This window comes from Electrophorus electricus, chromosome 4 (genome assembly GCF_041902795.1).
Source record: "Electrophorus electricus isolate QZ-2024a chromosome 4, ASM4190279v1, whole genome shotgun sequence".
Lineage (NCBI taxonomy): Eukaryota > Metazoa > Chordata > Actinopteri > Gymnotiformes > Gymnotidae > Electrophorus > Electrophorus electricus.
The window spans coordinates 38,961,133-39,033,221 of record NC_137500.1 but is presented as its reverse complement, the minus strand read 5'-3'; the positions used below and the strand labels follow the sequence as shown (position 1 = coordinate 39,033,221).

The 72,089-nt window shown below is 43.4% G+C and overlaps 3 protein-coding genes and 1 long non-coding RNA gene across 8 annotated transcripts in view; 2 read left to right on the top strand and 2 right to left on the bottom strand.

Moving 5' to 3' along the window:
* kcnj3a (potassium inwardly rectifying channel subfamily J member 3a) overlaps positions 1–4,845 on the bottom strand; it is an 18,620-nt gene extending 13,775 nt beyond the window's left edge. Inside the window, exons 1-3 of the mRNA XM_027012664.3 lie at positions 4,158–4,845; positions 3,331–4,014; positions 2,462–2,678 (exon numbers count right to left, since the gene is read on the bottom strand). Coding sequence (XP_026868465.1) covers positions 2,462–2,678; positions 3,331–4,008 — 895 coding nt within the window. The 5' untranslated portion in view covers positions 4,009–4,014; positions 4,158–4,845. The remainder of the gene's footprint in view (positions 1–2,461; positions 2,679–3,330; positions 4,015–4,157) is intronic.
* Positions 4,846–16,459: 11,614 nt separating this feature from the next.
* Positions 16,460–46,945, bottom strand: galnt13 (polypeptide N-acetylgalactosaminyltransferase 13). Of its 5 annotated transcripts, XM_081713708.1 has the most exons (15): positions 46,273–46,945; positions 45,597–45,660; positions 42,424–42,718; positions 37,515–37,683; positions 33,850–34,016; positions 33,472–33,679; positions 31,665–31,835; positions 29,760–29,877; positions 29,318–29,498; positions 24,940–25,079; positions 23,112–23,210; positions 22,890–23,024; positions 22,270–22,299; positions 20,704–20,892; positions 16,669–16,776 (listed from the first exon to the last, which is right to left on the bottom strand). In XM_081713708.1, the coding sequence occupies exons 3-14, from the start codon at positions 42,563–42,565 to the stop codon at positions 20,707–20,709; spliced, it is 1,746 nt and encodes a 581-aa protein (XP_081569834.1). In that variant the 5' UTR covers positions 42,566–42,718; positions 45,597–45,660; positions 46,273–46,945; the 3' UTR covers positions 16,669–16,776; positions 20,704–20,706. The 5 variants fall into 5 exon arrangements, with proteins under 5 accessions (XP_081569835.1, XP_035379607.1, XP_081569834.1 ...); XM_081713707.1 differs by lacking the exon at positions 45,597–45,660; XM_081713709.1 differs by lacking the exons at positions 20,704–20,892; positions 45,597–45,660 and having other exon boundaries at positions 16,460–16,776; positions 46,273–46,940.
* A 757-nt stretch (positions 46,946–47,702) lies between these two features.
* On the top strand, positions 47,703–48,875 carry rprma (reprimo, TP53 dependent G2 arrest mediator candidate a). Its single transcript, XM_027012660.3, has one exon. It carries the CDS (start codon positions 48,102–48,104, stop codon positions 48,411–48,413), a length of 312 nt encoding a protein of 103 aa, XP_026868461.1. The 5' UTR covers positions 47,703–48,101; the 3' UTR covers positions 48,414–48,875.
* Positions 48,876–70,851: 21,976 nt separating this feature from the next.
* The window catches only part of LOC145657588 (uncharacterized), a 2,205-nt gene continuing 967 nt past the window's right edge, over positions 70,852–72,089 (top strand). The window contains exons 1-2 of the long non-coding RNA XR_014123470.1: positions 70,852–71,281; positions 71,665–72,089. The exon at positions 71,665–72,089 is cut by the window's right edge and continues 967 nt beyond it. This is a non-coding gene — a long non-coding RNA (uncharacterized LOC145657588). The remainder of the gene's footprint in view (positions 71,282–71,664) is intronic.

The following is a 72,089-nucleotide window of genomic DNA, read 5'->3' as shown; positions in this document are numbered from 1 at the left end:
CACTGAGTTCTCAAAATGTCTGCATAATTACCTCGGTGAGAAGTAAACAAAGTCATTCAGGCGCTCGAGAGAAACTTACTGTGTCAGAACTGTTTGATAGCGACAGGGAGAGGGACCAAGGGCCTGTAGCACTTCAAGCCTCTAAAAGCCTTTCAAAGTGGTAACACAGAATGCTTATGAATCTGTTGTCTAAAGAATGCTTTATCAATTTTATAGTTTCATGTTTACAGTTTTATATATGATTTATCAGATTTATCAGTTTGTGCCACAACATATTCTTGTATTAAATACTAAATGCAGAGGATTACAGGGATAAATTTTTACAATTTTTTTTTTACTAGATTTACTAATATTTTCGCAGTATGAATATTCCTTATAATTACTTTGTTTGTCTCTATTCAATTTATAGATCCAAAACTCACGGCTTTGCGCCCTGTCCACCCAGAGACCACAATGAGACAAAATGCTTTGCAGACAGTTTTCAGGGCTTCAAAATAATCAGAAGTTCAGTGGCTGTTCAAAACCTTGAAAGCACATGAGGGGGGTGGGGGGTTAAAAGCAGGTTGCCATGGAAACAGAGTTACAGTGACCAGAAAACCAGAGAGTCTTGGGATCTGGGAGTTTCACTGTAGGCCTACATCCATTTTTAATGGAGCATTGTTTTTTTAAAACAAGTTTTTCATTCCTGACTCTCGAATAAGGGCAGTTTAAACTGAGCTTATGTTGTTCGTCTCCAGTTTCATCTGTTTCATGTGACTGAAAGACAATAAACACTTTGCAGCAACCCTCCAAATGAACATGCAGTTACTTAGGCCATGTTTAGACACAAGCTGTAAGCATTTTAACTAAAAGCCAGGACACACTTTATAAGGTCTCATAATAACCATTAGCACCAGGGCCATTCTGCGCCTCTTCATAGCATCTCTACACAGAAGAGAAGCCACATATACAAAATACCATTATGCGATGCCCAACGTTTTAAATGAAACACATCCAGGTTTTATTGGCTGTCGCCTACCACACATACTCCTAATCCAGAGGCCAAGTCCCTACAACAGCTTCAGATGCTGTGTAAAGCACTAAAGGTATTGTTACACGTTCTGCAGGTCACCACCATGCAGGCTTTCCCACCTGGTCCAATGAAAACCCCACTCAGTGTTTACGGCACCTGTTCAGAACACCGGCTGACTTTACAGATCTTAATTAACGGCGCTAATGAAGTTTTAACATTTACATTTCACTTAAGCTACTAACCTTCGTTTGATCTTCAGTCAGCAGTAAACATCACGTTTGATCACCAACGTGACTTCCTGAAGCTAAAGCCAATCTAGTCACTGATGACTTTTCCAAAGTACTAGGCAAACATGCTGTCGTGCTAGATTTGTCAAACGTGACAAATCAAAATGTTTTTCATTCAAAATGTAAAACTCTTTGGATTTTTGCTTTGTGTAGCTTTCTTAGTAACAATGGAAAAACACCAGGAACAAAGGCTCATGGGATTGTACACGCAGCCCACTGAAAACAGCAAGTGAGCAGACTCGAGTAGAGATCATAATGTCCCTTCTAACCCAGCTGCTTGTGACGTTCAGGAAAAACAGGGTGCAGCCTGTCTAAAGCTGCATGCTCCAGTTCCACCAACCTGCATGCTCCACCCTACACTTCTGCATGCTCCACCCTACACTCCTGCATGCTCCACCCTACACTCCTGCATGCTCCACCCTACACTTCTGCATGCTCCACCCTACACTCCTGCATGCTCTACCCTAACATTCTGTGTGCTCTGCACCAACAGCCTGTGTGTTCTCCATCATCACCATGCTGACATTAATTCTGACACATTTCTGCCTAATCGTACTTGGAGACAGAATGAAAGCACAGCTAAATACAGTACTATGATCCGTCACACCAGAGCGTTTCATAGACATGTCCGTGCACTGATGAGGAACGGCAAAGGCCTGTGTACAGTGGCATGATTCATGTATGGCTGTATTCCAATTTTATAGAAATCTAAGTAAGTTTTCAGACCAAACTTAACTCTTACATTTCAACTAACACAATCAACAAAATTCAGAGTGAAACTGGGTATTAAATACATAAAAGTCCAAATGGGAATTAAATATATGTTTAAGGCATTTTAAATCTTGATCAATTAACATTATTATAAAAGATATCTATGTCTATGAACTTTCAGAGAATGTAAATGTGAAACTGTGTTCCCTGGTGAAAAAAAGACCCACACAGCTGTCAGACTTAATCACTGACCCTGAATATATTTATACTGCCACTTTAGCATTTGTCAATAAAGTGCAATCAATCAGATCCAATAAAGAGTCAAACATGGTCTGTGCAGTAGGCCTACACTTAGTGACACCTGGTATGCATGATTTTCAGAAGCTTTTCACTGAAATGATCATTCCCATACCAAACTGTTAGACTCCTGCTTGTGGAGTAAATCACTTACCTGTTGTTTCCACGATCCCTTCCAGTATCACCACTATTTCGAACTGCTCTGTCTGCATGGACCGCTGAGAAAGCTCGTAAAACGGGCTTTTGCTGTCGATCACGTGGCAGATGGTGAGCGGCGAGACGAGAAAGAGTTGATCCGCGCCGGTGCTGAAGCCCACATCCAACTCCAGCTGATCCAGCGGGAGAAACTCGCCCTCGGGCGTCTGCCGAGACTGGGGAAGAAGCAAAAGAGGTCGGAGAGGAGCGCCGCTTTAAACTCCGCCAGGCAGTCAACCTGCTGACAGCACTTACCGCATTTATGTGGAAATCAGAGCGATCAGTCATCAGAAAATAGGCAGAGAGGTATATCGAATCAAAGGTCAAAGTTCAAAAAGACCATTGGCACATCTGGCTGCTAATGCCTTTCTCTCCAAACTTGAAGAACTAATGACAAAAACACTGAGATGGCCAAAACAGGAAAAAAATGTTAGTCTAAATTAGACTGTTGTACAATCCCAGGCGAATAACATTGTTTTTACTTATACCGTTTGTAGACTTGCTACTGTGTAAGGTAAGTATACAATAAACACGTTCATTTTGGGAATAGTCCTTATGTAATGCATACGGAAAGCAGTTATAACAGTAGCAATGGCCTCTGTTAAATCTCTGCTTTGGACAAAAGAGCCGATGTAAATGTCATGATCACATTTTCCCTGTCGGCACATTCCAGACAACGAAACGGAAGCTGAATGACTACTTCTGACAGGTGAATAAAAAGTAGTGCTATAACTATCTTGCAGTCGAGCACTTTCTAAAGAATAGCATCGCTGTGTTTTTTTTTATTCATTTTTTTTTGCCACTGAACAACAGAGGACAGGCACTTACTTTGAGTAATTTGCAGCGTATCTGTGCGGAGACCATGTGGCTGTTGCGCAGGTTCCCGACCCTGAACATCAGAGTGAGTTTTCCGTCTCTCATGGAGATAGCTGCATGTTCACTAAACATCAGCGTCTCGGCCCTTTTCTTGGGCTGAGACATCTTAATGAACATGCAGCCTATCAAAAAGGCATCTACAATTGATCCAAGGATGGACTGGAAGAGAAAGAGAATGATGCCCTCCGGGCACTTGTCCGTGATGTACCTGTAGCCGTAGCCTATGGTCGCCTCGGTTTCGATGAAGAATAAAAAAGCGGACGGAAAGTTATAAACGTTGGCGACGCACGGCGTGTACTTGTCATCGTGGGCTCGGTTGAGGTCCCCTCTTATGTATGCAATGACCCACCACATTGAAGCCATAAAGAGCCATGCGACTGTATATGTGAGAATGAAAATGAACAAATTCCAACGCCATTTCAGATCCACTAAAGTAGTGAACAAGTCTGAAAGGTATCTGCTGGTCTCCCCGCCGAGGTTCCCGTGCTGGACGTTACAGCGGCCGTTCTTGTCCACGAATCTCTGCCGTTTCCTTTTCTTCTCCGGGGCGGCTTGGTTGAATCCAGAGCCGCTGGACGAGGTGGTCACTATCTGGTAGTCGTCCCCAAATTTCTTCCGAAGTGCAGACATACTAGCCTGTGAAAGAAATTCAATTTAGAGCTATACCTCCGTTCTCTGCTAAAGCAAAGCACGGCACGTTTTATGGTCTTGCTGGTGTTGTAACTGTTCTGCGCGACTGAGAGCCTGTTGGCGGTTCTGAGAGAAAAATCTGCGCTTACCTATATTTTACCATACGGCTCGTCTCCGTCCACACGCGTGTCGTTAATGCATCTCAGAATGATGCTTACAAGGAGGTAAACAGACGCTCGGGAACGACACACTGGTTACGATGCATGTCTGCTCGTGAGAAGCGGCAGCGATGGTCCCGGAGGGCGAGGGCGCGGGACGAACTCTGCACGCGCGCTGTCCGCAGTTTCAGTGCTGAATCCCAACCTCTGGTGCGCTGCTGCTCTCTCGAGCCGCGGCGACCGCGACCGCATCCAAGCTTCAGTGCAAAGTTGCACAAGGTTCTTAGAGCGCCGTCAGAAAAATTTTAAAATGTGTCAGTTCACGAGCGCATGTCTCGGGCATGTGGCGATCACTGCGCGCGCGTTGTTTGAGATGAAATGTGCACGGGCATGCGCCAGATTCTGCGCGTTGCTGTTGGATACGGTTCAAGACAAAAATCTCGCCATTGTCTTCTCCTCTTGTCTAAAAAGATGTTTGCTCAGTTTGAGGCAAAGGCACGGATGAAAAGGAATGTAGAATCGCGTGGCGGCTGCTGCCCTCGTCGTCAATAATAAGAAGTTTCTGAAGCTCCGTTTCTCACCCTGTCACGGTGTTTAGTTTGCCATACAGGGTGGTCTTAGTGCCAGCTGGTTTCTCTCTCCGCACGCGATCCCTGTGTTTGTGCTTCTCACGCGCAGACTGCTGTCTGGGGTCCCTTCCTACAGAACCATATCATGCACAAGGGGGAGGGGATGGACCACACTCGCGAGTAAAGATCACTTTTAGCGCGCGGATGAGGCAATTGTTTGATGTGTTGTTTAAAGAGTAGGGTAGCAGCGATAAGTCCATCATTAATGGTATTAATAGCTCATATTTTACGTAACTAAGGCGCTTTAAGGTTTTTTCTCCTTTCATATTATCCATGTACTATTTATATCCCAGGTGGAAGTCAAATGTAATTTTCTCATCAAAGGACAGGAATGGCCAAGTACCTATATTGCTGTTCCGGTCTAATTTGATTTGTGTTGACAGTCTGATTTACCAAGGCCTTGAGAGGACAGATGCACTTTGCAGAATCTCAACTCTTTCTGTAAATGCATAAGCCCTCTGGCTCTTATCTAAAGTAAACAGATAAAGCATACTGATGTGCTCTACAGGGGGGTAATTTCTGAGTGTTTCCTTCCAGTGCATAAACAAAAAGATAAACACACTTACAACATTTGTGCCCTCTATTTAACCGGCCGAACAGTTAGGACACATGCTTTCTGTGTCTCATTCTATTAGGGGTTTGAACAGCACACTGTGTTTAAGGTGGAGAACATCTCACATACACTGGTAATCAGACCTCTCATTAACACACTTTGAAAAAGCTAGCATCTCAAATCCTTCAAAAAGTAGATGGAATTAGATTCTGGAATGGGCCGGAACCTGAACAATATGTAGGCACACTCGTGCCCAGCTCACTTTGGATACAACTAGACTACTCAGGGAGTGGCTGATCTTTCCTCCCTCTCCCCTCCTCTCTGTCTCTCACATATTTCCTCTATTTCCTGTGCACTTCCCAGAGGGAGACCGTTTTTCTTTCCAACAGAGAAGCATCACACACACACACACGCACACACACACACGCACACGCACACACACACGCGCGCACGCACACACACACACACACACATACACACACACGCACACGCACACGCACACGCACACACACACACACACACACACACACACACACACACTCCATAGCTGTGAAGTACTCCTGTGGGCTCCTATAGCTGCTACTGCATATTTAGTAAACATAGTAAAAGACTCAGTAATGGAGCACAAATGACATTCTGCTCTGTGGAAACATTGGCTCCATCAGTACAAATGCTTCCTTTGCCAGATTTCAGGGCTACGTATCCAACAGGCCAAACAATACAGATTATTACAGCACAGCTTCTCATCGGTGCTTTATTTGTCAACTTATTTAGTAACTGGCCATAATAATACTGGGAGACATTTCACTGATTCTGAAATAAACAACATTCAATATGTTGGGGTAAGTAATTAAGCTGCCTTATGGTTGCACTGTTGAAAGGTAACACACTTCAAATGAGTTTTCAAGGTGCCCATGTGCTGGACAAACTAAGCTGTAAACAAATCATATTTTCCACCCAATTTGGCAAATGTTTTCTCAGCCTGGCCCTTGGCAGATCAATATGAATCCAGCAGGCAGTGGGCAGCTTTACTGTGTTCTCCACTCCAGCTACTGTGAACACTCCCCACACAGGGTTCACTCCAGCTACTGTGAACACTCCCCACACAGGGTTCATTCCAGCTACTGTGAACACTCCTCACCCAGGGTTCACTCCAGCTACTGTGAACACTCCCCACACAGGGTCCTACAGTTCAACCTCACCACCGCAAAGCCACTCCCCAACACACTAAAATCTGTTCCGAGGCATACAAACACAAGACCACAGCTATCAGAGAGCACAGGCTCAACACACTATTGCGGTTTCTATAGCGTGAGCAATTGGTTTGCTGTATTGGTCTGTCTGGGTGTTTTTGTATTATAAAATTGCCACTTAATTACATGGCATTCTAGTGTGTCACTGAAATATAATATAACTGATGTTTTTTTAAAAATCTGCTGTATGGGGTACATGTGAATTGTCCATAATTGGTCATATTTCAAATGTGCTAAGGACTTTGTTAAAATCTAGGCCTGGTTTTCAATGCACAGAGATGCCTGAATGTAACAGATGGGAAGCATAGGGGTTAGGCTGTGTGTGCTGTGGTTTGTGTTTGCTTTTTATTTGTTGTGCTGTTGGGGTGGAGGGGGAGTTGGGTGATAATCGATGAGGTGTTAACTGATGAGGCATCAAAACCAGCACCAGCGTCCAAAAATATAGCCAAGCAGGGTGCAACACCAGAGTCAAAAAACATGAAACACCAGAGTCAAAAAAAACAAAAGACAGACATGGGCATAAAATGGCCTAGAAAAGCTAACTACCAGGAAAAAGACCACTCAAACACACAAAATCTCTGCAAACTCCAATGAGGAAACAGGCAGCATACATTAGGGCCTGACTCCAAATTGATTGCAGGTTTTGGTAAGCAGGAAGGAGCCAGACAAGAAGTCAGCAAAACCTGGAGTGGGTGACCTGGAGCAGAGTCTCCACTACCAGAAACTGTTACATCAAAGAGCATTTCTTTAGAACATAAATTAATCGTGTGCTGGGTGTGTCCATCTGTCCATCAGGAATAGGTCTAATAGTTTCACTGGAATGTCCTATATATTTCTTCATGGTATCCGTTTTGCCTTGTAGTCTTGCTCAGCTTCATAAGGGAGTTGTTGTCACTGATCTCATTCCATTTTATTCTGTTTCCTTTGTGATTACATTTATTTTAAATCCTTGACATTAATAATATGGGATGCAAATTCAGGCAGCCAGCTGTGGTGCCGTCTTCCTATCCCGACAACATGAGCAGAGGCCTTGTTCTAAACGAGCCCTGTGGGAGATATCCAATTAAGAACCATTCACATTCAGTAGTCTTTGCCATTCCTGTTTGAAGATGTTAGAAGTTTTGTCAGTCAGTTGGCCCGGTCTTGAGGAACCCTCAGTTCCAGAGAAAGAACAATCACACGATGGACAACGGGACCAGTCCGAAGTTTTTAATGAATGTGGGGTGAGAGGGGGTCACTTTTGCTTGGTGCTCTTGTGCTCATTAATGGAGCGAAGCGGCTGCGATGCTTTCTTCAGGCACTCACTAAAGGCTGGCACAAAACACACTCTTGCCTTCTGTAGTCTTGGCTGAATGGCTTAAGATAAATGCCAGTTCATTGCTCAAGACACTGAAATACGCCACATCTAACAGCTTAATGCAGGCACCTAAGGGCCTGTTATTTATATGCTCCCAAAGTAGCACTATATGATAGAATCCCTTCACATCTGACCTACAGATAGTAGGCAGAGGTGAAAATGGCCGTCCATTTCTAAAATGATTTTTGAGGATACTCTACAAAGGACACATTTATGATTAATTGGGGGCAGGCGAGTGGGACCAATAAAATGTGCACTGTGACAAACGTTGTATTAACCCCTGAGAGGGGAGTGGACTCTTGGCTCGCTGCCGCACTCCAAGGTGGCATAGGAAGACAGGCAGAAATGGAGTGAGTCTCTCTGTGAACAGTGGCATATGGTGCAGTACACCTCGCTATTTATGGCCGGCCTCCGGCAGGAGCCGTGACGGGGGACGTTTCCACCACAGCTCCGACAGAAAGATGGTTTTAATTGGGAGCATCCCATCCTCATGTGAAAAGCAATGAATGCAGCTAAAACAGATGCCTTTCAAGTCCAGGCCAAATAAGCTCGCAGGAAGGTTCCAGTTTAAACAAAGGTAGCTGGGGATGGACTGCGCGCCACAATAGATATTGTGAGTGATAGATGTTGAGAATCGGGAGGTATAAATATCGTAGTGCTCTAAAGATTCCACTTTAAGGAACTGATTAAGCAAAAGCAGAACTGACAGAACAGCCTTCATTTACATTTTTTTTTCTTTTTTTTTTTCAGAATAACAACAACATAAAAACATAAAAACCGGAGAACACACAATGATTCCAGCAACATCCGAGACATGAATGAAAAACCCAAAATGCAAAAACATGGTCTGGCTAATACAAGATCTAGTAAATAATGTCTAATACATGGTATGAGATAGAACAATACTTTTCTATTTACTCAATACCACTAGAAACTGATGAGATTTTACAACAACAAAGCCAAACACCTCCAATCTCAACCCCATCCACCATGACCATCCAGACACTGATGAAAGAAATTTTGACGCTGGTATGTAACCCATTTTCGCAAAAATAGCCTGAGCCATCTGATAGTGAGACTTCAATTGATTTATTAATCTAATCAGAGAGACATAAAGGAAATGCAATCATCGAGCTCCAATTCAGAGGCATGAGTGTCACAAAGGGTCACTTAGCCAATAACCAGAGAATATCATGTCTTATTTCCCATCGTGCACTATAATCGCTCTCATCGCTGATATTACACGGGTTGGGGTGCCCTTTCCAGTGGGCTTTAAAAACCGTCCATTATAGCTCTTTTTTGCTGTCTCTCTGAAGCTGATTAGCTTGTCTGAGACCGGCGGTTGGGAGCCATTGTTTCATTGCAAGAGTATTGATCAGTAATATTGGTTTACAGGGGACGCCGACAACCTTAACGGAACCACAACAGAAGCCTCTTTTTCCCACCACTCCACGCCCAGAAGCACTTCATCTCACTGCAGTCAGAGCAGTTCTTCTCTCTTGGGGAAGACGGAGGGGAAAGCCCATCTGTTCAGTAAAATAACAGAGCGGGTCGGGATAACGATCAGGGTTTGATGAGTGAATCCATCAAGTATCAGAGCACAGGCAGCTGGACGGCGGGGTCTGCTGCAGAACCACTTCCCGTTCTTCCTTCTAGTTTCATTTGAGGCTGGGCTCATCTTGTGTCAATGGCCATGCTGACGTTTGCTCCACCTTTCCAGGGGAAGGAGACGGGTGGCATTTAGACATGGAGATAATCCGCCTTGGTATGGATGTGAGCTCATGTTGTCTGGCGCAGCTGTGGGACAACCTTCCTCTGCCGGGTCTGTCAGACACACTCGTTCGTATCTTACTGGGTGTAACTATATATTCTGGTAGATGCCACCTGGTCTTTGCAGATAAAGAAAAGGGACTGCAGAAGAACGTATCCTTCAAGACAGAGATGTATGAGTTGGTGCATTTACATATTTGATCCACGTTTAACATAAACAAATGGATGGATATCACACATCCATGGCTGGCTCTGAATAAACTGAAACTCCTTGGTGAAACCTTTAGCGCGCTCTATCCTTCAGGATAAATGGCCCTTACATTGTCTGTGACATTTCACATTCTCTGGTATTCTCTGTGGTTTGATCCTGTTTAGTCTGCTGAATGGCGTTTCCCAGCCCATAGATACATTAAGCAGTCGTGTGAGTCCTGCTGCTCTCGTGGTGAGCTGGTGCATGGAAGACTCTCCATCAGCACAGCCTTTCAATCCTGAATCCATCGTGCACTTAGCTGAGGGACGGCTCCATCGACTGATGTGCTGCTTTGTAATTGTAATATAGATCAGAACAGATGACAACATCCTTGTTACAAATAACGCACCACTACACAAAATGAAACCGACGTGATATTAGAATATCACTGATAGCTATCATGGATTGCTCTCATACACACCAGCTTTAACACGTGATGAGAACATAACGTCATTTCTGACCTATTGCAATTCAGTCTTACTGATTTATACCAGTTATCTGAACAGTTGGAGAAGATGCATTAATCACAACTTTGTGGGAGCCACTGAGATGGCATGCCAACAGTTTCTAATCTGAGCCACCAAATAAAACACGTCCGTGCTAGCATTTCAGCTCAGACGTGTGATCTTGTTTGCCCTCTCTCGCTCTGTTTTGGATTTGCAGGATGCATTTTCCAGTGAAAAGCCACTCAGGTTTCAGGGGGTAGAGTCATGCCAGTAACGGCCACTAATTAAAGCCGCTTTTCATTTCAGGGACAATGAAACCTCCCGTCCCGCTACAATCCCTCAGAGCCAAGGAGAAAAGGAGAAGACGGGAAAGAAAAGGGGCTGTGCGAGGAGACACTTGAGGCTTTAATTATCTGTGCCTCTCTTTCCATTATTGCATTACTTCCGACTCGATGGAGGCATGAATACATGTGCACGGGAGTCAGATCCTCTTTGGAGATGTAAATTTGACCCCATAATGATACTATACGGCACAGACGCAGATGACCTGTTTTACTAACAATCAGATAACCCACAAACTTACAGCTAGTGGAATGTCTCCAATGTCCTCAAAAAATGACATTTTAGGACTACATTTTAGTCTTAATTTAATGTGTTGACTTAGTCAGACCTGCCACAAAAGCACACTATCGATCCTGATGAACTCCTCAACGAAACCTGCCAAGCATGCACCACGAGCCATGAAGCGCCATTAATCATGCATTCTATTATAAATAATCTTAACTGATAAAAAGTAATTCAAATACATTTTAAAAAAGAAGCTGATTTACCATTCCAGGATATGAATTGCAACATGCGCATCTGCAGTCACGCTCAAACAAACACACATGCTTACACGCACACACACCCGCACATCTAGACAGGAAAGTAACAGAGGAGAGTGCAGATCCCTGGTTACCAGTCGTTCACAAGGTTCCCTTATTCTTCGGTCCTCTTCAACATCCTGTCTCTGGAGGACCAATATTCTTTAGCGGTTATTTGGAGACGGTATTTAAAGAATCACAGATCAAGTCTGAACATGAACGTCGTCATCTTATTTACCGCCACCAATTACGGCTCCTTTGAACTCTGTTGCATCTCCTTCTGACCTGTTTTAATCATAGCTCTGATTGGCTCATAGCCTGGAGCACAGGACATAGTGCCCGGGGACTCTGCAGCACTTTGAGCTCGTCCTCGCAGGCCGGCGTGACTCCGCCATGTGATGTCCTCAAGCCCTGACTCAGTTTCTGAGTCCTGAACACTGTACTGACTCAGTACAAGCTGTTCTGACTCGATTTCGCTGGGTCTTGTGGCCTCCATGGTGGGAAGAGAGAGAGAGGGGAGCATGCCAGAGTGGTCACAAGCAGTCAGCACGTGCGTCAGGGTATTATTTTACACTCCCCCACCAAGTTATCCTCATGAAGTCACTGTAGGTTTCGGTATACTGCGGGAGAACGGGGGAGGGGCTCGGCCGGTGGTGTAAAGCGATGTGTGTCAGGGTATGTCACACCCCACCCTACACACAGGAGTGTATGACGCAAGACTTTGCTAATGGCACAAGAGCAGTCCGAAGCAATGTTGCACACTGTGGGTTTACCAGTTATACTACAAGGGTTACCATGGTCACCAAAGACTAATAATTATTACAACAACCCCCAGCTCACAAAACACTTAATGCTAATCAGGACAAACAGGCCATGGACAATTAACTAAAGCATTAATCAGTGTCTAAAACAAACACTTTCATTACAGCTAAAACTAGAACTGGGCTTATTTACAATGCAGAGAGAAGAGTTTTTTATCTGAACTCACATGTGAATGCTGTTCAAAAACATCATTTTATCAGTGTAGTACAACATGGTAACATCATAATTTTATCACCATTGCACATTATCAGCATTACAGTCTCCATCATTTGGCCTTCAGACTCCATTCCTGAGATATACATCTACAAACTAAACAACCAGAAACACTAATCTATTCCATCTTTGTGACACTGTTTTGGGAGTTAAATAATTCCCAAAGCAAATATTAACAGGACTCTTGCAATCCTTAGTAATTACTCACAGGGCATGTCTTATTACAGACGCTCACTCTCGGTGAATTAAAACCAATTAAAACTGAAATCGATTTTACAGTTCTTGCCAACTTCTGCCAGTGCCAATAAAAAAAAAAAAACACCCGTGCCTTACAGTGTTTTATCCAAACCTTTGTGCAAAGCTCCTCCCACCAAGGTCACGCAGAGTGCTAAGCCAACCAATCCATTTGCTACAGACATATAATTGACAGGCAGGAAGGAATGCCTTCTTTGTAGCGAATTTTCCTGATTGGTTAACACAGATCCCCCTGGATTAACTATTTTAATGATAGCTATCAGGATGTGAAGTTATCTTTGTGATTTACCTTCAAATTAATTGCTTACAACAGCTTTACCACACTGCAAAAACAAACAAACAAAAACAAGCTTGGTTTGCTTTGTATGGAGCCTTCTGAAAATGATGAATATGGGATTAAGTTATTATTAGGAGACTGACTCACTCAAGATCTAACTAGTCCTCAGTTCTGACCTACAGGGCTTTTCAGGAACATGAATTTCCTCACCGTGGCACAGAGCCCTGCGGTAACGGTTACAGAGGAAAATAAAAACCAATCACCCCGCCACCCTGACCCAGACCATCAGGACTCTATACCTTTGAGTAGTTCAATTACCTCTACTGAAAAAAAACATAATTTGACAACCCTCATTAGGATTTCACTGTAAAAGGCATGCAGCTTTAACTACTACAGTAGATATTATAATGTTAAAATATCATAAATGGTACACAAAGGTTAAGAAGAAAATATCTGAGTATATCTTTAAGAATGAAAACAATAGATTCATTATCTTATTAGCATGTTGGGATTTTTAAAATAAGAAAAATGCAGTGAATAGCTACATCCAACACCAGTGTTTATTATGGCTCAGTCTCTAATATTCTAATATCTGTTAAATATGCATGGTAAATCTCTACTATTCTAATATCTATTAAATATGCATGGTAAATCTCTAATATTCTAACATCTTTTAAATATGCATGGTAAATCCATATTCTGCCAGTATCTGTTACTTACAAAACCCCCCACAAAACTAACAAACAAAAAAACAAAAATAAAAAAACAAAAATAAAACCACCATTACATCATAATACACTGCAGAGTTGTTCAAGTTGAAGGCAGTTTACATTGTGTTTGTGGTATCATGCAGCAGAAACCTCCAAAAAACTCACGTGGATGTTTAGTTTTAAGAATTTTTGCTATGAACAGGCCAGGACATTTTTGGATCATCTTAAATTTCTCCTTTTGTGGTCATAAACCCTCATTAGTTCAACATATTGTCTTAAATACTCTCGTGAAAAGATCCATTCATGGGAACTACACACCAGCGTGGCTGAGTCTCAACATAAATCCTACGGGCAGTGTGGTCATGTGTAATGTCACAGCATGTCAGCCCTTAGTAGATCAGATGAAAGACAGTCACCGTGTAAACTGCTATTGAAAATTTGCATTAAACGTTTGAGTAAAAATTTGAATATGCTACTAACGTCAAGCGTGATAATTTTTCAATAATCCCCCCCAGCTAAAATGTTTATATTCAAACTATAATATGGCTAAAATGACTGACTGGGTGGGGGAAGGGTGGATGTAAATGTGTCTATGACAGGTCTGGACCACTGTATCTACAAAACATTCTAGACACAAGAAAACTGGTAAATATATGAAATGGGAATACAGGAGTGGTTCTTGGATGAGGTCTAGTGAGGAACCCAGAGTTTCTCTGGTTAAGGTGCATGAATACACTTCATTCAGTGATGTCAGAGCCAAGACACAACTGACCGTGGCATGTTTAGCACATGGAATTGAATTGATACTTATTTAATGTCAAATACATGCATTCCAATTAATCTGTGCCGATTTGAACATAGAAAATTAGAACCATCTGTAAGGTACTAAACAGGACTGAGAAAAGCCCATAAACATCCAGAGTTTCTCCAGTTACTGCATATCCATAAATGATAAAGTTTCCAATACACTCCGATAAGGAATTCTACTTCAGAGACTTCAGTGGGGCTTTCAAGTGATGTCTTAAAAAAATAATTGATTTCATATATACAACAATGCTCATTTATTATTTACAACAGAACATCTTTTCTATATGAGTAACAATGATGAAAACAGAAGACAAAGAATTAAATTAAATATTCTAATTTATATTTAAATTTAGTGGCATCAGTGTAATGACAGTGCTTGAAAACTACATTAATAATTTCAGTATCATATGCTATGAACAACATACATACATACATACATACATACATACATACATACATATAAACAAAACAATTCATTTGACAGCCAAAATCAAATGCTAAAACAGAACATTCTTTATAAAAGCAATGTCATAATCTAAGTATTATTTTTAAATAAGTAGGCTTTAGCTAGTTTCTGTTATTCTAAAAGCCACAGTCTAAAATCTATGAATAATAGAAATGTTTTACTTTTAATAGTTAATTAAATGTTTAAAATAGTGTGACTGTTCTTGAATTTTTGTTAAGTCAGCCAAATAATGTCGAGCCAGTGATGTAAAAGGCTCAATGCCCACAACCTTCACCTGCTGGAGGCCTGCATCTGCACACCACTGTATCAAGGGAGTTTTAGTGTTCTCATGCACAACAAATGGGAATGCATAAAAGCAAGTAGTGACCTGTTGATACGCATCATTCCTTTACAGCTTCCAATGCACTGGATTTGAGTTTCCTTAAGGTTCCTTCAGCAAGAAACATCCGTGGGCGCATGCACAATGTGATCCCAATTTCCTGTAAAAATCGGTGTTACAGCAACAATTGGCTGTTGACGTGCACAGCAAAGCCAAGATTCAGTGAAATGGGTGAAAAGTTTTCAATGCCATGCTGTCATGTGACCAATTTGAACTACTCCCAGGCTAAAAAGCCTGGTAACCTTCTCCTGCGCGGAGTCCTACATGTTCGCAGTGCGTCACGGCTTGCACTAACCCTCCCTTGTTGCAGGGTTTCCTCACCCATAATCACTACCCCCTCTCAATCCAGAGTGTGACAGCCTCTGCACAGCCAGTCTTTGAAGAGAGAGACTGTTCACATAACAAGCTAATCAAAGCATCAGATCTTGGTGTGTTAACTGGGTTTTGCTTACTGTGATTAAAACAGCCTGACATAAGGAAGCAGCTACAGGTTGACATGGTTTTTTTTTTTAGCTACAGGACTTTTAACGTTAGCTGTGGTGAAACGGAAGTATTACTGTGCATAAAAATGCTCTTAGAGAGGAGATGGGTGGAACCTTTTCCTCCTTCTACACGTACGACACATTGGCCTCTGCAAATGACAGAACTTTTTAGAACGCCTCATCTAGAGGTATGTTATAGAATATTACTCACGCTCAATAAAAAATATTCCTGTATTTTGTTGATTCTCTTTTTATCACTTCCTTATTATGACCAACTGGAATTACAGCTGTCTACAGGTGCAAAATTATCACTACAGTACAGAATAGAAAATGATAAGTAAGCTAAATGACAATCACTGGTAAAATTCTTGTGAAAGTTCCAAACAGGATTGTATTGTGGGTAGCATAGTTTAGAGTTGCCAGCATGAAATTACAGAGGCAAGACCCTCCAGGCCCAGAAAGCATCCAAGCAGTAGCGCGATGATCAGAAGTCTCTGGAACAGCTCCAGATGGAGGCGACTCTGAGCGCAACCACAGCGTCCACAATGAACATTACAGCTTGTGACTTCTGGCTCCAGGTCCCTCGCTCCCGGCCATGTGAGTGACATGTGGAAGGAAGCAAATAACTTGCCAGTCACCAAAGCAGGAGCTCCGGTAGGAAAGGCCCTGATGACCGCGGGCAAAGTGCATGGCGCGAGAACCTCGGAGGACATGGCTGGAGATGCAAGTTCAGTTCCACCAACTTTGCATTCAAATGCTGGTTAGATGCTATCGAGTGTCTTTTGGGACACTCTTCATGGGTGGATGCAGATTCAGTTCTGGAGTTACTTACACACACACACACACACACACACACACACACACACACACACACACACACACGCCGGATGCAAGTGGTGGCAGTGTGAAGGCCCGCCCGCTTTGACAGGGGTGAAGGTCAGATGCTTAAGGTCATGTTTCTGAGGAGCCACTGCTGTGATGGGCCGCCGGTACAGTCCCTCAACGTGGGGACCATTTTGTCTTCTTCCGAGGGCATGTCCAAACACTGGTTACTGTTCACGTGCAGCAGGGTCAGGCGCTAAAGAGGACAACAAAACCAACAATGATGATGACAAAACAACAACAAGCTTAAAAAAGGCTAACTGTCACAAATATGATGTGTGTGGGGGTGTATGTGTATGTGTACACACACACACACACACACACACACACACATCACATCACATCACATCACATCACATAAAGACTTCCTCAAATTCATAACCATTGTGCACTGCACACAGATGAATACAGACCATATAATACATTTCCTTTGTACATATATGTTGCTTCATTTTTCATTGTTATGCGTCCTTATATTTTAGAATTTATTGTTTTCTCTTATTTTTGGATTTTATCCATTACGGAGCCAGGCTCTGGGATTTGCAAAGGTAAATTTTAGTGTTCTTACACAGTAACCATAAATCTGTTCTATTTTAAATTTCTGAAGGTGACATTTAAATTTGTGTGTGTGTGTGTGGGGGGGGTTGTGTTAATCCCTGCAACCTTTACCTTACTGCATTATTTTCTTCTTCAGAAAATTATCTGTACAATCAAACGTCCAGTGCCCTCAAATTCTTCATTACGTGAACGCTACAGACTGTGTAGTTCAAACAGCAAGAGGGAGGGAGAGTGAGCAAGATTATTAGGCATTCCTGACCGAGCTCCCAGGAACACCAGGAGTCACGCCCTGTCCTGTCCTGCACCTACCCTTCAGTTCCCTGCACACATCACTTCAGCGGGAAGCTCCAATAAGCACAGCCCAGTCTGGCCTGGGTCCTTCCTCCATGCCAACGGGCAGTCAGAACTCTGCCTTCCTCTCTACTCGCCTGCCTGAGAGTTGTTTTCTTAGCATGCAGCGAGTATTCCAACACAATTATCGCTACTAATTGCCTAATTCCAAGATTAAAGAGCATATTCTCCACAGTGCATTTGCCACGCAGTGCCACTCCGCTCATCAGCTACGGCAGAGCCGTGCCAAAGAAAGCTCAGACGTGCTGGGGAGGCACCTTCCCAAAGTTCCGGTGCTCCTGACGCCGGGCCTCCCCATCTCTGATATGTCCTCTTCCCTGCACGAGCAGGACACGGGGACGTGTTGGGCTCGTGCTTCCACTCCATTTGCACCGTTCAAGTGGCTGCAGGTTCTAATGAGTGTGACTGGCCTCTGAGTTTGGGTTCAGTGCCAACCACCCACAGCTCTGCGCGCTCTGTAATTAAACACTGTCCCAGCAACCAGCTGCTGACGGCTGACGGAACGTGGATTATGGCCATGTTGTTTTTTAAGGGAAATGAGTTGCTCTGGTGCAGTAGAGTCAGGAGCAGGTGCACGGCAGAAATCTCCACCGACTAAGCGAACAGGGAGAGGAAGATTAAGGCATACGGACAGGGAAGTGGGGTTGATTAAATGGTGTTGCAGCAGAGTAATGTTTACATGCGGAGTGTGTGTGCGTGTGTGTGTGTGTGTGTGTGTGTGTGTATGTGTGTGTATGAGTGAGTAAGTGAGTGAGAGAGAGAGAGTGAGAGAGCACGTGAATGGATGAGAGTATGTCACAAAGGGCTGAGTAAAGATTTAATGCAATTTGTTTGGTTCCCAACAGTGAAGCAATCAAAAGTCCACAAACTGTTTTTATCGGTTTTAATAAAAATGCCTCAATGATACTAAAACTTAACAAAAAACAGAACAGAATGAATTCCATTATTTTTTAATGAAATAACCTAAAGAAAGAGCTCTAATAATGATGCATTTCTTCCTACTGTGTTTCATGTGGGCAAAAAAGATGAATGAATGATACAATGAGCCAAGGCATCTGTTCGATCGAAAAGGACAAAGGCCTAAATAGTTATCTTTGTGCCCATGTGAAAATCAGCAGGGGGAAATTTATCCTTATTACACACACACACACACACACACACACACACACACACACACACAAAAATATGCTCCATATGTTGCACCAACAAATGATCCTGTAATGACTGAAGGTCAATGGGATGCACGTGTGCATGCATGTTTGCACGCATGTGCGTGTGCACACACCCATACCTCTGCTCACCCAATCAGATAATTAAAATGGGATGGTGTGTAAGCGTGAGCCCTGCGAGCAGACTGGCCGTTGCTTTTGTTGCTGTGTGTCAGTGGTGAAGGAGGCAGCACGTGCCCTGTGCTACCTTTTTAATGCCCCTCCACACCACCTGCCCAACTTATAGCCCCCAGGGCTGGAGATGAGCCTGCCCAACACACGCACGCACACTCGCGCACACACCCCAAGGCCAGCTGCAATCCACAGACCCACATGCCAACACATCTGCTGCAATGACCATCACCTTCTCAAGGCTGCGAGTCCCCTGATCTGCCTAAACAGGACAAGCAACTTTGTTCGTGTGGTAAGATGACGTTTAGACAGAGCCAAAGAGGCAGTCACACATCGAGAGTGCTGATGTGCAAGACCTGATCTTCTGACAGACAACATCTGACTAATGGTCTGCAAAGCAACAGAGTTTTTCCAGTTAAATAAACATTAATATGTGGAGAGCCCATTAAAATTAAGGGTTTGGGAAATACATTAAAAAAAATTAATTTAAAAAACAAAAAAAAAACAAAAAAAACCACTCAATTTAGGGCGAGCCCAAATGTGACATGGTTGTGAGTGTTCAGATGCAGGCTTGCTTATTCTCAGAGAGACCAGGGCTGTGAAAGAAACCACTCATAATGAGAGATCACTTCAAAAGAGCTCGCAGACAAAGATGTGCCAATTCCAGGGCCCAGCACATAAATAATCAGGCCGGAACAAAGCCGCCTCCACCGCACGCTCTCAGTGAGGGCTGACATGTGTTGGACCCACCAGTGGCCACCAAATTTTCATATCAAAATGAAATATTTATGTAAGGAAAATAAACATCAGGGGAGATTTAATTTGACATCAGGAGCAATTGGTAGCAGGGCAGTGGTAGCTTAGTGGTTAAAGGTACTTGATTTGTAATCAGAAAGTTGCTGGTTCAAGCCCCACCACTGCTGGGCCCCTGAGCAAGACCCCTAACACTCAATTACTCAAAGTGGTACTATTAATACAATTGTAAGTCTCTTTGGATAAGAGCATACAGCCTGTCTTTGAATGCTGGAAATGTCTTGGGACGCAACTTGAGAGTTCCAGGAACAGTCCAAAGCTGGGGTTTAGGCAAAATGCTTTTAAATGCTTAAAAAACACCACTTCCACACAACAATCCACAACTCACCAAACACATGCACACAGATTGGCCTATAGGATCTAAGCCAACACCACGCTGATCTATTTTACCACATCTAGCCAGGTAAAGAGGCAGAGTGCTGATGCAGCCCCCTTCTCTTACACATCTCAACATTCACTGAATAAACAGCCAGTTAAGAGGCTTATGGCAGACTGACAGCCGGCAGGACAGGCGGCTTACGCGCATTTAGACAAGGCAATATGCGCCTCTCCTTAAGAACAGCCGCAGGTCATCCGGAGCTTGACTGAGCCGATAGTAAACAAGAGTACCTCCACGGGCCCTTGATCAGGAAAAATAGGCATATTTCATTTTCTGTATTTATTATTTCTTTATATAATCAGCTATCCCCCCTCACACTCCCCACTTTACAAATGAGAGTGGCACACACGAAACAACTGCAGCAAAACGAACATGCATACATAAAGTAAACACACTGTTAAAAACAAGGACACAACTGTTAAATTAAATTCTACATTTTCACAGTGTGGGGGTGTGCTGCTACTAACGCTACACTGCATCAAAAAGAGCACCATGGAAAGACAAGAACTATCCGATAAAGTGATTTAATCAATCAATCAGTTACGATCAGAGCCTGCAAACAGCTCTGGCTGAAAAAGCTCTCCTGCCCCAGACCACAGGCTAAGAGGGGCAGATCAGGGGCAGGTCAGGGGCAGATCAGGGACAGGTCTCGACCTGGAAGTCCAATGCTCGCACCACTGACCTGCTACAGAAAGTAGTCGGATCGCCTGCGGTAAATCTTCCTAAAGACCTGGAGCCTGCTGAGGTTCCTGAGAGCCCAGCTCTGAGCTGGGCTGTCATCACAGCGCTCAACGGCAAGCCCGTACGTGGCGTCCTCCAGGCGGCCGATGGTCAGGCACGACTGCGTGATGACATGCAGGAATGTGCCCCTCTGACGACCACACCCGGCCCGAGCATGATGGACAGAAGGAGGCGTCACCACAGCGAGGGGACATGCCAGGTTCGACAACGGTTGAAAGGGACCTACGCTACAATCATGACACTACCGCTGCACTTCGTGACCTGGGAGTGGATGAACTGGGCTGGGGCCGTTTGAGGAGCATTGGGATCTTAGCAGGGGAAGGAGGAGTTGGAATGGAAGGCCGTGGAAGGTGGAGCTCGGAGGGTTTTTGGATCGACTGAGTCAGGCATGAATGGCCTGAATATATGATGGCACTACAGGGAGGGGGAGGAGCAAGTTGGGATGATTGATAGGGCAACAGGGCCTGGCCTGGCCTGGCTCAAGCACTACAGCAGTAATATCTCCACCACTCTCTCCTCATTAGATGTGATGTTGGCCGTGCCGGTGTTGGAAAAGTCAAGTGAGAGATGAGAATAGGCAGAGACCTATTTTAAGACTGCTATACACTCCCTTGGTCATTAAAGTGGCACAAAAACCGGTTTATTGACAGTGAGACGTTTCACAGGAAACCAATTAAATTTTGATGGTATTAAATCCTGGAGTCAGCAACAGTCCTCAGCTTTTAAAAATAGCTTAAAGATTGATAGCGCTGACAGTCTCTGACACTTCTACAAACACAACTCAGTAAATATTTTATGCTGCATAAATTACTAATCAAAAAGGCCTGATAATTTAGCTCTCCAGGCTGATATATAAATAAACTGGACCACGGGGATTTAGCAGGCTCACTCAAGAGGGCAAAATCATTTGAAGGTGGAAGGGACCCCATCCAGACAGGGAGACAGGGAGGTCTGTGTCTAAAATAAGTCTTCTTTTCTCAACCTTCCCTCTCGGGTCTCTGACGGTAAATGTCCCCTTTTGTAATCCAGGCCCAATACCTTTCCCCAACTAGGTCATCCACTGAATGGGGTTGTGCCATATGTGACATGTTACTGATATGGAGGTACACTGCCTGCACCCTTTCTGGGTGTTTCTACGTAACCTGAGGTTATGAACATTTAAAGAGGACATCAAACAAACAATCTTAATGGGACTTAAATATAACCAATGGCAGGTTATCAAGTAATCAATGTGAAAGGAGACTGGGACATGGCAGGAGACACACAGTCTAGCACACAGTACACACACACACACAGCACAGGTTGGAGTGTCATCACGTGCTATGAGCTATGACAAGATCATATCTCCACAGGGAGTTCATAAACATAACGCACACTAGCTTCTGGAGAACACCCATTCTGTCTAGTCACCAAACACCACAACAGCACCAACACAGAAAAAGGAATATATTTTAATAGCGGCACCAACTGCTAGTACAACATTCAGAGACACACAGACTAATCTTACCTCAGAATCATATTCCCACTTGCCAATGTACTAAACAAGTGAAATAAGGAAGTTTTTAAAAATGCAGTCTCTTTGCTTCAGTACTGACTTCACATCAACAAACCGCAACTATGTCCGACCCAAACAGAGTTTAATACATGGTTTGTAGCACCATCTGGTGGATTGAAACTGCCCAACAAAGGACAACTCTAAACTTAATATTCATAAGTCATATGCATTACCAGCACATACATCTTTTATGACTGATATTAATGCTTAGTAGAGCTACACTTGTACGGGTGTATTTTTTGTTAATCATTATGGCAGTACTGGTCTTTTCAACACTGATATTGCAGGAAGTTGCCATATGCAAATGGGTCCTCTAGCAAATTACAAATTTTGGTTGTATGCTGTGTGCAACTGTAGACCCCCCAGGTGAAACCTCGGAAGGGCATTGTTCATTAATCACAATCACATCCCCCAACACATCCACCCCCCCCAACCATTGCAAACCAATCCTTAACCATGTCACATCGGATTCGCCAGTGTGCCCCATAATATCGCGCTGTGATCTTTTTGCCCATATCGTCCCCCCCCCCCCCCGCCAGACACCTGGCTGTGGCGGGTTGGCGCACACGTACCTCAGCGTCGTACTCAAACATCTGGTTACCCTTCATGTGATGACACTTGAGCATGAGCACGGGTCCGTTCAGGCGTGACACGTCCAGGCACAGGTCGTCCGTGCGGATCTCCTTGTCTGCCGTATACGAGAACACCTATGTGGCGCACACAGCCGCGGTCAGCGCATGCGTAGCTCCTCACACACCTGGGTGGAGAGCTTGGGTGTCTGGGTTTGGCCTCACCTGGTTCCCACCCATGCCATGGCAGTTGAAGAAGCCCACCTTCTCATTCTCTTTCCTGCCCATGTTGTCCACGCACTGGTTGGTCTCCACATTTCGGATCTGTGGATAAGACGAAGCAAGGCACGTTGACACACTCAACCACGATGCCAGGGTGTTAACCCAGCAACCTGCGATGCCATGCGTGCTCACCGACCACCCCTCCAGCCAGTGGCGAGGTGCTTGTGTTTTTCTTGGCAAAGGAACTAGAAATAACAAAACTCTTGTTTCTACAAGGACTCCAGTACCTACAAGGTTGCGAGTGGATGCTGAATTGGTCCCAGCAGGCTGTTGGACCCTCGGGTCGCCATGCTTTGACTGGTGCCCCTGAACAAGGCTGGAATGAGCCACCCCTGTCCTCTGCATCCCAGACTAACACACCAGTGCAAACTTGCAAAAGCCATGGTTTAAAAAAACAAACAAAACAAAACAACAACAACAACCAACCGACCAACCAGAAAACCCCCAGCAACACCGAGAACCTCATCGCTGTTTTCCACGGAGTACATACATTCTCAATCACTTCAAATCACAGCAACCAGGAGAAGAGATCCTCCAAACGTACAGCTTCTTGGCAGGACACAACTGGAGAAATAATTTCCTGTTCTTGTAATCAATAACATGATCAGCGCGCTTGCGTGCTGCTGTGTGATTAGAACCACACTGAAACGACTCACTCATTCTCACTCATTAATTACACACAGTTGACCTGCGGGACTAGGGGTCGTTTCTGGTTAGCACAAACGGAAGATAACATCATGAACTGTTCTCAAGCTCTTCTTACCTTCCAACCTCAGTAACATCCCTCAAGTCAGCAATTAACAACTCAGCTCAGTGAAATGCTGAAACTCCAGGCAGAGTCTATATTAAATGGCCACCTTATTGCCTTGTATCAGTGGTGTGGTGTGTAATTAATTAAATGTAAAAGCCAGCGGTGTATGCAGGGGAGCTGAGGATAGCAGTGGGAGTGAAGATGACCACAACAGCAGCCATGAAACATGGAGCTTTACTGCAGTGTGGGGAAGAGAGAGACCTCACCATACTGTGTGTGTCTCTCTCTCTCACACACACACACACACACACACACACACACACACACCACACTTACACCTTAGCTCGCACAAACGCACACACATGCACACACACTCACTCTCACACACACACTTGATGAAATCATTACTTTGTCACGTCCAGGCCGGCCACTGGCTCCTGCTGGCAACTGTCTGCTGGTCCTTTGTACACCAGGGATGGGTGATTTTATTAGATTATACAGCTGAACCAGTATGGAACCAGCACCCTTATCCACCATAGTCTGACATGAGGCGTCCTATCACACGGAGGGACTCGCTATACAAAGGCATTACATGTTCAGGCAAAACAGACAGGTTTATTGAGCAAGACCCCTCTGTGAGACTATGAGACGCACACCTCACGTTGTCTGTCTCCTACACCATCTGTGAGATGCAGACCTCACATCATCTGTGTGACGTCCCTCTACTGGTGTTAGGGCTTCAAAACCCCATAAATCTCACGCCATCGTTTGAGGGAGCAAGTTAGCTGGATTTTTTTTTTTTTCTCAGTCCACAAAAACAGGCACATGATTGAGGTCCAGTGCTGGAGTGAGGACTCACAAAACCAGCCCCCAGAAGAAGTTTGCCTCGATAAGCCCCCAGAAGAAGTTTGCCTCGATAAGGAACACCTGAACATTCCTTACCCATTTAAGAACAGATCAATCATTCCTCTGTGAACAAAAATGCATCATAAACAAAAATAAGAAAGAGTTCTAGCCTACCTCTCCAAGTGAGTAGTATCTGCGCGGTATCTGCGAGTCAGGGTAGATGTTCTCCAGGTACCAGGAGAAAGGTTTACACTGCAGAGCTTCTCTCAGGGCCTTGCGAGCCGCAATGTCTCCGTAGTCCACTCGTACCACGCCTATGCGAAACACATTACCGTAACAGGACAGCACCGTGGCTCACGTAGGAGAAAAAGAAGAAAACCAACACACAACCTGGCATACGGCAGCCTTCATGTGCCCATTTACGCCTGTGTGTGTGTGTGTGTGTGAGAATTTTACCCAAGTTGCAACAGGAAAGGATCAGTGGCTACCTGATTACTCAGCAGGTGAAGAAGGGCAGTGTCTACAGGAGATTCCACCTTTTGGAGAAGTATTAGATCGGGGATTTGGGAATCACGATATCCACGCATGCTTCAGTAATTAATCTGGATACTGAAACGTAACACAGCCAGGCAGCAGTCAGACCACCCATGTCTCATCTCAGGGAGGGTGCACCCTCTGCGACTGAACAGGGCGAGTCACATGCAACAAAAGCTCGAGACAAGTGATCATCTGACGTCAGGTTAACACTGCTGAGTGTGTTTTTGCCTTTTACATCTAAATAATTCCGGTTATACAGATAGGTGGGATCTGATCCTAAATTGGTACGCTTGCTTTAAAATAGACAGATAATTCAGAACTTTGCTCTGAAAAAAGACCACAATGCATCACTCAGTATTCAACACTAGAGGGAGCTTCTGCATTAGACTTCCAATGCAGTCCCTGCACAGGGTGTCTCTGCTTATTAAGTTGAATTGAAATTAAATTGAATTTTTTAAGTAGCCAGTAAATCTAAATAGATGTTTAGAATTTCTTATTTGTCAGTACATAATATGAACACAAAGGAACTACAAGGTGGAATTAAATGCAACTGTAAGTAGGGTCATTAAGATACAATATGAATAGCAATGACTGAGGGAAATGGTTGAGACTAATGAGGCCAGTCTCTTTTCTCTTTCTTCTCCTATTAATGAATGATTATGCTAATCTATTTCCATAAGAGGTCACTTTTATGAACAGGGCAATCACTCCCTAATATTCATCACATGTTCAAAATGTATATTACAAATCATACACTATAGACAAAAGCAACTCTCAGAACAACTGGTTTCAGATGTTTCAGCCAAATCAGTTGCTAACAGGTATAGAAAAAATCAAGCACACAGCCATGTAAGAGCTCTGGGACGTTATACGTGGTGCTGCCAGTTTGGAAAAGTTCTGCCCTGTGAGATCTTCTCCAGTCAAAATGTAACTGCAGTTACTGTGAAATAGAAGCATCCAGGAACAGCAGCAGATCAGCCAACAGCAGCTAGACCACACCCACTCCGAGCAGGGTCAAAGCGTGCTGTAGCAGTAGACCACGCCCACTCCGAGCAGGGCCATGGCGTGCTGTAGCAGTAGACCACGCCCACTCCGAGCAAGGGCATGGCGTGCTGTAGCAGTAGACCACGCCCACTCCGAGCAAGGGCCAAAGCGTGCTGTAGCAGTAGACCACGCCCACTCCGAGCAGGGACATGGCGTGCTGTAGCAGTAGACCACGCCCACTCCGAGCAAGGGCATGGCGTGCTGTAGCAGTAGACCACGCCCACTCCGAGCAGGGACATGGCGTGCTGTAGCAGTAGACAACGCCCACTCCGAACGGGGCCACGATGTGCTGACGCTCTGCAATCTTCTGTTTCATCACTCGCTGCGGAGTTCCTGTCACCGTAAGCAGCACCAACTCGAGGTCTGTGCATCGGGGGCTTATTGAGATGGGTTTCCATGGCTCACGTCTGCACACACGCCTAAGATCATTACGCACAAAGCCAAGCGCAGACTGGAATGGTGTGTGCCACCGCTACACGTTGCAGCAGTTAAATGTGTTCTCTGGAGTGATGAATCACGATTCACTCTCTGGCAGTATGGTGGACAAATCTGGGTTTGACAGATGCCCAAAGAACATTACCAACTGGAAGCATAACGTCCACAGTTTGCTGGAGGAGAGAGCAGGATTGTCAAGGTTTGGTTGAGATCCCCTGGATTCCAGTGAAGGGCATGTTAACGCTACAGCTTACAAAGTGTGTGTCCGAGCGTGGCCTGGGGAGTGGAGATTTAGCACGGATGGACCAGCGGGTAAGGAAAATTGGTTGCACCTGTGGATCATTAACGGTAGCCTACTTACGTGCTATCTTTTCTCCGGATAGGCTCTGACACACGGAGCACACTGACACACAGAGTGTGTTGCCAAAAAGCAAACCAACTGTGCTGAAGCATGAATTCAGAAACAGTCTGTTTGAATCCTCCCCTGACTGGTTCTTCTTGTTTTCTCTTTAAAATAAAAAGGGACCCTGTCCCGTCCCTGAGTCCTGCGTCTTCGTCTCAGTCCTGACACTCTGGAAGTACCGCAGACGTTCTAGACAGTTATACGCTTCCAACTGTGTTGCACCAGCTTGGGGAAAGCCATTTGCTGTTCCACCATGACTATGACCTTGTGTACAAATCCGGGTCCATAAAGCCTTGGTTGATTGGCTAAGGAACTCCCCTGGCCTGCAGAATGCCCTGACCCCGACTCCACCGAACCTCTGGGATGACCTGAAATGCTGACAGCGAGCTAGGCCGATCCATCATACATCAGCACCTGATCTCACAAACACTCTAGACTGGATTAGCACGGATTGCCATCTGAGCAGAGGGACTGGCTGAGCTCACAGGTGGGATGGTCACGTATTTGCATACTTTGGTACATAGTGTATTTAAAATGTGATGTATTATATTTTAGCCATATGAAAGCCATTAGCCCTTTTTGTTGTTTTGAGACAAAACGAGGACCTCCCAACACCTCTGCAGTTCTCCCCTCTGTGCTCCTGTGGTGGGTCTGAGAGACCACCACGTCAGTGTGTTCTGCTGTCCCCTGCCCGCCACATCAAACTCATTTGCCACAGGTGTACCGAGTGCCCCTCTGCTGGGATGGCTTTCCAGGAATCCTCCTAATTCGTGGTCATGTCGTCCCCCCCCCACCGCAATGACCTCACAGCTGTTTGCCACTACTGCCCACCCCCCCCCCCCCACCCCTATCAGAAGCAGGAGCAGTAGCAATCAAGACTAAATTACATCATTCTCCCCCTACAACGAACCTGAAGTGCTCCAACCTTGCTGCGGGAGCTGGTTAAAGGAGAACTACGATACCCACACCTCCCCTGGGAGCAGGAAGCAAGCTGCTCATGAATACAAGAGTAGCAGAGCAGAACCCACTGATTCCACTGCATGTTGAATGACACTCAGTACAAAGCCAGGCATGAATAAAAGATGGCAGATTCAGCAACTGTGGCGAGATGTGGGCCCTGCTGATCCCTGCAGAGCAGGAATAAATCCAGACCGTGTGCAGGAGTGTGTGAACGCCCGGCCATCAGCAGAAATGAGCTAGCTTGATGGCCATGATATTTAAGTGAAAGTGTTTGCCATGATGTCCCGTGAAAGATGCTGAGTTACGGAGAAACTCCGGCAAGCGGCACTGTGGGAGTGCTCAGCTGACCGAATGAACCCAGAGGCAAACGCAAACACAATAGTGTACAAATCAATGTCTCCTTTATCTGCTCTATAGCGCACCAAGTGTGCACAGTGTTTACAGAAGGTTTACTGAAAAGGAGCAGCTGTGCATCAAATAAATCTTTGTTAGGCCTCATAATACACACTACAGCACCTAGATCTGGAATCTCAGCGAGATTTATTTCCTGGCTAAATAAATGTGATTAATGAGCCATTAATATCAGTGGAGAAATTGCGAGAAAAAGAGAAGAAAGAACTCAACAAAAATCATAATAAACATACATGATTCAGTCTATGCTGGCCAAAGCTATGGCACGTTAAAACCCTGTGAAAGCGTGGTGCTGTCTGTCTGAGTGGAGCTTCCAAGCGGGGTCGTGTGCAGAGCAGTCAGCTGGTCCCCGAGGTCAAGCGCTAACGTAATTACGGTCTTTTGCAAGAGCGTTGAAACGGACGCGAATCGGCCAGCCGTGCTAATAATAGACACATTTACAGCATGACTCTAATGTAGCCAAGCAGAGAGGAAGAGACACAGGACTACTCAGAGCAGATCTTATGAAGGAGAGCAGTGCATCTGGGTCACATGTGATTTCTCGGAGTAAACAAGCTAATATTTAAACAGTAGTCCTGTAAACGGCATGTGGCAAATGACCAAAGTGAAGCAAAACATTTTTTTTTAAGTTTTTAAGATTAAGTGCATTGCTATGATCACATTAAGGGAATGACTTGCCTGTGTTGTCAAAGAAAGTTCAAACCTTTTAAACCTCCATCAACCAAATCTGTGATCCTCACCAAGGAATGAGAAACGCGTTACCTGGGGATATGATGTAAAAGAAGTCTTTGAATTCGTCCATCCAGACTTCGGCCAATCGCCTATTGTTCTTGTTGATCACCTGACCCGTTCCACCGGGGAAGCTGTACGGCGTCGCCTTCCGGAACACGTGGCCCACGTGAGAACACGTGACGATCTCCAGGGAGCCGCCACACTGCCAGATCTACACACAAGACACTCACGCTGCATCACATGTTGCCGTCGCGGCAGGCTTTCGCAACCCAGCCGCTCACTTTTAGATTCAACCAGGCTGCTACGAACTACAGCTGACAAGCGATAAGGTGACAATGCTTCGTCAGCGCAACGGCACTATAATGGGGTTTGGCTCCTCCTGTCAATTACATGGCCGTGAACTGCCAGTCACGCTCACTATTAGCAGTAATTACATTGTAGGCTGCTGTCACGTGTCAAATGGTGAACTCACCCTGAAAGACATTTCCAAGTTCTCTCCTCCCCATATGTCCATGCCGGCGTCGTAGGTGCCAATCTCCTCAAAATAGGTTCGGTAGATAGAAAACAGGCCGCCGGCCATAGTAGGTGTCCTGAGGGAGGCGTGGGCACAAACAGACGCATGCCATTCACATGAAAAGAGCACACACACACACACACACACACACACACACACACACACAACCAGACAGGCAACATAAGGCAGATCTAAAGGACAACTCCAATTAAAACAATTTAAAACAAACAGGCAGCCACTATTCAAATGGTAATTAGCAGTCACGCATTCCAAAGCAAATTAGCGTATTTAGTAATCCAACAACCAGTGTGAATCCAATATCAGGGTCTGTTTGTTGCTCTTCTGAGTGACAGACAATGTTAATTTCTCTGCAGACAGCTGAACCACGTCTGCCTTTCCAGCTCTGGCCACTTAAACCTGGCGTAGCTAATATCTCTGAGGAGAGCATCCTAGGTGCCTGGAGGTTAGCGCACGCCGGCATGACTTCTGAGCTGGAAATGGTTTGCGGCGATTACAGACGGCCAAGCGAGAAGCGAGGGAGGGGCTGCACGCGGTCAGGTGGCACGCCAGGCACCCAAAAAAAACTAAACTAAAAACCCAGGACCAACCGGCAACCTCCCCGTTGCCCACAGGCAACAGACGACGGTCACAAATCAATGACTGCCATTTCAGGAGAATCTGAGATTGATTTACCTGAATATCCGAGCTTTGGTACAGCACCAGTTGTACCAGCTCAGCAGTGATATATGTGCCTCGATTCAGTTCAATATCACGGCAAATGGTGAGCACTCAAAACTTACTCACTGATGAAGCAGATGTATAGACTTCCACGCCGGAAATAAAATCATGAATGCATCCATCAAGTGCCATGCATGTCGAGAGATGATGCTTTACTTTATTACATATAACTAATAGAAGATAACTGGAGGAATAAGAAGAATACCAAACAGATGCACAGTGAGGATGTTTACAATAATTCTTTTGTATAAAATCATTCCAGATTTGCTATGCTGAGCTCTTTTTGTTCCAAAAAAACAAAAACAAAAAAACTTATCAGCTCTACCATGATAACTGAAAACATGAAATGTGATACGTGCTGGGGAGTCTGCATTAAGGTGAGAACAGACTACAGATGGGGTTCTCTTGTACTCTGAAGCAAATTTACAATCTTGGCAACCTGAGGTTTTTTTTTTTGTTTTTTTTTGGAACAGAACGTCCATCCCTTAAAACTTGTTCTGAATTGCCATACGTAGGCAGGTGTGGAAGTGTGTTCTTGTCTCCACAAACTCTCCACAGACTTCCCAGGCAGAAACCTGGGCCCGTGCATTGCGCCTGAGCACCACAACTAGCTGAACCAGTAAGAAAAGCACTAAGCAAAGCAAGCTGAAAAGCCTTTCACAGGAACCCAGAGCTGGACAGCTTCCAGAGAAACGTTCTCCACCACATTAGTGCCATACAACTGTATGCCAGCACCATTAAAAAATCCTTCCAAAAAGTAGAAGAAACCCAAAGACTGAGCAGGTCGCATCTGTTAGAGGTGCCTGTTCCTCGGCATGCACGAGCTGCATTACTCTGCGTGGAAGTGTAAGATCTCCGCAGGAATCCTCCAGAAGAAGATGAACTGGTGCGTCTTGAGAAAGAAAGACCTCCAGTGCACTCCATGCATGGTGAATCAGCAGTCTGAAGTCCCCAGCTCATTATGAAGAGTCATGAGGCACCTCCACCTCTATCTCCACACCACCACCCAGAAGGCTGTGATGCAGGTGGAGGTCAGTCTTAAACAGCCGCGCCTGTCCACAGAGTTAAATTTCCTCTATCAATCACGCACCAAAAGGCAAGTACCAGGAGGTCATCACGGCTCACCTGACGGGCAATGTCCGGTCACCCTTGCGCCGGTCCATCTCCCGCTGAGGGACTGGGTACCACCTGAAGTTCAGCTTCCAGTTGAAGCCGCCGTAGGTCATGTCCGAGCCAGCCATGTACTCGAAGGTCTCGTCGCTGATGACATCGATGATGGGGCAGACCACAGCTTTCCTACGACACCACAAGCCCACATCCATCAGCCATCTGGTCAGCTGCAGACTCGCACGCTTAACCTGAAGTTGCCGTAGTAACAGGGCTTTGAAGTCAATTGGTGTCAGAGAGGTGAGGCTTCTGGAGGGATATTAACTCAAGTTAAAACCCTTGTTTATTTGTGTAAAAACTGACTCAGCTGACAGCCTTAATCTGGGCAAAAATTGGCTCTCAGAAAGCAATGTGCAGCAGGACCACTGGTGCTTATTAATACCAATGTTTTTACAAGCTTGATTATGCTAAAATCATTCCAAAATCTTCCCCCAATACAATAAAATACTGTTAAAATTAAGAATTAAAAATGAATAAAATTACAAGAAAACAAAAGAAAGTTAGGCAGAGTAGTGAGCCCACATTAGAGCTTTAGTTTAAGAATAACTCATTAATAGGTTCATACTCACTCAGTCACTCACAGAAGATTACACTACTCTCACACATCAGTGTTCAGAAGCGAGCGCTTGGCTAGCACCTCTCTCTTCCTCTACTAAGGAAGACATTAAGATGGATGCAGGTCTAACCGCAGCCGCGCCACCGTGCTGCCAGCACGAGGTCTCTATGCTCCGTTTCAGCGCCTCAGCCACCCCCTCCGTTAGGAACGGCACATACCACCAGATGACCGGAGCATCTGCTACTTCACGCGCAGTTTTCTATTTAAAAATGAGAGTCTACAGAAAGTTCTGTCGAGATGAGAGACTACCAGAGTTCAGAACCAAGCACGCTGGGGGTGGGGGTGGGGTAATAGGATATTCAACCTAAATGCACTTCTAAACCTGAGCTCTTCACCTTACGCCTCAGTGTGATGCAAGTGGACCTAGAGTCAGAAGCCAGACAACTGGAATGTACTTAAAGACCAGACAGTGTAGCACCCTTCCTAATGGGAGACCAGAGTAGCCTGGAAGAGTGCACACCCAAGAAAAGATGAAGCATTCTGACCTGGAACCACCCTAGCCCTGTGTGAAATAGCTATGCATTGAAGACTTAAAAGCCAGAATGAACTGTGAAAGCTGTAATTATGTGCTGGACCTTGCCACTGAGGGATGTCATATTCTTCCATGAGCTGTTACCAGGAGTGAGGCCATCACCTGTGGTCCAAAGGTGATTACAAACACACAAACTAAAACCTGCCGCGCCACTTTTCCCTGCCAAACGGACTGGCTTTGGTCATCTAAACGTTTGTTTTCTAATGCTTTTATCTCCATGAACACAGCAGAGACCCAGAAGGTCTCATCTGTACAATTTGTCTATTTATAGTATTCAGCTGTCTTGCAAGTCAGACTAAAAGGCTCGCTGGTCCTAGAAACGGCGCATTTCTTTATGGATTCCTTTCCCAGTGTCAAGCCCTTCATCACAAACATTCTTCAGCACTGCCTACGATCAGCCCTACCGCAGCTCTGCAGGATGGGAAACGCACCAACACGTCGCACAAAGCTGAAGGCGGCAATTCAACAGCGGAATGTCAAAAATTCTAATTTCTAATTTATTATAATAACATTCAGCGCTCAGTTTTTAACTGAAATAAAATAATTCTTAGACCATTTTCAACCCCCAAAATGTTGTTTTCTTTTTTCTTTTTTTTTGCTGAGCCTGGAGAACTCACCTATCCTCCTTGATACGGGCCAGGAGTGGCTCGAGCCAGCCGGTTGTGCACTCACAGTGGGCGTCCAGGAAGGTGATGACCTGACCTTGGGTGGCAGCAGCACCCCTCAGCCTCGCCCGGATCAGGCCAGAGCGCTGCTCCATCCGCAGGATCCGCACTGGTACCTCCAACGTCTTCACGTAGTCCTCCAGCTTCTTTTTCAGGAAGTCTGTCGAGGGGGGGAGAGAGTGAGAGAGAGAGAGACCATGTGGCAAAAACCCAAGCTCACAATGATCGCTTCTTTTGGCGAGTGCCGGTGTGTTGTCTCGGAGTTTCACGGCAGTGAGAACTCTCCCCCATGGAAAGCGCAGCAGACTAAAGGCGTCACGCCAGCGGTACCTCTCTCACTGGCGTCGTCCACCAGGAGGATCTCCAGCAGCAGGTGTCTGGGTGAGCAGCTGATCACACTGTGGACGGTGCGCAGCAGGGTGCTCCACGCCTCGTTGTGGAACACGATGACGATGCTGGTGTTGGGCAGCTCGTCTGGATACACCTTCGTCTTACAGCTGGGCCAGACATACGAGAAAGCAGGATCACACACACACACACACACACACACACACACACACACACACACACACTACCCATTCTAAAGACTGGTGGGATCATTATTAAGTCTCCCGTCCCAGCTGAGAGAAGGCCACCATGCAAACCCCTATTACAGATCTTGATGTTGCTGGCAAAATGCGGTTCAGCTGACCTGAGCTAATTAAAGTCTTCAGGGGCCATTTTTAGCTGAGTCATGTGTATTAACAAGGCACTGAGAAAAAGTCTTCACTTAATACACCCTCTGACCTTCTATAAGGTACTCCTATTTAAAAAATAAATAAATAAAAATCATAAATAGGGACATTGCTCACTAACACCCAGCTAATAAGTGTAACCTTCATCCACCCCAAAACCAGCCAACCCAGTGTGCCGACGGCAAGGACAGTGTCTCCTCAGAACAACGAGATGACCCGGTTACTGGCACACGACGACGCAGGCACCAGCAGAGGTATGTCACCGTCAGATCCTAAATAAGGCATGTGGCTATATTAGAGAGGGTGCTGGTGGCTCGGTAATGAGGGGGGGCAGAGAGACAGAAAGGATGGATAAGGGCAGAACAAACAGAGAGAAAATGAACAGAGAGGACAGTCATCTCCACGACACCAAGAGCACAACAGAATCTGCCCGAGAGGTACAGGATGACGTCCTGCATGCCACAGCCCACAGCGAGCACCTAAGGCTCAGTAAACGCAATCGCAGAACAGCTTCAACCATTTCAGACCAATCAATAAGATTGACACCTTATTAATTGCAGTTAATAATAACAAAAACACGTCATTTAAAGCAGCAATCCAGCCTCCCATGGAAGCACAAATGCCTCTTCAACTTCCTGTTGTTTTCAATTCACTTCTTTTGCAGTTAGTTTAGTAATGTTAGTTTTTATTGTATTGTTTTATTTGGTATTGTTAATACAATGTAAACTAACAACAATGTTAGTTTATATTGTATTGTTTTGTTTGGTATTGTTATTTTATATTGTATTGTTTTATTTGCCATTGTTAGTTTTATTTGGTGTTTAGTTTATATTGTATTGTTTTGTTTGGTATTGTTAGTTTACATTGTATTGTTTTATTTGGTATTGTTAATACAATGTAAACTAACAACACCAAATAAAACAATACCATATAAACTAACACCAAATAAAACAGTTTACATTGTATTAACAATACCAAATAAAACAACACCACCAAATAAAACAATACAATATAAACTAACACCAAATAAAACAGTTTACATTGTATTGTTTTATTTGGTGGTGTTGTTTTATTTGGTATTGTTAATACAATGTAAACTGTTTTATTTGGTGTTAGTTTATATTGTATTGTTTTATTTGGTATTGTTAGTTTATTATTTGCTATTGTTAGTTTTATTTGGTGTTTAGTTTATTTGCTATTGTTAGTTTATATTGTATTGTTTTATTTGGTATTGTTAGTTTATATTGTTTTGTTTTATTTGGTGGTGTTAGCTTGTATTGTATTGTTTTTTATTTGGTGGTGTTAGTTTTTATTGTATTGTTTTATTTGGTATTGTTAATACAATGTAAACTAACAACAATGTTAGTTTATATTGTATTGTTTTGTTTGGTATTGTTATTTTATATTGTATTGTTTTATTTGCTATTGTTAGTTTTATTTGGTGTTTAGTTTATATTGTATTGTTTTGTTTGGTATTGTTAGTTTACATTGTATTTTTTATTTGGTATTGTTAATACAATGTAAACTAACAACAATGTTAGTTTATATTGTATTGTTTTGTTTGGTATTGTTAGTTTTATTTGGTGTTTAGTTTATTTGCTATTGTTAGTTTATATTGTATTGTTTTATTTGGTATTGTTAGTTTATATTGTTTTGTTTTATTTGGTGTTGTTAGCTTGTATTGTATTGTTTTTTATTTGGTGGTGTTAGTTTGTATTGTATTGTTTTTTATTTGGTATTAGTTTATACTGTATTGTTTTATTTGGTGTTAGTTTACATTGTATTGTTTTATTTGGTATTGTTAATACAATGTAAACTAACAACAATGTTAGTTTATATTGTATTGTTTTGTTTGGTATTGTTATTTTATATTGTATTGTTTTATTTGCTATTGTTAGTTTTATTTGGTGTTTAGTTTATTTGCTATTGTTAGTTTATATTGTATTGTTTTATTTGGTATTGTTAGTTTACATTGTATTTTTATTTGGTATTGTTAATACAATGTAAACTAACAACAATGTTAGTTTACATTGTATTGTTTTATTTGGTATTGTTAATACAATGTAAACTAACAACAATGTTAGTTTATATTGTATTGTTTTGTTTGGTATTGTTATTTTATATTGTATTGTTTTATTTGCTATTGTTAGTTTTATTTGGTGTTTAGTTTATATTGTATTGTTTTGTTTGGTATTGTTATTTTATATTGTATTGTTTTATTTGCTATTGTTAGTTTTATTTGGTGTTTAGTTTATTTGCTATTGTTAGTTTATATTGTATTGTTTTATTTGGTATTGTTAGTTTACATTGTATTTTTTATTTGGTATTGTTAATACAATGTAAACTAACAACAATGTTAGTTTATATTGTATTGTTTTGTTTGGTATTGTTAGTTTTATTTGGTGTTTAGTTTATTTGCTATTGTTAGTTTATATTGTATTGTTTTATTTGGTATTGTTAGTTTTATTTGGTGTTTAGTATTATTTGGTGTTTAGTTATTATTGTATTATTTATTTTTTATCTGGTGTTGTTAGTTTATATTATATTGTTTTATTTGGTATTGTTAGTTTTATTTGGTATTGCTAGAATTCCCCATCCCGCTGGCAAACTGGGGAGGTAAAAAGAAAAAAAAAAAAACACACAAAAAAAAGTAAACAAAAAGGCCGGCGCCTTCGGTGGGAAACAGATGTTAACAAACGCCTGCAAGAGCACAGACAAGAATGCAGAAGCCGCTGGCTGGTGGCATGAAGAGTAGTGGAAATCAGTGGCTGAGATGGACGCAGTGACGTTTGCCCGGCAGCTCTGTGGGCCCTAGGCTGCTGTGATCAGAGCTCTCATCTCTCTCATCTAGTCGGTCACCTGGTTTTTATTTTTTTGTATTTAAAAAAATAAATAAATAAAAGAAAAAAAAGAAAAAGAAAAATAAGATCTCTTCTTGATCTTCTTTCCAAAAGGTTAAGCATGTTTTTATTCTGCACTTACGCACCGCTATGCTGTCAATCTGAAACACAGCAGGAGTAAATCTGGTTTTAAAAGGGGGAATGACCATTTCTCTTATTCAAACCATGAAACGGAAATTTTATAACAGCTCTGCCTTTATGAAAACCAGCAGCCAATCTGACCTGGTGGCTGTCGACAGGTGGAATGTGTTTGGTGAAAGAGGAGGAGGCTAGAGCACGGCTGCACTACATGCCCATGTGCGCACGCACGCACCCGCACCCGCACACACGATCTGGCCGACGCGCCCCCGCAAACACTCACCCATCCAGCCTGACATCGGGCAGACTCCTGTTGAGTGCAATCATGTCGCTGGCCATCAGGTTGAACTGGTTGATCTTAAAGAGCTCCTTCATCTTCTCTTGGTCCTCCTTGGGGACGAGCACGGCCTTGCCCATCTCTCCCGGGCCCTCGTGGGCACGGGACATGACAGCTGGAGCGCGGCAGAGGGAAAATTGAGGCAGGGTGAGCCGAGCTAAGCACTCCGTTCACAGGACGGATCACGGGTCAGAGCCGCGAGGCCCGCCTTTCGTGTTTGCTCTTTTAGATCCCCGGCTGTAGCTCAACAAGGCAGAAAGAAGCCTGTGCAAATATGATCGGCACCGAACTTACTCGAGTGGAGTGGGAACGGGAGGCAGAATTTTAAATGCCGTGGCAAGTGCCGGGAGGCACGTGTTTTTCTGAGTCACTGATCTATGTTATGGAATGTGTCAGACGCACTGCGAGGCTGTCCCCGGAATAGGACTTCCCACTTGTCTCTAGAGCGCCGCGGTTCAGCTACATTACACCGGGACCGTCACAGAATGCTTAGCAGACCCTGGCAGGCTAGTCTTCTGGACAGGGATGTTAATTATGGGAACTGTTCACCCACAAGAACATGCAGTACAAACAGAAAGACACCAGCAGAAACAGCAGCACACCTGTTCATTCAGTCCCATGTTGCTGATTATTGTATAGCAACATGCATTACATCACGTGCAGTCACTCAATTGACAGCTTTAATGTTCCCGTACGAGAGCCATTCATCCTCTGTTGCAGAGTTCTGCAGTGAAGCCAGAGATAAAACACAGTACATTTACTAATAATAAAACACATCAGCCAAGTTCTGATGCTCAAAATATGAAGTCATTTCGAATGTATGGCCAGCATCAAAATAGCTCTGACTTCCTCTAAAGTAATTAGGAGTTTAGAACCAGAAGCAAAAGGAAATGCCATGTTATAAGTGTCATAATTAGTTCCTCCCAGCTTCCATGTTTTCCCTGTCCTGTGTATTTTACTTCATTGCCATAGTTTCGTTTTCTCCGCCCCTCGTTTGCTTACACATGTCCCTCGTTTCTACCCTGTCCAGGGTCATAGAGCCTCTCCAGAGCGTACAAGGATACATGATCACAAAACAAAACACACGAAGACAAACAGGGGAAACAGGCTATAACGAAGGCTAGGAAACACGAAGGCACGGAATATAAACTTAAATACATGCATACACAGACTTTCAAAAACATTCACCAAACGCATAAACGCAATGAAGTAAACACAAATGCATGGATTTGTGTATGCTCTATGACCTTGGACTGCCCTAATGACTCTGCTTTTAGATTTGCCCCTTCTCTGCACATGCATCTGCCTCCCTACTGCTCACCATTACTGAATGAACAGCCAAGACCAAAAGCACAAGGCAGGGTTTAAATACATGAACTAAACAAGGTAGAAATGAGGGACAGGTGTAAACAATCAAACGAGGGGTGGAGATAACCAAACTATGGCATGGAACTGAATTACACAAGACAGGGAAAACACAGAACACGGAAGCTGGGAGGGAGTGATCGTGACAATGAGCTTATCTCCACTGCTCTTTAGTAACCTTTGCAGGGACTACCATGTCTGTCTGCTCCCAGCCAGCTAAGAGGATTTGGCCAGAAGCCCGAGGAGATGAGCAGTAGGTTCTGAGGGCTTGGCTGATTTGATGGCTTTATCTGTTAAGAGGCTGGGTTGAACCTGCCGGTCTACGGGGCGGTTAGCTGGGATCACGCCACAATCCACTGCACAGACTCTCACTTGAACTGCACTGGATAGAAACCAAGCAAAAGTCTGGTAGCATGTGTAATCAGTATGTAAGATTACATATGCAATGTAACAGAGAGCTCATATCTATGAAAAAAAATGTTTCAAAGATACACCAATATACTACATAAATAAAGGCAGAAACATTACGAGGTAAAAAAAAAAGAAAAAAAAAAAGTATTTTTAGGGAGAAACATATCACCTACACACACACACACACACAGACTAAAAACGTTTACACAGTGTGCGCTTCACTGCCTTGCGCCCTTTAGTCCTTAGTGCACGCTGAGTGTCAAATCACTTCTGTTTGAGACCCAGCGCCTGTGCAGTTTGAGACGCCGCTATCCAGTGTCCTTCCACGCGCTGCCGTCTGGGCACGTGGAGTGGTCTCATCCAAAAATAGCGGGCATTTGAGAACAGAGAGCGAGAGTCCCGGTTCATGCTTTCGGAATAATTCTGACAGCATTCTTCCTGCGTGTTAATAATCTTCCCGTTCAGCTCCTCTGGGCGCTGCTGTGCGACACAGGAGATGGCAGAAGCAGAAAAGCAGGGCAGCAAAAGCACATTGTTTTAAATGCCACACGTGCAGTCGATGTCTAACCTCATGAATGAGAGTCATGGGGAAAAGGAGACCAAAGCATGCAGACTGGGAAATGTGTAATTCTACCGGAACACCTTTTTTATGAAACACTGGGAGAGAAAGACTGTATTTTAAAACGTGAGCGTGCCATCATGCGCATGAAGGAGAATTGTGAAAATACAAACAAGGAACAGCTAACAGAAGAAGGGAGTTAGTGGATTTGCTTTTCCCCTCAAGCTTAAAGCTTGAAATGAATTTGTGGTGGTGCATCTGCAAAAATGACTCAGAGACAAACCCTGAATCTGGCCCTCAGCCATTAGATATGATAGTCCTGCATCACTTGGGCACATGCTATATCTCAACAAACCTCACAATGCCCAAGATTTTAGCAAGCAGTGTTGTGTTTCAAGTTTCAAATTTCAAGTTTTGTTTATTTGTCACATACAGTATAACTCGCAGTGAAATGGTTGTGAACACCAGGAACAACCCAGCATGTGCTAAATGTCGGTAGACTAAACTTACTCATGAACGGGGCAACTGGTTTATAACCTGGAGGGGGCTGGAAGCGTTAAAAACGTACAGGGCTTTACAACACATTTACGGCGTTTTACAACACTTTATGGCACATTACCTTTGTCGCATGTATTAAAGAAATGAGTAATGGAACTGTGCAGGACAGTTCCAGTTCAAAACCCAGGTCAGAAATATTTGTCTCAAATGATGAACAAGCTTATCAAACATGATGTGTACAGATGGCCCACTGGAACCCAGTGAAAGAAAATGAAATATGACTCACTTGTCAGGCAACATGAAGTCATCATTTACATGCATATACTGCACAATCAATTAATTTATTAATCCAGAAGGATCCTGAACAGACTATTGGATACACACAGTCAATTATTTTCCAAGCTGGGTTCCAATGGGGACACAAGCTGTCTAATTCAATAGTTTTTATAGTATGAAGATCAGTATGAATAGACAAGTAAGGATCTCCATAGATCACAGACCACATGAAGAGTCCATCGAGGAAGTTACAGCCATGACTGGGACGCGATCCGCGTCGCTGCTCCGAAACCACTGCCCGTTTTCACCCGCGTGAGTTTACAGCTCAGCATATATGTCACAGGCCGTTACAGGTCAAATTATAACTAAAAGTACCACTTACAAAACTGAAAACAGGACATCAAGATTTTCTTTAGCACCACTGTTCTATCTTTATTCATCGGCACAGGTAACTGAAATCATGACCAATTAGCACCGAACCGATCACCTGGCCCAATCCCGTGACAAACCAGGCATGCGAATGGCTAACAGACTGTGGCAACACTAAGCCCTGCCTTTCTTGCCCTCACTGTTCAACCCCCTAACGGCTTTCCTGATCTTCTCAAATACTGAAGCAGCACAGCACAAGCGTCCCTTCCTTATAGCCTTGGTACAGGCGATCAGTGGAAACCTGACTTGCATCGAATTAACCAGCAAAGAGAACATGATGGATGTTGCACAGTCCTGCACCTGATGAGCAGAGAAACACTCATCCCCTTAGCTGCAGAACAATGATGGGTGGGGATCTAAGTAAATGCAAAAAAGAAATGTTACAAATCAGTGATGCTGTGTATTACATTCCCAAGGAAGTGGCACCTGGAAGACAGACAGTCATTTATCTCAACAACATACATTAGTAAACGCACAAAGTCATGTCGCCAGGGAACCTAAGATTTTACAGTGAGCCAGAGAAGATGAAACTCGAACGCGATCCGAAGCCAAAGCAGATCGCACGATTTGTAAACGTCTTCCCGACATGGACTGCGAGCGGGTCTCGGCAGGACACCGGCTGAAGCTCCGTGGTTCAGAAGGCCACGGCCGCGTGGAGTCCATTTCGCACGTCCTGTTCAATACTATTTCACACGTGCTATTCCACACTCTAATATCGTCCTCCTTTAGTTGATACAGGATTCACTTTGTGAACCTGTGAGATGAAGGTTTGGGAGAAGAGTGTGTAAAACAAGACTGAACGTAGAGACCTCCTCAGAAATGAAGTTAGATGAGATACTACCCAGTCTGACGTGGGCTTTGAGTGTGCGTGTGTGTCCATGTTATACATTATTATAGTATTATAGCACAGCTCTCCTTAGGCAGTGAGGCAGGCTGATTGCTTCTGTTTTGTACAACACTGTGCTGCTCATAACTTGCATCCCTAACTCTCATTTTGATTTCAATAGGTGCTTTTTCTCAGGGTAAAGGAGAAAACCATGGAGGCAGAAACAGCATCTACTTACTGTCCTCTACAGCCAAACCACAAATATTTGTTGAGACAAAAATATCCCCATCAACACTAGTCTAACTGTTCTAATCACCAATCTATTTCCTGGCCGATTCTGTCTGGATTTCCACTCATGATTTACTCCTCAAGCGTTTACTTTTATTTGGCTTTACAGACAAACAGCCCAGATTTGATCTGCTAGCCACACACACAAAATAACCTGGAAAGTCTTTCAGGAGGAGCGTGGTGGGGAACAGGGAGGCCCTCACCTCTGAGAGCAGGCAGGAGCGAGCCATCTTTCCTGTCGTCACATTTGTTGCACTCGCTGAAGTAGAGCAGCAGAAAGACGTCCAGCAGGACCCAGACGAGCGAGGTGGTGAGCACCACCTTGCAGTAGACGAAGCGCCGCATGGGCCTCGGAGGAGGGGCGGCGTGGTGCGTCAGGAGCTCGGGGCGAGCTTGGAGCCAGGCAGGGTGGAGGAGGAGGAGGAGAAGGAGGAGGAGGAGGAGAGGCCAGGCAGGACACGGGACAGGAGGAAGGGTGCACAGGGAGCCGTCATCCCACTGAGCGAACAGGGGTGGAAGCACAGAAACATGACGAGGTGTGAGCCTTCATGCAGCAAAATGGTGAAGTGTTACGCTGGTGACAGAGTGGAAGGGCGAGGTGTTACGCTGGTGACAGAGTGGAAGGGCGAGGTGTTACGCTGGTGACAGAGTGTAATACTGAAATGCTACAATGAATAATAAAGAATAAGAAAGCTTAGGGGTGACACAGTGTAAGTGTTTCATTTCACCCCTGTGAATGGAGAAATGTTATGTTATACTGCAAGAAATGATTCAGGGCCCAAACAAGCATCGTATAGAAGCATGCGTACAAGACACTGGTTCAGAAAGTGGTCATTTTATCCTCAGAAGAAATGTATTGTCACAAAATACATCTTATTTTAGAAGTACACATTTCACAACAAGGACACACAGTGTCACTGATGCGAAGCACCGGTGCTAATAGTGACCCCTTAAGGAGAATTTGAAGCCTGCTATATATTAGTGAGTGAGTTACAAGACACGATGTGCAAGATTTTAGAGCAACAAGTATTCAGAGACAGTGCAAGCCACACACATCCTGATTTCATGCTCACCAACTTCCTCCAACCGACTCAAGGTCTCTGGGCATCACTCATCTGCCTGGTCAAGAATTTATTCTAAAGTGGAAGCACTGTACTACCTGATCACAGACAAAAATCTTTTCACTCTGTATCAGTAAAAAGAGGCAGCTACAGGAGAACAGAGAAGGCTGAGAACATGGCAGAGTCTGTAACACTGGGCATATTTAAGCAGCAACCCCTGGGTGCCCCGGAGGGAAATCTAATCTTCTAACCTAAGATTAGATAACACCTTTGATTATTTCCTTATTTCTCGCTTCCTTTACATATAACTCTGCAAATTTTATCACCTTCCGTAGTCTCTCTTTCTAACTAAAAACAGACAAGCGCGGTTATTTGAAGAATTGCCTTCTAATTGCAGCAGACCTCCTGTGGCAATCTGAAAACTTTGTCACGTATTTAAAAAAACATAAGCGCACCAACTGAACAACTTAACGCACCTCAAACAATTTATCTCCCTCCTCACTCACACAGATGGAGACTACAAGTCTGATCTTGGTCGGTTCTCTGGCCTTCTGCTTGGCGGCGCACTGCTATGTATGGGTGAAGCACCACGACGCCATAGGCTGAGCGCGTGTTGGCTCATGTCTGCTGGAAAGGCAGGGTCATTACAGCAGCTCTCTGCACCAGCCAGATCGGGCCGGGCCGGGCCTGCGCAAGCACTACAGCACGGGTTTGCACCACACTCACCAAGCACAATAACCATGGAGACTTAACAGGCTTTTTAAGAGGGCTCCAACATGAATGACTGCCTTAGTCATTTTCTGTGATAAGTCAATAAACGCAGAATGTCTGTTCAATCATCGTACAGACACGAGCGCTGAGCTTCCTGTGAGCATCCCTATAAAACCATTAACCCCCGAAGTACTAGACTAACACAGAAAACAGTAACTATTCATTTGACAGCGCAATGTGTGGCATTTCTGGTCCCTGTTTTTTTCTAATGCCGCACTCTGTTTAAGGTCTTACCGAGAGTATTCTTGACTTATAAATTTGTCATTGGTAGCCTTGAATCTGCGGACACGCTGTAAAGCTTAGGGTTGTTTTTATCTGCACACCATACAGTCTACTACATTATGAGTAGCAAGTGTGTCAGACAACAGTCCTAGTGGGCAGCGGAGCATCGCAGTTTGACGGTTTTAGCATGTGGGCCTCACGTCATTAGCTAGGCTAATTACCATGCACTTCATGAGTGGGGGGGCGGTACAAAGGTCCTGCAGCACTGGAGGTTAACCCCTGTGGGCCACGGTGAACACGGACAGTTTAAGGGGGCACCAGCATGTGGGTATGCCAAGCCTCTACATCCTGCCACTAATGAGCTCTCCACCTTAAGAAAGAGGGGATCTTAATTAGTGTTAGTCGGCTTGTAAAAGCAGGTTTGGAAGCAAAACATGAACGTTGGGCCTCAGTAGAGCAAAGAGACCAACACACCGCTTACTTTTCCTACATCATATTCACAAACATCACGCCTTTGATTTGATTCCACCTGTAATTATCTTGAACCTCATGCAATAAGCTAGTAACTAGTCTATAAATGTCAGCCTCCCAATCTTAAATCAGAAAGATTTAATTACGCTGTTGGTGTATTGTTTCCTTATTTTTGACACCCCAAGCCATTATCATTAACTTCCTGTAACCTAAAACCCGAGAACTGTACTGACTGTATCTTAATTATCACGGCACTTCAACGAGCACTGGGGGCCAGGACAACAGGGATTGGCTGGTGGAGGGTCAACACGACCTTAATTTGCAAGGAGCACAAAGTCACAATGGCCTGCTCCTTTACTAATGCACTGTGACACACAATTGAGTTTAGCAATTAAGAATTTCACAAACTGTCTTTCTATATTAGGAAGACGGTCAACTAAAAGGATACAAAAATATTAAAATGTATTACCCAGGTCTCAATCAAGGGCTGGAGAGAGAAAGAATATTTCCCTGCTTCAAAACAGGTTTGATTTTAATAGTTAGGTTTCAGAATTCCAGATGAGAGTCAGCTCTGCTTAAACAGTTAAAACTAAACTTTGTAGTGCTGCCTGAGACTTTTGACCTACCACAACCTACCGCTTGATAACATACTTCTCATGTTCTGGGGTTAATATGCAACAATAAACAACATTGCTCAGGTGGAAGGAAGAGTTCATTTAGACTCAAAAGCAGAGCATTGTTAGTGGTGGGTGTTTGAGCACAGAATTTCTCTCTGACAGCATGTTATATGCACAGTTACCATATGCAGATATGCAGCCTCTACAGTTGCCATCTTAGGTAAACAAATGTACCTGGGTTAGATATCATAACAGCCTTGTTTAGTCTTCATCCTCTCTCATTTTCATAGGGATATTACTTCAGGAAACAAAACACAGGTTTGATGAGCTCACTGTAAAGGGACACAGTAACCTAGTTAAGGAGGAGAACATGCATAATAAGGACAGCATCTCTGACTGTTCTCTGCTTGACAATAAATAATCCAAAAACGTTTGCGAAATACAAGTTACATCTTGGACAACGTACTGAACTTGAGATCTACAGCAAGGTTAAAACCCCAGACCTGCTGCACTGGATCCTTTAGCAATAGCATACTTTATATAACTCATTAGTCAAAGGAACTTGGCAGAGAACTTGTTGGTAGGTGAATGCTGTATCATTATCTTGTCCACCTTTGCACAGGTGGGGTTGATCCCAACATTAAAGCAAAGCGTGAATAAACTACAGTAGCTTTAAAATATCCGAACTGCAGGTTCTTACTCTGGATATCATTCAAGAACCAACGTACGTGGAACCCACATACACTATTTCACATGTAGATGAGTTCATCCTCTTTACCAGACACTTATCCGACTCACTACACAATAAACCCTTCATGTACAAACATGCTCGGCTGCAGGCCATTACGCGGACAACTCATCATTAACATTAGCAAGCAAGCAAAATGACGAGGGAACATGCCACACTTACTGAATAAACCTAGTGTCCAGCCGAACGACACCTGGAGCACCTGAGCGACGCGCAGCAACGTGTTGCATCCGCTTCACTGCGTCTCATCACCAGCTGGTGGCCCTCTGCTGTGATGTCCTGCCATAGCACAGCTGCGTGTGTGTGAGAGGGTGACCTGCAGGAGCAACGCGGCGCCTCTACATCACACACGCTCGCTGATGCAGTGCACCAGCTCCATCATGCCCGGAGACGCGCGCTGCTCGGCGCGCGGGTTCCTCGGACGCGCTGCGTGCGTTATTCTTCAAAAGCGGACATTGTCCGCACGATAAGAAATCGCAGCGGCTGCAACGTCGTTGCTCCGAGGTTGGCAATGCGGACAAGAAGGCGCAGGAATCGCCCAGGCATCGGACCCGCCTGGCAGAAAAGAGTCCGCTAACCTAACGAGAAGGTTGAGTAAAACGCTTACAAACTGGCTCGCTCCACTACCTGTCTTCTCTGATTGGAGGAAAGGCGTATCCATCATGACGTCAGCTAGAAAAGGCGTGTCCAGCATGACGCCAACGCGCAAGTGCGCAAAAGATGTGATAATTTGTTTTATCCCACCTCAAACATATTTATCAGCTTTTCTAATGAAAAATGCTTTAGACTTTAAAAGGTGTAAAGACGCGGGCCTAAAATAAAAGGCACTGCAGTTTATTTCATTCTTAGGCGATGTTTATATATGTCTAACAGTAATGTGGTGGTGGTGGTGTTGTAGGACCACGTCATCGAAGTAAGTGGTCGTATACAGGTTGCATGCTTTGTGATTTAGAGATCAATGGTTAAAGAGTAAAATTAGGGTAAAATCCTTCTCTGTTATTTTATAATCTTTATCCTTTCTAAAAATTAGACTTTTAAAATTTAACAAAGGGTACAGCACTACACCTAGTATACTCTATAGAGAAACTTTGGTCAGGTAATCTTTGCAGCTCAGGGGTATCCTTCTGCCAAAGGAATACTAAAAGATGGCCCAACATTGCCATCTGCTGCCTCGCCGATTTCATTTACGTTTTCGAACAGCTATGGAGACGCCACCTACTGATGGACAACAGAATTATGATTATCTGCACAACCCGCATCTGAAACATTTCTATATTACGTGATAGAAAGAGAAAAATGAAAAAAGAAAGCTACAAATAATTAAAAAAAATAATAAATTAAATAATAATTACAAATAAAACAATTTAAATAAATAAATAATAACAAATAATAAATAAATAATAAACACAATAATAATAATATTTAAAATAAAATAATCGTTAGCTAGGTATAATATAGGCATAGTTATACAATGCTGTGAGGAAGTCAAACCCAAGACTTTGAACTCGGTACATTTCTCTTATCTAGGATAAAAATAGCCTGTTGTATTACTTAATATTCCAAAATAAATATTTTCTGTAAAAGGAAAATCTTATTTGCTTATATAGTTTACTTTTTTCTTATTTAGAGCAGGATCAGAAATGGCAGAGTGGTGGCGCTGTGTGGCCCGTGTCACGGCAGGCGTGGGCACGGCGGGGGTCTCCCGTGCGCTCCACCAATGGTTTTTCCCACCAGGTGTCATATCCCACTGCAACTGTTCACCAGACGCGCGGCTTGTTATGTCCGTCGTCCTCAGTCCATCAAGGGATGCTCTGCGTAAAAGAACCGTCCATGGAGCTCCGCGCCTGATATTGGAACATTTGTTACACGGTCTTACGCTTTTTAAAAACTGATTTCAAACTTGTGGTTTGGAATACGACGGCAGTGAAGAGGTTTTTAAGTGAGGACGTATTTTCCGCGTCTTTGTTGTTGATTTGCAACTCGAAACAAAAATGAATACTACATTTAATCAAACGGACAACGGAATCTTTTACAACCGGACTGAAGAAATCTTATCATGCTGCAACTTCTCGTCGGTTGTAACGGATGACGGATTTCCAGCCGCCGCACCGGACGAGAGAAGTCTCTTCATCATGAGAGTAGTTCAGATAGCTGTCATGTGCGTTCTCTCGCTTACGGTGGTCTTCGGGATATTCTTTCTCGGTTGCAATCTCCTCATCAAATCAGAGGGGATGATTAACTTTTTGGTGACGGACCGAAGACCATCCAAGGAGGTGGAAGCGGTTATTGTGGGCGCATATTAGCGCAGTCAACCAACAGGAGTTTGAAAATGGACCGGTTACGCACAAGCGAAGGAGGAATGGGCCACCTGTTTGTATTCTTCAGCTCATGAACTGAATGTTTCCGTTATACTGGTGTATAACGGCACAGAAGTCCAGGGGCTCTAAATGTGTCCTTAGCCAACTGTTTGAACGTAGGCTACTGTAAAGTATGTTCTCACCTCTGCGCCAAAATCGCAACCGTCCAACTTAACCACCCGGACTGCTGTTGTCTTTCAAGTCACATTTGTTTATCCAAAGTATTTATTTGTGGAAACTCATAGGAGATGATGCGCATGTTGTGTAGTGTACATGCAATGTGAAGTTCTGATTTTTTAAATTAATACATTGTGTTGCGTTTGGAAACCTGCACAGATGCGCGTTTGGTTTTGATTACAATCATCAGTGTATCATGTTTGATGTAATAAATTGAATATTGTACATAAACTCGTTTTTCTTTGGCTTTGTATGTGCTATGCAAAAGCGTGAAGTATTTTATCTATACACACCCGGACGTCTATAAAGCTGCTTTGTGATACGGCGGTTGCAGCATAAAATTTGACTTAACATATTGCGCAGTAGCATCAAAAACTAATGTATGTACAATGTATCGTTATAACGTTATTTCAATGGATTGTGTTGATTAATAAGTGTTTAGACATGCCACATTCTTACATATTCAGTATAATGTAGTTTAAATTAGTTTTAATTTGTAAACCTTGATGGGCTTCTTGAACGTGGAGGACTCGCCAGGTCTCTGTCCAGACTGCTCATATCGGGTTGTCGCTTGCCCGCAGCTTCCTATCGCCGTAACGAGACCCGTGCGAGTGTTTCGTGTTTGAGCGATGTGCCACAGGACTCGGGTTTCACTACAACCCACGATCCTTAAAGCATCTGTGTGCCTGCTACCATGTCTTTATTTTGTCTCACGAAAATACTTTGCCCTAAGCCGCCTGCTCGCAAAGGTAAACGCAACCCGCTCATCTCGAGACTGGTCGGGCTGCAATGGGACGTAAAAAAATGCCATCGGCGTTTGCGCCGATTGATGCTCTTTGACAATTATTCCGGATTAATAAAATTTATGGAAAATTGTGGGAAAGGTGTGGATTTCACTGATGACTGGTATAGGCTACATGATAATGTAGTGTAAATGAAATCTTCACTCATTAAATTGGGCTTTCTGATAGGCTGTAGCCCATTAATAAACCTTTTCCGTTCAGATTTGGAGTTACTATAAGTACGTCAGTAGTAAGCTAACAGATCAGTTTGCCAACAGTTAATCAAATGGTGCCATTCTGTAGACTAATTACTGATAATTATGGATGGCTGACATAGTGTAGGCTATTGTATATTCATGACAATGAATAATTTGACCATAAATACAAAGTCAAACATGAATAACTTTTAAATCTCTTCCAAATGAGTTTATGAGACTAGGCAGAATGTCACTGATTAAAGATGCATGCCAGTTGTGAAGCAAATCTATTTATAAGGGTGTGAGAGCTGCAAGCTTGTTAAATTCACAAGGAATAATTGGAACACATACACACACACACACACACACACACACACACACACACACACACACACACAGATCTAGCTACCACACAATGACATCATGTCTGGCTGGTTTAAAAACTTTGCTTGCTCAGAGGTAGTCCCTATAACACAAAAATATTTCACACATAACTGTGTAAAGACTGCTATCCTGTTACACAGAGCAAACTGTGGATTGTCAAATTTGCCTTTTTTAATAGGTCAATACAAAAGAAATGCTATGCGACTTATCTATTTGTGTGAAGTTGCTCAAAGGCAAATAGTATAATAGGTATAATATTTACCTTGTCAATAGGTGGAGTGGAGAGATGAGAAGTGATGTTTGTACTACTATGTAATTTAGAAAAAAGATTAATAAAGTGTAATGTGTGACTTTCGAGAAACATGAACTCAGACTGGTTCTAAATGAGTCTAAAGACTCAGACTAAATATGGTTGCACATTTCTACAGTGCAGATTTAGGCAATGAACACACCACATTAGTCGCTTCTGTTGACCTACTCACGCTCACACTGTCGAGCTCTTAGAAATAGCTCACACAGCTCAAACGGAGATCGTGGACACATTATTTAACAATGTGAAATGTGCTCAGTACCTCATGGTTATTGTGTTCCCCATTTTCCTCTGAAGAGTTAGTACATGCTCTAAAGATCTAGATTTGGCTGGACCCAACCTTGAGGGTGAGGGTGAGGGAGGTATATATAGAGAGAAAAAGAGAGAGTGTGAGGTATGATTTATTATCAGCAATCCTTTAATTATTGCCCATAAAGCTCTGTGTATCCTGCCTTCAGTAGATGCCTTGCTGTCTAGATTTATGGACCACAAACCACAAAGCTGATTGAAACTATGCATCTGCACAGATAGTGATGGGAAGAGGAAAAGATCCAAAAGGTACATGGAAGGGAAAAATGGATCAAGGCAAAAAACCAAACCAAAACGATCCGAGCTGTGCATACATCCACAGGATGAGCCGTGCATATCCGGGACAGCAGTGACTCTTCCCACGGGAGTTGATTACGTCCGAAAGGGCCCTTGGGCTGCGGTCTATCTCCTGCTTGATTGGCCAGACAGCTCGGTAGCTCAGCATTGGTGGTCAGTGATCAGGACAGTGACTGACAGATCCAGACTGCACCATGATAGAAGCAATCATTACGGCAGGTCTTGACAGATCCAGACTGCACCATGATAGAAGCAATCATTATGGCAGGTCTTGACAGATCCAGACTGCACCATGATAGAAGCAATCATTACGGCAGGTCTTGACAGATCCAGACTGCACCATGATAGAAGCAATCATTACGGCAGGTCTTGACAGATCCAGACTGCACCATGATAGAAGCAATCATTACGGCAGGTCTTGACAGATCCAGACTGCACCATGATAGAAGCAATCATTACGGCAGGTCTTGACAGATCCAGACTGCACCATGATAGAAGCAATCATTATGGCAGGTCTTGACAGATCCAGACTGCACCATGATAGAAGCAATCATTACGGCAGGTCTTGACAGACCCAGACTGCACCATGATAGAAGCAATCATTACGGCAGGTCTTGACAGATCCAGACTGCACCATGATAGAAGCAATCATTACGGCAGGTCTTGACAGATCCAGACTGCACCATGATAGAAGCAATCATTACGGCAGGTCTTGACAGATCCAGACTGCACCATGATAGAAGCAAACATTACGGCAGGTCTTGACAGATCCAGACTGCACCATGATAGAAGCAATCATTACGGCAGGTCTTGACAGATCCAGACTGCACCATGATAGAAGCAATCATTACGGCAGGTCTTGGTTTCTGCGGGGCATGGGAGTGGAAAACAATTATACAGATATATTGGGTCATTTTCATGTTGATCCTTTTCTGTCACTGCAAATCCAGAGGGAAGAACTCTTCATCCACGTCTGTCATATACTATGCTTGCTTATCTGAGTCCTTCTGGTATGTTGATGTTCTGTTTTGTTTTTTGTTTTTTTTAATTAAAGAATATTTTCAATTTGGCAGCATAGGGTCTGAACATTTTTTGGAGTGGAGTTAAAGTGAGATGTTATGAAACAAAAACAATGAATATCTATTATGTGACCACTTATATAAGGCTATCCATCAAGGAAAAATGGGAACTAAAAAACACTGCATATTTGATGATCGATCAATGGAAACCATGCTTCAGAAGGTCGACTCAGCCGAAACAAATGTAGAGTGGTTCCATAATCACGGAGCTGTTCTGGAAAATTCCCTCTTCATTTGTTTCTTTTCTTCATCATTGTCAATACTCCAGGAAGAGTTCATCCATCTTAATGGAGTGTTTTTACAGCTGCATGCAATGTTGTCCTGATTAATCACACAGAAACAGCAGTGCCACCGTGACATAAATTACAACATTTATTTCAGTCGTGAGAATCTGGAGACTCCCACAAACTGCCTAATCCAGCACTGCATGGATTATAATCCCATCACTGAAAATCCCATCACTGAGTGCTGGAGTATTGTTTTCCTTCACTTGTAGTGTTCTCTTACATGAGCCTATGCTGTATTGATCATTGATCTTGGGTGTCTTGCATCAGACTGGCTTCCTAAAAAGGGCTGACACCAGTACGATACCAACAGTTAACAGTTAAAAAAGATCACAGATATCTTTCAGACTGATGTCATAGAGTATTGCTGTCTGATATTTCAGGCTGGTAAATAAAACTTGCTTCCTCAGTCTGACGAATCCTGACTTGTGATTTTCGAACGCTCCTGCATTTGTCTGTAAATGGTCAGGTCACGACTAAGCAAACACAGGACCCATGAGAATCATTGCCTGGATCGTTGATTTTGGAGACAGAAATATCACAGCATTCATCAAGTCACACTGAGCGCAGTAATTATAGGGCTGATATTTTACAGACCTCTACAGCGTTGCTGACAGCGTATTGCTAAATTATTAACAAAAACAACTAAATCTCATGGTGGCATTTGCTTTCTCAGTAGTCACCGCTTTAATTATTGAAGGTATATTTGAGAAGAGCCTGCATCATAAACTGAGGTGTTTAATAGATGGATGCATTATTTAACCACTGCTTGTACATGGCCATTGTCTCTAACCTGTTTACGTTCTAGTTCATCTATATTTCAGTGTGTCTGTGTAGCAACAGTTCAGCTCCTGACTATGAGGGCTTCGTTCAGGAATAATAGCCCTGCTGAACGTGTGGCACCTGGCCCTTTAGGGAATAACACAGCTGGCGGCTTTGGAGATTAAAGTTGTTCTCATGAGAATCTGCACCATGGAACATGCACAGAAAGGTGTGTATGTGTGTGCCAGTCAGTGACCTGTTGCATTATCACCGACAGCTACAGGGGTAGAGCTTGTTTTAGGATGAAATTTGTTTCATATAAGACCTCTGAGGTTGCTGAAAAATTGTTTAAAGATCATGAGCATCTATTTCTATTGAAACCCATTTTAACCAGATATCCTCAGCACCCAGCAAAACCACTTTTCATAGATACGAATTATCCTTCCCCTCTATAAAAGGTTTCCAGTGCCAAATCCTTGTTCTGGAAAATTCAGGTTACAGCATTTCCTGTGCTGATAACACTTGCGAGGTCATGGATTAACGGGTCTCCAGGGATCTGATTAACCCATTTCGGAGTTGTGTATAATACATAGCAAAAATGCCATGACAATACCTGCCAGAAATTAGCTCAACATTGTTCACACTGCTTACAGCTTATCACTCCGTGCCGTTTAGAAGTCTTTTCTAGCCAGTTGAGTGGCAGCAAAAAGAAAGGGAATTTTATTATTTTATACTTTAGTTGAAGCTGAATGGTATCTTGTGTCTCCAGAGTGAGCTTAGCGTGTGTTGGTATAATAAAGTCATTTTCCTGGCCCTGTTCTCATAGCAAGCAGAATTAAAGCAATATATTTCACTCAGGCAGCAATTACGTTTTTTTTTCCCCATTATTTTGAAAGGGTTCTTTACCACTCTGATGGTCTACTCTATCTGTTCTAGCTCAAGTTTGGATTTTTTTTTCAATTCACTCAACAGCATTAGCTATGCATTTTTCTAAAACCTTTTGAAAGGTTTTATCTCTTCAGTTTGTTTGCCTGAGGCAAATTCAGTCAGAGTCTCTCTCTCTCTCTCTCTCTCTCTCTCTCTCTCTCTCTCTCTCCATCTGATTGGGTCATAGAGATTTTCTCAGCTTGGCCTGACTTTCTACAAGGAACACAAGCCATTTGGTGGTTTTGACTTTATAAGTTGTGTTGTTTTATTTAAAACATTTTGAATATTCTCCTAATATTTACCCCAGTAAAATGTTGCTGCAGGTCAGGCACTCGAGGTTAAACAAACAGAAAAATCAAATGTACATAGTTTCACAAATACTGCATATGTGATTGATCATGACATCAATCAGCCGGGTTATGTTTGGCATCATTTGCTTTCTTTAGTTCTGAAGTAGAGCTGCTAGTAAGACAATAACATCACACACCGTATGCAGACCAGTCGTCCTCAGCACTGCTCAATCATTAAAGCCTGTTAAAGCTTCCTCTGCTCAATCATCTCAAAGAGACTTTATGAAATTGTATGGCATACTGTAATCAATAAAAATGGGCAAATATGTGTTGTATAGCTAAAAATGTAAGTTGCAGATATCTTGAAGCTGCAATTTTTTGGTTGATATATTGTTTCCGCATGAGACAGGCAGGAGCCATTAGCCTATGACCCGAAGACTTGGAGAATTGCACAGCAATTTAGAATTTATTCAGATGATACATTTAAAATTTGCAATTTCATTTACATATTTAAAATTTAACATAAAGTCATTCTGCTTATTATGAAATGTTTATGTATTCCACAGTTAGCTGAGGCAAGTCTTTTGAGGCGTGTGATGACTTTTACATGCATTTAGCACGATGCTTAGTAAACCAAACACCATTTGGCTGATCAAGTACAATTGAGGGAAATGTAAAATTGTGTAAGTGTGATTGTTCACTAAACTATTCCTTCAAATGAGTTTTTCCAGTGGTACAGGGGGAGTTTTGGTTGATCAGACTGAACCAGTCCCTTTTCCTGCACTGTAAGTCTGCACTATGACTCAGGCTGGCAAACTCTTACCTGGTGAGTCGCTGCCAGATCAGCTCTGCTTTTTCCCTTGATGATACGTCATGCAGAACCACCAGAAGTACCCGCAGTGCTGATATTGACATGATCCCCACTGGCAAAGGTTGAGTAAGAAACCACTATATATGGACTCAGAGAAAACCAACCCTGTGAGGATGCATTACAATCCCTTAGTCTGTTGCTAAATGTTATCTAGGAAATATCAAAGGATTGTTTCAAAGTGAATTTGCCCATGTTATGTCTAACTGATAGTAACGGTTATAACTGGGCCATGTGCATATGTAATTATATAGAATATTTGGGGTTCACAGAAAAGTGAACAGACTATGAACACAGGAGAGATATGAACACAATAAACCCCTTTCCAGAGCCCTTTGTACAAAAACATCTCCCGACCTTTCGTAAATTCAGAAAAAAAACCTCTTCTAGAAGGTGACTGTGACCAAGCGGTCTGGTTCTGAAGGATCTGCAGTAAATGTGGCCCATGCATAAGGACTCCAGTACGACACTTCAGGGTTCTGGGGTCATGGTTGGGGGTTAAAAGGGATATGAAGCATGAGGCCGAAAATAAATATTCTTTGATGAAATGAAAAATTATTAAATTATTAATGTCAATAATTGTGCTTTCATGTGAACAGAACACAACAGTGGTATATTATTAAACGATTTGAGTAACTTTTGGCATCTTGCCCTTTTTGTTACTTGACTCGTTTTTCATTTAACATTAGAGATTTTATTACTTGTCCCATTTATCGTTTAATGCAAGCAGTTCCGGCATAATGTAAATTAGAAAGTTTTGCCCGCTTACTCTCAATGAATCGCTCGACGCTCCTCTGCTGCCATCTGTGAGGGGTGTGTGTGTGTGTGTGTGTGTGTGTGTGTGTGTAACCATTTGGCCTTTCAAGGTTAACTACTCCAAAGGAACATCCAAAACATCTAACACCAAACTTTTGGCAAATTCTTCAGGCACTGCTGGAACATTGTGTTAGACACAGATCATGGGATTATACATATTATTATTTGTGGAAATCAGTCCTTTCCATCGACTACGATGGCAGTTGATATCCGGACTGAAGTGCCAGCGATGATGAAATCCCTAATGGAAACCATTAAGAAGGTGGCAGCTAAGAAATATTAAACCACAACCGCCCTACAACTGTTTGTGTGTCTGGTGTCAAAAGAAGAGTAACCATCCATGGAAATCTTTGGACCGTGACATCATCCATGACGTCCTTAACAATTGCCATTAGCCGGTCATGGATTTCGACCTGCTGGTTTGACGTTGTCAATAAATGACTGAAGTCAGTGGATATGATAGTGAAACATGTGCCCAGTACTTGATGGATACGAGGCTAAGGTTCTCAATCATCCCTCTCCACAAACAAGCATTGTTTCTACCCCACTCCTGATGTTATAGTCCACCTTCAATAAAAGATGCAAAAACGACAAGTTAGAACATAATAAGATCTTCAACTGAACACAGATAGATTTGAAATATAGATATACATAGATATTAATAACTATATTCAACAGAGGTAAGAAAAGACGGGAACTCATCTGTTATAAAATGAAGCCATTACGACAGAAACCGTAGTAGCCTACTTCTCACACATGTCCACGAGATCAATATTTAGATGTCGATCTATTAAAACTGAACAGTATCGATCTTGAACCCACTTAGCTTGTGACAGGCTAGCCCCATCTCCCTGATCTGAAGGTGTATAAGAGAGAAAGGGGCATTTTATGTACAAATTTCAGTACTTTAAGGTGATGACATGTTGAAGTCATGTTCAGGAGGGCTTCTTGGTACTGAATATATCAGCATACATCACACATACTTTGTCTGACGTGTAATCTTTTCTGTGGTTTCACTGAATATAAATGCGGATAACATTTTATCTGTGCAGGAGGCGAAATGAGTGGTGGATGAAGGCTGTGAGGTCCAGTGGGTCTGTTCCCTCGACAACCCGCTGTCACACTCGGTCAGTGTCTCTGATGTGACATGAAGGTCTACGCATGATAAAAATGAGAAAAACAGCCTGCAAATCGCTTAGACCCTTAGGGCTCAGGCGGTCAACACCATCCAGATGACACAAGTCAAATTAAACTGCCCCTCAGCCAGCCTCAGATGCTGGTGGGGAGAATGTGAGGACCTGTCACCCATGGGACAGGTACTTTCTAAATTAATGTAGGCAACACATGTCACAGCACAGGATACAGAGAGGCCAACAAGGTGGTTTGACCTATACACCTGGTCTTCTTCGGTGGACGTTTTCTGTGAAAATGCTAAAGACAAAAATATAATGACCACCCTCCTATAAATATTGCACTGCCACAGTGCATAGGCTGCCTTAAGGTAATTATACTTATTAGTAATAAGCAATTTAAAATTACAAGTGGCGATCTTTGTATTTCTTCAGCATCTGGCAAAAACCTCAGTTAGTAATGGATCTTACCCATTCTGAGATAAAAAATATATATATATATATATATATATATATATATATATATATATATATATATATATATATACATACATACACCTATACAAACAAAAACAACCATTACAGTTCTTGACCTGCAAAACAGTCAGAGTATGTTGTACCTCAAATAATCCATTTTATCCATCTAATCCATGATTATTCTCATCACCAAATCTGTTTATGCTGTGTGAGCAGGCAGAGGTGTGTGTGTGTGCGTGTGTGTGTGTGTGTGTGTGTGTGTGTGTGTGTGTGTGTGTGTACGTGTCTGCTGCTGCACCTGGCAGAGGGCTTTGATGTTTATCTTCTCATTTGGACCTTTGTAATGGTTGCTACATTTCTCTCCACACTGAAAGAGCGCTGAGATTGCACGGATGAGCCTTTTCGAAGCAGAGCCAAGCATGTGTGTGCCATGGAGCAGGAAGGAAGCCACACTGAGAGCGACAGCGGCTCTGTGTCTGTGACAGGGTGCCGCTGGTTAAAGGTGTTGACAGGTAAGATAGTGGAGCATCACAGAGGTGGAGAAGGGTGAAAAGCTACAGACAGGGAGGTTTGTCATTGTCCTCTCTCTCTCTCTCTCTCTCTCTCTCTCTCCCCCAGACACACACACACAAACACACACACACACGCACACATGCACACACACAGACACACACACACACGCACACATGCACACACACACACACACGCACAGAAGAAAAGCACATTTTCCACAGTCACAGGGAGGCAAAGCATGCTGGACCTGACTGACACTGAGATAATGAGTCTTATATACCCTATTAATGGGTGAGCTAACACAGCAGAGAGCTGTGCCCAACAGCCTGTGGGTGAGCTAACACAGCAGAGAGCTGTGCCCAACAGCCTGTGGGTGGGCTAACACAGCAGAGAGCTGTGCCCAGGAGAGAGCTGTGCCCAGCAGCCCGTGGGTGGGCTAACACAGCAGAGAGCTGTGCCCAGGAGAGAGCTGTGCCCAGCAGCCCGTGGGTGGGCTAACACAGCAGAGAGCTGTGCCCAGCAGCCCGTGGGTGGGCTAACACAGCAGAGAGCTGTGCCCAGGAGAGAGCTGTGCCCAGCAGCCAGCAGGCTAGCTGATGTAAATGATGAAATACACAGACATGCATGGACAGCCTGGCTTTTCCCTGTTGCCATTCAGTCTTTGTGGCATTCAATCTTCACAGCTCCCTTGTAAAATGCCAGACGTCTGACCATGAAATGAAAATCAAACAAAAATATTGGTAGCAAAAACATTCATTTCCACACAGTAGAATGAATAAAGTAGCGTCATTGTGCAATACTGCAGTGTAAGAACTGGTGGCTGTTATCTGAGGTGGCTGTGGTGGCACCTGGTTGTCATGGCTGTCACGGGCTGGTTTAAGGAGGCTCCCCTTGGCATTCATAGCCATCATCCACTGGATGTTGGCACAAGGGTCATTCCAGACACCTCATTTAAATGGCTCGAGATCTGTCTCAGGAGACAAAGGAGTCTGTGCATCTGCCAAGGATTCCAAATTGTTCCCTGGAGGAAGCGAGTATTTTTGGCAGTATTATTGACTGTGTGGAGGAATGGTCTGAGAGAGCCTGTCACCTGTTTGTCAGGGCTTAATTGGCAGCTGACTGAAAGGTTCTCTCATATCCACACCCATTAGCCTGGGGCCTCAACACTTACTCACGGCTAGCACATCTGACATTTCCATACTGACCCAGATTTCACTTGCTGTCCGGTTCTGCTGAAACCCTTTTGCCATTTTTTAAGCCTCACAAAGCGACTTTCTGTTTAATGACCTCATGAGCAGATGGTTTAAATAAGTGTGTGATGAGGTTTAATACAGTATGCCCCCAGGCAATCACCAACAGACAGATCTGGCCCTATGTGCAATGTTCAGCTGACCCTGGATCTGTGGTGGAGCTCAGTTTAGGGCCAGTTCTACAAAGCACAATTTGTTCCATGTGGGATGTTTGAAGAAATGCAAATTGGAGTGTGCCAGCACTGTTCTGATGCATATTACTCACACACTGTTGTCTCTGTAGCGTGAGATGCAGATCAATATGTATGAATCCCTGTGATTTTCCACTGCATTCACTTCAGGCCAGATGCACTTAGTCACATGTCAAGATGGTCAAACATATTGGACACACAGCTGAATGAGTGACACACAAACAAACACATCACAGGCTTTCGACTGTTCACAATTAAACCTGCTGACATGGCATGACACTTAAAGATTAGATTTTTTAAGATTGCTTTGACTCCTAATGTAGCAGATTCTGAAGGTCATGCTCTTCCTGAACATCAGTGAATTCATATGACTGTGGATTACATTTAATCTAGTGAAAACAATGGAACGACTCAAACACCAAAAACAAACAAACAAAAACTTAAGGCCAAACAAGCCACAAAAGTAAAAAAAAAAAAAAAATCAAAGCTGGGATTTAAAAAACATTGACCAAGCATGGTGCTCAAGTCCATATAAGAGGTCTAACCAAGACACCTGGACACAGTCACAGGTGCCAAATCATAGACATCCAATCACAGAGGAGGAACCCACTGCATTGGATAGAACTTTATAGTCATCCAATTAACCACAGCAAAACTAAAATCACCATCAATGGTTCACTTATGTTAAGTCAGACACACACACACACACACACACACACACACACACACACACACACACACACACACACACACACACACACACACTAGTGAGCTACTAGTGAGGACTAGTGAGCATCAGAGCCACTGTCCAGGATGAAACAACAAAGATCCAGGAGTATACCTGGAACATGGACCACAGTGAGGAAGTGCATAATGAGAACCTCAAACAGCAGAAACCTGAGGAAGAGCAGGAACCATCATGGGAGGATAAACCCCTGCATGGTATGTACCACTGCAAAAGTGGAAGGGGCTGATATGGAAAAATTCCACCAATGGCTGGAAAAGGCTGGATTGAAAGACAGCATAGAGGCACAAATCATGGCCCCACAGGAAAATGCTCTGAACACGAGATCAGTAGAGGATGGGATCTACCATTTACATTTACATTTATGGAGTTTAGCAGACGCTCTTATCCAGAGCGACTTACAAAAATGCTTTGTGATTTACTCATAGAATATCCTAGTACAGTACAGTAGGTTAGAGTCCAACATACCAATGAACTAGAATACTGTAGAATACAGGAATCAGTGCTGATACCTAGAAGTACAAAATACATAAGCTCTATCTTCAATGATAAGTGCAATAAATAATAAGTGCTAGAGTTTGTTAAACAACATAAACAATACCCTACAATAAGTACTAAATTAGTCAGTCAATAAGGGAGCAGTGTCAGTTATCCTTTAAATATTCTGCAAATAGGTGGGTCTTCAGTCTGCATTTGAAGACTGCAAGGGACTCTGCTGTCCATACAGGAAGTGGGAGTTTATTCCACCATCTTGGAGCCAGAACAGAAAATAGTCTCCATGCTTGTCGTCCATGAGTCCTGAAGCAACGTATTTCAAGCCGTGCCATACTTGAGGTTCGAAGTACTTGAGGTACGGATCGGGCTTTGACCATTGACCTCATGTATGAAGGGGCTGTAGGCAAGCATCAAGGTTTTAAATCTGATGCGTGCAGCTACTGGGAGCCAATGAAGGGAGTGCAGCACTGGAGTAATGTGTGTAAACTTTGGAAGATTGAAGACCAGTCATGCTGCTGCATTCTGGACAGGTTGTAGAGGTTTGATGGCTCTTAGAGGAAGACCAGCAAGTAGCGAATTGCAGTAGTCTAGCTTTGAGATCACAAGAGACTGCACAAGCACCTGGGCAGCTTCCTGCAAGAGAAAGGGCTGAATCCTTCATATGTTACAAAGGAGGAATCTTCAAGGCTGGGTTAGATTTGAAACATAAGTTGAGAATGACAACTGGTTGTCCAAAGTTACGCCCAGGCTACGGGCAGCTTCGGATTGTGATAAAATGGAATTCTCCAAGGAAACTGTGAGGTCATGGTAAGGGTTGGGAATACCTGGGATGAACAGAAGCTCGGTTTTACTGGGGTTGAACCTCAAGTGGTGGGCTGTCAAGCATGCTGAGATACGTCTGGAGACCTGCGTGTCAGAGGGTGGAAAAGAAAGAAATAATTGAGTGTCATCGGCATAGCAGTGGTAGGATAAACCATGAGAAGATATTACATCACCAAGAGAACGAGTATACAAAGAGAAAAGAAGGAGGCCCAATACTGAGCCCTGTGGAACACCAGTGGAGAGTCTACATGGTTTGGATGTGGATCCTCTCCATGTCACCTGATGTGACTGTCCCTCCAGATAGGACTGAAACCATCTCCAAGCAGAGTCAGTCACACCAAGACTGGAGAGAACAGAAAGAAGAATGTTGTGGTTCACTGTGTCAAAGGCTGCTGAAAGGTCTAGAAGAATCAAAACAGATGACTGTTTGGCAGGTTTAGCAGCATGAAGTTTTTTTGTCACTGCTGTGAGGGCCGTTTCTGTAGAATGTGCCGGTTTGTAGCCAGACTGATTGGGATCATGCAGCTGGTTTTGGGTGAGAAAAAGAGACAATTGATTATAAATTGCTCATTCAAGGGCTTTTGAGAGGAAGAGAGAAGTGATACTGGTCTGTAGTTGGTAACATTGGAGCCATTAAGTGTGGTCTTCTTGAGGATTGGTACCACCATAGCAGTTTTGAATGCAGTTGGCACGTATCAAGAAGATAAGGAGTTGTTGATGATGACAGAGATGAAAGGAAGCAGATCTCTTACGATTGTCTGGAACAGAGCAGAAGGAATTGGATCCAGCAGACATGTAGTCAGATTGCTGGAAGTCAGGAGTTGAAGAATTTCATCTGTGGAGAGAGGAGAAAAAGAAGTCAGAGAGTTGGATGTTGGGGAATGCACATTAGTTGGAGGAGTGGGAATAGAGAAAAAGGACTGGTGGATTGCTGCAACCTTCTCCTAAAAGAAGGTGATAAAATCCTCTGGCATAAGAGATGAGGAAGGAGGGGGAGGGCGAGGAGTAAGGAGAGAAGAAAAAATAGTGAAGAGTTGCATGGATCAGATGCTGATTCGAATTTTTCCTCTGTAGTAGGATGACTTTGCAGATGTTACTTCCAGTGAGAATTTGGAAAGGAGAGACTGAGCTGAGCTGAGTATGAGCTGAGGTCTGAATCTACGTGAGATTTCCTCCACCACCTCTCTGCACACCTGAGTTCTCTCCTGTGGCAACGAAGTGTTTCTGTTAGCCAGGGGGCAGGTGGGGAGGACTTAGCAGGTCTAGAGGAGAGAGGGCACAGAAGACTCATTAATGAGGAGAGTGTAGAAATGAAAGTATTAGTAACTGTATCCAAAGAGAGAGAAAACAGAGAGTCAGGGTGAGGAAGGGTGGACACAATAGTAGAAGTAAGGGAAGAGGGAGTTATGGAGTGCAGATTGTGATGGAAGGAGGAGGAACACATTGGGGAGGACTGGATGGAAAGAGAAGAAAGGGAGAGAGAGAAGGATAGAAAGTGATGGTCCGAGAGGTGGAGGGGGGTGACTGCAATGTCTGTTGTTGTAGTGGTGTGGGTGAAGATCAGGTTTAGAACATTGACCGCTTTGTGAGTCGGAGGAGAGTGGTTGAGGGTGAGGTCAAATTCTGTCAAGAGCAGAAGGATGCAGGAGGAATGTAGCTTGTCTGACAGAAGTTTGAAGTCTCAAAGGGGAATGAGTGGATTTCCTTCAATGGGGAATTGACTCAGGAGGATGTCGAGCTCATCAATGAAGTGATCTAGGGAACCTGGAGGGCAGTAGATGACAATGATAAGAAGTTTGGTGGGGAAAGACACTGTAATGGCATGAAATTCAATAGAGGAGATGGAAAGAGTAGAGAAGGAAAGTGGAGTGAAACGCCACTCTCGGGACATTAGTAAACCTGTGCCCCCACCACGGCCGAGACGCCTCGGAGAATGTGTGGATGGAAAGGCAGAGGCAAACTACACCTGTAGTGAGTAATTACAGCTAACAAGCAACTAACAACAATGTGTGTGTGTGTGTGTGTGTGTGTGTCTGTAGCTAAACAACATGAAAAGAACTACATGTAATAAAGTTTAATCTTGTATTCTTTCCCAGTGGCATGACTGATGAATGACTTTCCTGCAGTTTCTGCAGGAGATATGATGCGTCCTGTATTCAACAAGGGAAAATCAGAAAACTCTCAGTGTTCTCAGTGTTAAGGGTGAGTCTGTGCCATGTTTCAAACGTTTAAAACATCTGTAATCTGGGTGGTGATGGTGGTTTGTATTAACCGTAAATTTTAGTAGCGCTTATGTTTGGTGAACTGACTCTAGCGAAGCCTCCTCTTCAGAGATGTTATATAAAAACCTTGTATGAAATATACTTGTTTTATCTATTATTGACATGCAAGGTTATATACCATGTTGAATCAATTGGCATGAACATGTGGCTGTCCACAAAATGAATACTCTGGGTGTTACATTCCAGGTTATAACTGATGCTAATGTTAAGAGAGTTATCAAACATATGAAAAGTATTCAGTTCTTTTAAAATAAAAACATTAAAAATCATGAAAGTGTCATCAGTGTATTGTTTATAGAAAATCAGATTGGGGCCAAAAGGATTAATAGAGTGAATATATTTCATTTCAAAAAATCACATAAACAAATTTGCATATTTTGGGGCAAATGCAGCTCCCACTGCTGTGAAATTGTGTCCACATAGGAAATAGTTTTTGGTAAGTGTGAGACTGGACATGTTAATAAGAAACTGTGTGGGCGGTTCAAAGTCTGTATGCTGATCTAGAACTAAACACCAAAATGGTAGTATAAGAAGTATTTGAATAGAGGCTGTAATGTAGCACATTATATTTCACCATCAGGGATGACAACCGAGGATAACTGTTCAGGGAAATCACTAGTAGGTCTGAGATTTGAAGGCAATTATTTTACAAGAGAATGCATGTATGTATGTAGTCCATTTACATACACTGTGTGCACAATTATTAGGCAAGAGAGTATTTTGACCATGTCATCATTTTTATGCATATTTTCCAACTCTGAGCTGTATAAACTTGAATGCTTATTGGACGTAAGTGTATCAGATGATGTGTATTTGTCTAATAAGGGGGGGGTGGGTGTGGCCTAAAGAAATCAACCCCCTATATCAAGGTGTGCATAATTATTAGGCAGCTTCTTTTCCTCAGGCAAAATGGGCCAAAAAGTTTTAACTGACTCTGAAAAATCAAAAATTGTAAAAAGTCTTTCAGAGGGATGCAGCATGCTTAAAATTGCTAAAATATTTGGGCATGATCACAGAACCATCAAACATTTTGTTGCAAATAGTCAACAGGGTCACAAGAAACATGTTGAGAAAAAAAGATGCAAATGAACTGCCAAAGATTCCAGAAGAATCAAACGTGAAGTGACCAGGAACCCGTTATCCTCCAATGCTGTCATATTCCAGACCTGCAACCCACCTGGAGTGACCAGAAGTACAAGGTGTTCAGTACTCAGAGACATGACCAAGGCACGGAAGGCTGAAACCTGACCACCACTGAACAAGACACATAAGGTGAAACGTCATGACCTACCCAATTATCTGAAGACAGATTTTTCAAAGGTTTTATGTACTGATATGATGAGAGTGACTCTTGACGGACCAGGTGGACGGGCCCGTGGCTGGATCAGTAACGGCACAGCGCTCCACTTCGACTCAGACGCCAGCAGGGTGCTATGGGCCGGTATTATGAGCTAGTTGGACCTTTTCGGGTTGAAGATGGACTAAAATAAACTACCAAACCTACTGCCAGTTTTTAGAAGACAATTTCTTCAGGCAGTGGTACGGGAAAAAGTCTGGATCTTTCGAGAAGACCATGATTTTTATGCAGGACAATGCGTGGCTAGCCAGTAAAGGCCTTAAAGATGAAAGAATAGTGACATGCCCCCTTCCTCACCTGACCTAAACCCTACTGAGAACTTAAATGGGAGATTTACGGTGAAGGAAAACAGTACTGCTCTCTGAACAGTTTCTGGGAGCCTGTGGTTAACATAGGGTTAAGAAATGAATTATTAACATTTTGGATTGACCGAGAACATTGTAGTTGTTCAATAATAAAATAAATCCTCAAAAATGCAACTTGCCTAATAACTGTGCACACAGCATAGTTAGACAAAGTCTAGTGAAAGCCCCTATACCAGCATCAAGAAGTCCATCTGTTACTTCTGTAAGTGTCTTGTGAGCCTTGGGTCGTGCGTATAGTACAGCATTAATAGGATAATGACTAGTCAGGTATTCCTTTTCAGAAGCAGAATTTATTTTTGCTGTACATGCCTCTTCAAGAAAGGAATCAAGATATAGGAGGGACGAGGCGAGAGCAGGACACAAGTGTGCGGATGTCTAAAACTGAATACAAACAAAACCAAAAAACATAAACCAAACAGGAGGCAACATGGAACACTGGGCAGGTAGGCTAGAAAATCTAAAAACAAAAGAGAACAATGAAGAGAACAAACCACATGCAAAGAATACCAAACCTCCAAAATAACAGACATGGGTAACAACACACAGGGCTTAAATACACAAACTAACAAACTAATAAGGTAATAACAAGTCACAGATGAAACCAATAACAGGCAGAGAACCAAACAAGAGGCGGAGAAAACCGCAACCAAAAACAAGGAAGCACATGTGATGAAGACCAGGAAGAACACAAAGAAGGCGGGGGGCAATTGTGACAGAAAGTGTCAATTTCTGCTTTAAAATGTCTGGTGAGAACAAACTTTTTACAGAATGTTTCATCTGATAATTGCCTATAAGTTTCTAGTACAATTCATTTTATTAAAGAGTACAACACCCCCCCCCCCCCCCATTTTTATGGTATAAAATTATGCAGGAAATTACAGTTCGCAAACATTTCTTCAACATTTCTTTCAACAAGTTTGCAAAATGTATTAATAGCTGTATTACTGATTTCATAACAAAGAGTACTTCTACTTTTAAAATATACTCTGGGAACTTAATATGATATGGGAAATATTTCAGTGGAACAGGTATTTCAGTTTAATATCACGAAAGCACTTGGAAAAACTCTTGGTCTGAAAAGAATCTGGAGTGGGTGTAGGAACAAACAAAGTCCTTTGTTAAAGCTTGATTCCGTTGCAAGGTCCAAGGGTTTATTTGTCAAATTGAAGTTCCGTCCTTCAGACGGCTCCAGGGAAGATGTAGTGTGCTGTACTTTTGTCTTCCTGGAGTCTCGATTGCCACATCAACAGTGGTCCTTGTTGATACAGAGGATTCTTGACTATAAAAACAGAGTCTGATGGCTCAGAGGTGTTGGATTCTTTTAGTATGAGCTGGCTTCTGTGGCTCATAACAGATGATGTCCATTTCCTGATGTTCAAGGACTGGATTTCTGTGTGATACTTCACAATGGATACATCCAGGGCCTCTTTCAAGGACCTGATGTCAGCATCAGTTGGAAATTCGTGCATCTGTCGTTCCATAGCAATATCCTGGTCCACCTCCCTCGGTTCAGAGTGCAATGACAAGAGGGGTCAGATGAAGACATGCCTTGTTCAAAATGTTGCACCATTTTGTACAGAAATCCTATGTCTGTCCTACCAAGAGTAGGTTCCTTCTGGATGAGTGGTCCTCTTGGAATGCTGGTACATATTCACTAAGTGTGGAGCCATGCAGGAACAGCTCTAGATGGATCAGTTGACTGAGAATATCTTCTTAAATGTCTGAAGGGACTGAAAGATCTTCAGTTTCTGTGAATGAAACGGAGTCAGTATCTTGTTCAGAACGTACCTATGACTTGGTGACATTGTTTTTGCAACTAGTGGTTGATTTAACATATTTAAGTGAACCATTGATAGTGCTTTTAGTTTCGCAGTGGTGACTACGTACATCCATCCACTGCAGTGGTTCCTGCTCTGTGGTTGAATGTCTGGTTAGCTACACCTTTGTGAGTATCATCTTGGGCAGAATTTCTGTACAAAGCTTCTTTTTACCATGTCTTTACTCGTACTGATTAAGGTCTGGTAACTTAAATGTTTGCCTTTTTTTACTCTCACTATGTGCACCTTGTACTTAAACACCAAGTTTCGTCAATAAAATATTTATTTGATATGTCAGCTCTGAAATCTTTGACTTTTGTGGCCTGTTTGGCCTTTTGTTTTGTTGGTGTATGAGTCATTCCATTGTTTCACCATGCAGAGCCACTCACTGACCTATGCACCCAATTCTGGATCTTTTACAGGAACTATTACGTTTGTGGTGCGGTTTGAGGATACTTTTTTTTGTACCTTTAATTTAGAGCATGTATGGGTTGACAGCTAGTTTCAAATGAAAAACAGTCAACAAAATTGATGTGTACACTTGGGCTCTGTCAAACATCATCAGTTCACATCTGTTTGTTTAAAGAGAAATTAGCGTGCATGCAGCTTTGTACTTGTGTACTGCAAAGACTAATTTTCAAAGTTTAGTTGTTGCATGCAAATTTCAAAGAAGTGTAACAGATCAAGATTGTGTGTGTGTGTGTGTGTGTGTGTGTGTGTGTGTGTGTGTGTGTGTGCAAGTGTGTGTGCATGTGTGTGTGTGTGTGTGTGCTTGAGAAATAGCATGCCCTGCCTGTTTCTGCTCAATGACACTTCAAACGATAGCTAGGCAAGCCTCAAAAGCCTCTTCAGGGTGTTCCAAAGATAAAACCCAATCCTCCCACACACAGTCCTCATCCTCCATATGTTAATTACAGCATCTTCTGTGTGATAATTACAGCTTCCTCACATGTAATTAGCCTTTGAGAAACACATACAAGTTTTCTGATTAATGTAAAGACGTAGGGACAAACATCCTTTGTGGTGTAGCTGAGTTCCTGTAGTGGACAGCCACATGTACATGAAGAGATGTGAGCTGTGCGGCCCATACACAGACAGAGAAGAAATCCAAAGAGGTTAAGAGACACTTCGGCACCAACCAGAATTCCATACCGTTACTCACGATCAGAAGCGGATGTGCAGTGTGCACACTACAGAAATTTGTGGTAAAGATTGTCATCAGGTTTTCACTCCCGTACCCAAAGCACGTACCCCGGTTTCTACTACAGGATGCTTCAACTACTCTGAGTCCAGGAATCTGATGAGTTCTGTCTTAAGAGGTGGTCATCAGGTGCTGAGGATGTCCTGTTGGGAAAACAGCAAACGTCTTCTCCTTTGGTGCTGTACATGTTCATCTATTGCCAGAACATGCTCCTTTCCTGTTTACCTCTAATTTTGAAAAGAATGTGAGGAACAATTTCAGCCAACAAATGACCAATAGGATATAACAGAGCTCAGTATAATCCATCAAGGTTCTTATATATTTCAAATCGACTTTCCTTGGAGAACTACAAAAATTAATGAACCATAAAATAAAAGTGCATTTGTCCATTACTGGCTGAAGTTGCTGTGGTAACAAATGTGTCAACCTCCTCTTCAGGTTTTCAATAAAGAGCCTGTTATTAAAGTGGCTTATTAGTTTTTGTGCCTAATGTTGATTTTCACATTGCAATTGTATTTTTTTTTTAAATTTATCTGGGTCTATCAAAGCTTGGGAAAAGGTTCATATAAAATAAATCAATCCCTCTCTTTCTCTCTCTCTCTCTCTCTCTCTCTCTCTCCATCTCTCTCTACCTACTGTAGCATAGCTTCTCACGTCTCTTTTGGTCTTAAGCTGCCTGGTTCTGAACACTAAAGAAAAGCAATTCCATGCATAGTATGTGGATTTTCTCTTTGCCAAGGTCAGAGTGAGACGGTCCTCAGCACGGTCTAGACAGCCACAGCAGGCTGTGAGTCACAGCAAGGTTCCCTCCTGTGCTCTCTCTTCTGCTTGCTGTCAGGGAGTCGCAACACCACACTGCGTCCACGCTGGCACAACTTGACCATCATCACATATTCTTAGTTACATAATTAGTCACTGTGTATTATTGCTTTGTGAGGCCTTGTGTGTTACTGCAATTCCTTGTTTTCCTACTTCCTCATTTCACCTTGTTTTAACAAATTAGCAATGCAAGCATAATGACCCAGTGCCACATGTGTATGATCGTGGTACATGTGTGAACATGTCATGTATCGCATCTGTGGCCATTTCCCAATTCACTCAGTAAGCCACCCAGACTTCCAGGATCTTCTTTTCCCTGACAAATGATGGGCGTCCCAGGGGAAAAGGGCTACATCCTTCAGGGTTTCCTTCCTTTTACTCAGATGGTGAGAACACCCTCCAGAAGAAGCTAATGTAGTCATCGTCACATCTAGACTCCAAAGGGCCTCACACAGTATAAGGTGACATCACCAACTTGCTTTTAAGAGCATGGTCTATCTCAGTTTGGCTCCAGTCCCCTATCAAGGTTTCAAATCCCAGCTCTCTAACTGGGACATCTACCAGTGGCACAGCAGACAAGCAAACTCCAGACCTACAGCTAAGAGTCCTGGACAGTGAGAGGTGATGAAGGACAACGCAGGGCTCTGTCCTTCAGAGGTGAGGAAGGACAATGCTGTAACCCCCTGTTACTCCAGTCCTCCTCCCTCTGGCTCATCTACTGTCTCTTATCCTGGATTCCAGCTATAGTCCAGCCCTGCTGCCAACCCAAGAAAAGCCAGGACCTGTCTCCGAGGGCATGGCGACATGGCTGGCACAGTACGCTGCCTCTCCTTCTCTTGGTTTCTGCTCCTGGTCCTGCTGTAAGACCTGTACTGTCATGTTCGGTCCTGAGCTCTTGGATCCCTCTCTTCACTCCAACCTAGAAATATCCTATAGCTACATAAGATACTTAGTATGTTACCCATATAATTACTATCTATATATATTGCACCATACATGTATATCTAGTCCTTATTTCTCTTTGTGTGTGGTGACGTTTTGCTTATTGTTACTACTCACAGTTCCAAGTCTTTTTTAAAGGTTTTCTTTTTTCTCCTTGTTTTTCAGGGTCTGTGTTTCTGCGTTTTGACCTGCCAGCCTGCCTATGGGTCTAACTCACTTTGCTGGAGTACGGGTCCGTCTTGCTACTTCCCAGAAGAACTCTGCTTATGCATCCCGATTGCTGCAGCTCGCTCTCACGTCATCGCACTCCGCTCAGACAGATGCATTGGACTGGAGAGTGAAAAACAACTGCTCATTGCTGGTATGAAAGTGCTTTCCGCTCCTAGGTGGAGCTGTGTGAGACTGACTCCCCCTTAAGCCTGGCTGTGACGCATATCTCTGTACTAAATAAAGCTGGTTTAGCCCAGATGGGTTTGATAATGAAACAAACACCAGTTCGGGGCACAACGGAGTTCATTTCTCTTTGTTGTTTTATTTATTTGTTTGTTCTTTTTTTGGTGCTTTTTTCATATGTGTCAACCCTAAAGCTCTCAAATTACTCCTCAGCAGGGAGACAGGGATGCCAGCGAGGACGTATGGGACGTGGTGGGGCACCTTAAGGACATGCCTGCCCCTACCAGGAAAAAAAAAGTATCTTTAACAGTATGTAATGAGATCAGAGCGGAGGCAATAAAGGGGAGGAATGAGGGTGAAAGTTGGGAGGGACAGAGTGAACGCAGAAGAGGAACACAAATGGACGTGGAGCAGAGGAGAAAGATTGGTGTAGGCGGACCTGCATTAGCCTCTGATCCTGGAACAGCTGCTGGGAAAAGTGGCAGTAATGAACAGTGATTACACAGTTACACAACAGCAATGAACAAACAGAGGTAGGAAGAATTTGGCTCACAAAGCATGTGGTTTAGATGGGCCTAAATGTTTCATTCAGAATCTGTGTAAACGATCTCATGAACGAGTACTGGGAAATTTTGTGAACTTTCCAACATGAACATAAACAGTCAGAGTTATGCATTTGGTGTAATTACTGGAAATGGTTAAGACTTTTGAAGGATGATTTTAAAGAGCCCAAAAACTGCTATGGTGTGTCATTCAGGAGCACAAGCACAGTTTCAGGTGTGTGTGTGTGTGTGTGTGTGTGTGTGTGTGTGTGTGTGTGTGTGCGTGCGTGCGTGTGTGTGCATACTTTTATGTGTGTATTTGTTTGTGTCTATTGCTGTTTGCTTGTCTCCCTTTCCGGTCGAGTGGAGTAAAGGCGAGGGTTTGCATTTGGACAGCGCTGGGTGTGGATGTGTGATGGATGTTCCGGGAGGAACGGGCCCAGCGGGACTCCTGAGGCCGTCGCCCCGCGTTACGCTGACTGCTTCTCCTGGAGGGAAAGATATAGCAGCAGGGCTGTGGATGTTCCTCTCAGTCATGCCCAGCCATTAGAGCCCCACATTAGAGCTACACTGGACCGAAATTAGGAGGCCTGATATGAAATATTAATTTGGACTCTGGCACTTCCCCCCCTTGTGTAACCCACACAGAGCATGCAGCTGTCACTGAAAAGCTAGAGAGAGAGAGAGAGAGAGAGAGAGAGAGAGAGAGAGAGAGAGAGAGAGAGAAAGAAAGAGAGAGAGAGAGAGAGAGAGAGAGAGAAAGAAAGAAAGAGAGAGAGAGAATATTAGATGCATACAT

What these genes read in the sequence shown, in the direction of transcription:
- rprma (XM_027012660.3), top strand. Translation starts at nt 48,102, where the DNA reads ATGAATACTACATTTAATCAAACGGACAACGGAATCTTTTACAACCGG.
- galnt13 (XM_081713708.1), bottom strand. Translation starts at nt 42,565, where the DNA reads ATGCGGCGCTTCGTCTACTGCAAGGTGGTGCTCACCACCTCGCTCGTC. An exon ending in GACCGGACATTGCCCGTCAG is followed by an intron (nt 29,878 to 31,664) that starts GTGAGCCGTGAT and finishes CGCCTCCCTCAG; the next exon opens with GACACCTACTATGGCCGGCG. An exon ending in CTTTTACATCATATCCCCAG is followed by an intron (nt 25,080 to 29,317) that starts GTAACGCGTTTC and finishes TGTTTCGCATAG; the next exon opens with GCGTGGTACGAGTGGACTAC.